This window comes from Ascaphus truei, unplaced genomic scaffold (genome assembly GCF_040206685.1).
Source record: "Ascaphus truei isolate aAscTru1 unplaced genomic scaffold, aAscTru1.hap1 HAP1_SCAFFOLD_578, whole genome shotgun sequence".
NCBI classification, from domain to species: Eukaryota; Metazoa; Chordata; class Amphibia; order Anura; family Ascaphidae; genus Ascaphus; species Ascaphus truei.
This window is the reverse complement of record NW_027456910.1, coordinates 2,126-74,214: the sequence shown is the minus strand read 5'-3', so window position 1 is coordinate 74,214 and position 72,089 is coordinate 2,126. Positions and strand designations below refer to the sequence as shown.

Sequence of the window (72,089 nt, the reverse complement as noted above, 5' to 3'; positions counted from 1 at the left end):
TTCCCGCCTTATCACCCACTATCACTGCTTACTGAATAGCAGTAGGCATTAAGTGCTTGATAAGTGGCTTATGAACGCTTACTGCATAGGCGTGTGTGTGTGTCTGTGTCTATCTGAGGTACTGAGATACAGTAGGTCATTTAATTGTGTGTGTGCATGTACAAACTAAAAAAAAGTAACAGTGTTATTATAGCAATTACCAGTGTTACAAATATAGAAGTGCAAATAGCTAAAATGTAAGGAATCTACCGTTTTTTTTAAAAAAGGGGGGGACTATTCCATTGTGCATTTCACTTAATGTGACTTATTACCTTGCAATTAGATTTCTAGATATCTCTTGTATTTTCTAGGGTTACTCTTTGGGAGTACACTGGCGACACACTTTATTCGAGCTTGGCTAGTCCCACGAATTCGGGTATACCCGGGTGTATTGAGGTTTGTGACTGTTTTCTGCCCGAGTGCATTGAGTTATTTTCCAGGCAGGGATTGAAGCATTTTATTCCCGCTGGCTGCAATACTGCACAGTATATATATATATACTGCATTACAATTCATGAATTTATGCCATCTGGCAGACACGCGAAGCATTGCAGCCTATTAAATCCTAATCATTATCATTTAACAGATCAGCCGCCCATCAGCCAGGCATGAACCCAGGCTGGGAAGGCAAATGCAACGGGGCTTGTCAGAGGTGAGGAGCGGCGCATTCCAGGTATCTGCCAGGTACATACCGGGTATTTGCTCTAATAAAGTGTGTCGTGCAGTATGTGTGAGAGCAAGAGACGGGTTGAGTGAAAGAAATAGAGTGGGAGTCAGGGTGAAAAAATGGAGAGAAGGGAAAGTGAGAGAGAAGGGAATGTGAGATAGAAGGGAAAATGAGAGAGAAGGGAGAGGGAGAGAGAAGGGAGAGGGAGAGAGAGCAGAGGTAAAGAGTGGTGTTTAAAGAGGGGGCAGTTTTAGTCGGGGAAGTAAGGCAAGGGTCATATCGAGAGAGATAAAGGGGGAGTGAGTGATAAAGGGAGAGAGAAAGGGGGAGAGAATGAGCTCTTAAAACAGGACTGCTTTAATGTTTTTAAAGCCTAAGAAATCAGATCAACATACACTGAAAATGAAGGATTTTTTAAAACCGATCGAATTGGCAGAACCAGACTGAAACAGCTTCGTACAAAGCCTTTTTAGATACAGATTGGACATGGGAGAAGGGCTTGCAGCATAGCAAACCATGCCAATTCGCATCTAGAGTGCTCTTTCGAAGTGATTTGTCTCACTTCAGAGTTTCTAGACTAGGCCGCAAAATCCTTTACGGTGTACAGGAAAAAAGAGACATAAAATACCAAGTCTATTTCAAAACAATGAATGCAACTTAAAGACTCAACATATCTGGCTGATGAATGCAAGGGTTAAACCTGGGAATACTATATTTTCAGTGTGACATGACCCTATTAAGATGCATTTCTCAAGGTTTACAAGTTACTGTATGGTTATTTTGCTGTTTAAAGTTTTTCTACCTTTTTTTGTTTAATTTCTTGAAATTACCTATGTACTGGTAGGAAGATAAATGTTTGAACAGGGGTTCTCAACTCCAGTACTCAAGCCTGTCCAACAGGTCAGGTTTTCAGGATATCCCACCTTAAGCACATGTGGTTCCATCAGGGGCTCAGTTTTCAACCAAGCCTCTGATTGAGCCAAGATATATGACACATATTACTAATGCAGGAATAAGTCATCAGAAATAGGCCCCTTGTTCAAAACAATATAACCATTTTCTCCTGGGATGTTGGAAGCATTAATATGCCTGATGACGCCATATGCTGGGCACAATGACCGAGATAGCAGCTGAGAGAAAGAGCAGAGAATGTAATAGTGTTTAAAATTGTTTCCCAATAGCTCAGATATAGCGATCAGTGAAAGAACAGTGTCCCATCAGCAGTGGCTGGACTGGATGTCTTGCTCACAAGTGCTATGTAATGTGGAAAAATGTTGCACACCAAAAATCAAAATAAATCTGAGATACTAATACCAGTGGGAGTCCGAGTGAAAAAATGGAGAGAAGGGAGAGTGAGAGAGAAGGGAGCGAGAAGGGAGTGGGAGAGGGAGAAGAGGTAGAGAGAGGTGATTAAAGATTGATTAGTTTGAGTCAGGGGAAGTGGGGCAAGGGTCATATAGAAGGAGATAAAGGGGGAGTGAGTGATAAAGGGAGAGAGAAAAGTTGAGAGATAAAGGGGGAGAGAATGAGCACTAAAAACAGGACTGCTATAACGTCTTGAAAGCCTAAGAAATCAGATCAACATACATAGACCTGAAAATGGAGGATTTTTTAAACCGATCGAATTGGCAGAACCAGACTGAAACAGCTTCTTATCAGCCGTCTACCACTGAGATGTATATTCTTTCAGTGGTAGAGAATGTATCATACCCTCCATTAGCAGTGTCTGATTACAATGGCTGCAGTGAAAGAAGTTAGGGTTAGGGTATCCTGAAAACCTGGCCTGTTTGCGGCTCTCGAGGACTGGAACTGTGCAGGCCTGGCTTACAGCATAGCAAAGTAGGCCAATTCACATAAAGAGAGCTATTTAGAAGTGGTTTGCCTCACTTCAGAGTTACTAGAATAGGCCACAAAATCCTTTGCGGTGTACAGGAAAAAAGAGGCATAACATACCAAGGCTGCCATCTCTTAATATTACAAGGTTACTAGATGCTCTGCAGAATTTTATAAATGCAGTAATTAATTGAAGCCAACTAAAGTGTCACTAATTTTAAATATCTTGGCATTTGGTTTCACTCCCATTTAAAATTTGAGTTGCATATTGATAATCTGACATCCAAAATCATTGCCAAACTGGGTGTACTTTATAGGAACAAATCCTCCCTAGGCCAAGGTGCATGATGGGTTAACTTTTGTATCTTACAGACATGCTTAAATGTAGTTAGTACTGCATTGCTGTGAACAGGACACATAGTGGAAAGTTACCTTAATTAAGAGAAACTCTCCAGAGTTGTATGGGAGTCTCCTGGGCCCTCCCCTAGGTCATGCTTATAGTGCCAGCAACGCGACTGGCGAAGTGACGGGTGACGTCACCTGCGAAAGTTATAATTTAACTTTCGGGGATGTCGCTGGCGACATGGGCATTGATTGGTTCAGAGGCTGTCACATGTGGCGACAGCCTCTGAAAAATCTGATTTCCCCAGCTCCAAATTTTGAGTCGCCAGCGTTACTCCCGTCGCGTCGCACTTACTATAAGCGCTGCCTAACTGGGATGTATACTGAATGCCTGGATGTGTTCTCTGACACATTTGTACAGCAGAGAAATGTGCCAGACTCTCAACTGTGGCAAAACTGATAGTATACTCAGGACTGCGTGCAGTAAAAATTGATCACATAATAGCAACTATTGGGAGTCCCCTGGTTGTTGATGACATCATGAGCGCTATCCTGAGTGTCATAGAATGCTGAAATATATCCAAAGCTATGTATCCAATAAATTGAGCAGAAAGAGATAGGGGAAACTGTCCAAGCATTGCTGGAGTCAGAGGTAATATGGACCGCAGCCAGTTTGTTCAACTATCTGGGCTGTGGAAATACCAGATGGGTAGTGTAGGGTGGCTGTGCACTGTAGAACCCTAAACACAGTAGTGCCACTGTTGGTCGCTGTCATCGCTGACGTAGTTACTTTGGTGGAACATATGCTGTGAAGTATGTATATACAATTATACCAAGGTACAAAAATAGGAGAATGAGAAAAGGAACATAGAGTAGTACGTCTTTGGCTAAGAGAAGAAGAAACCACTTGATTGTCTCTCTCTCTCTCTCTCTCTTTTTAGATATATATATATATATATATATATATATATATATTTATATTTATTTATAAATAAATATATATATATAAAAAAAGAGAGAGAGAGAGAGAGAGAGAGAGAGATATACTGACTGCACTGCACACAGATAGTGAGTATAACATGACCACACAATTATTACCCTATTTATTATTATCCTCTATCTACTCTATAATTCTTGATGCAATTCCTCAGATATACTACATACATTGTATCATTAATATGTCAGTGAGTTGACTGTATTACCCTGTTAATTTAATGTAATCATGTATGGTTATAACTCTGTTCCCAGGTCATTCTTGAAAATGAGAGGTAACTCTCACTGTATTACTTCCTGGTAAACATTTTATAAATACATAATCTAGTTTTTGTTAAACGAGTATAAATGGCTATTGGATTTCAGAGCGCCCTCCTGGATGCTACAAATGTGGGCGCAATGGTGTCTCACCAGTACACATATAGCAAATAGAAACAAAGAAACACAGAGTTTACAGCAGGTACAACCAAGGAATCCTTTCAGATAAAGGGATTCATCAACTGTAATACTCAATAGGTGGTATATCTCCTGACATGCACATGCGGCCTACACTATCTAGGCCATACGAAACGAACAATGTGCAAAAAGTTTTTAGAACATCGGCGCACTAATGTCAAGGGATTCGTAGTCCTTTCAGTAGCTATCAGGAAGGTGATAAACCAAATCAAGGAATTTTCTGATAAGGGGATATCAAGGGCTCAAGAGCACTATAGTCAGAGATGTACAGCGGTTCCTATGTAAATCTGAAGAGTCATTTAAAATGCATGCCCATTAAGTAATAGATATTGCAAGCTTACAAAAACTGTTGAATACAGGGACACCGATATAATCTAATACAATTAAAATTAGAATTTGAGATTGTATTATGCTTAATGAACCATTTATTGAACAAAACAGCCAGCAAATAAACGAGTGCACAGAGATATCTTCATAAGATCCCCTAATATTCTCTAAGTAGGTGGAGCATTATGAACTTTTCCCACTTTTGTTATATGAAGGGGTGATTAGATTTTCTAGGCCCAACGCCTGGAACAGGTTGAAATGTAACTTACACGAATAGCTTTGGGCAAACCTCAATGAATGAAAAGTGTTATGATATTGCCTAGATTGAATAGGATGCCTACCGAGCAGACATTATGTATTAACATTGTTTCCCATTTTGATTTTATCATTTTATTATTGTTAGAACTTTAATAAAAATTATTTTAACTTTAGTTCCTATATGGATTTCACTAGCACTATAAGTGCTATAATGAAAACACTTGGGTGAAAAAAAGAAAAATACTTTTAACCATTAAGTTTTTTTCTCATTATGGCTTTTTAAAAATATATTCATACCCATAATTACTTGCACTTTTATGTTTATTATTATTCATGTATGTTTAATAAATGGGCATCAAAGTGTCAAGGACCAAATAATACCTCTCTTAAAATGTTATTGTTGAGTTTTCCCTAGCTGAGGATGTTTGAGCTCATTCATATGTATTTTTATTCATGTCAATTTTATGCCATTATTTATTTTATTATATTTATTTAAAAAATCTTTTACCCAAGGAGCTGACAGTCAACCCATTTCACATGCTGGGAGGAGGTAAACTTAGGTCATATAGTGTTACACTGGCGACACACTTTATTCGAGCTGGGCTAGTCCCACGAATTCGGGTATACCCGGGTGTATTGAGGTTTGTGACTGTTTTCTGCCCGAGTGCATTGGGTTATTTTCCAGTCAGGGATTGAAGCATTTTATTCCCGCTGGCTGCAATACTGCACAGTATATATATATATACTGCATTACAATTCATGAATTTATGCCATCTGGTAGACACGCGAAGCATTGCAGCCTATTAAATCCTAATCATTATCATTTAACAGATCAGCCGCCCGTCAGCCAGGCATGAACCCAGGCTGGGAAGGCAAACACAACGGGGCTTGTCAGAGGTGAGGAGCGGCGCATTCCAGGTATCTGCCAGGTACATACTGGGTATTTGCTCGAATAAAGTGTGTCGGTGCAGTATACCACTGAATTTATTTGCACCAATCACCATCTATAGACATTGCACTCCCAGTGTATAAATTGGGGGCTGTTCCCCATCTGGGTTATCTCAGATGAAGTCACCTAGTGGCGAAATGCATTACGAGTTAGTGTTGGAGCATTTGCCACCAGCTAGCATGAGCTAGAACCCGTTGCCTTAGCTGCAGCACTCCTAGGCTGTGCAGAGGCACCCTGTATGATCACAGAGCTTTGTCAGCTGTTTGGAGACCAGCTACTGCGGGCCCAGGGAATCCCTTTCCTGATACAGGAAGTAGTCATATGTTTTTAAACGTATTGCGAGGGAGTGGGGGCTTCTATATACACTGGCGACACACTTTATTCGAGCTCGGCTAGTCCCACGAATTCGGGTATACCCGGGTGTATTGAGGTTTGTGACTGTTTTCTGCCCGAGTGCATTGAGTTATTTTCCAGGCAGGGATTGAAGCATTTTATTCCCACTGGCTGCAATACTGCACAGTATATATATATATACTGCATTACAATTCATGAATTTATGCCATCTGGTAGACACGCGAAGCATTGCAGCCTATTAAATCCTAATCATTATCATTTAACAGATCAGCCGCCCATCAGCCAGGCATGAACCCAGGCTGGGAAGGCAAATGCAACGGGGCTTGTTAGAGGTGAGGAGCGGCGCATTCCAGGTATCTGCCAGGTACATACTGGGTATTTGCTCGAATAAAGTGTGTCGGTGCAGTATGTCTTGGGGCTTTTTTTATATGAATTGGAGGGGTTTTATGTGCATTGGGGAGGTGGGTGGTTGTGTGAATTTGGGGGTTGCAGATTTTTTTGTATGTATTTGGGGGTGGGAATTTTTTTGCATTGGGGTGGTTTTTTTTTGGCATATATTTTGTGGGTGGAATTATGTGAGGGAGAGGGAATTGAGTCAGAGTGTTGTAATTGATGGAAGGGTGAGAGGAGAGAGGGGGAGAGAGAGTGAGGAAAAGAGGGAGTAGGGGTAAGAAATACATGTGAGGGGGGGTAGGTTTAGAGGGAGAGTTGGGTAATTGATGGCGGGGGGAGAGTGAGAGGTGAGACAGAGGGAAGAAAAATACATGGGAAAAGGGAGGGAAATAGAGAGGGCCTACAAAGTGTAAAATGGGGGGGTTTGTGAGGTGTGAAATAGGCCTTGCAACACTACCATTTGAGTAAAAGTTGTGCCCTAAAAAAAATGTCATGGTAGGTGTGCTATGGGGTAGGGAGGGGGGCCTGATCCTTGCATTTGTCCTGGGCCCCAAGATTTCTGCTGGCGGCCCTACTGACAAGGGATTCCTCAAATTGGGCCCAGCAGAAGCTACTTCCCAAGCAAGCAATTGCCTTTTTATATTATTTGTTCTGCTTTTTACTATTACCAGTATATATATGTAACATCGCCAAAAGAAGGGTCGTGCGGTCACTGCTGTATTTCATCTCCTGTCTGCACCGCTGATAAGAGGCATAGAGGAATTTGTGAGGGCGGACCCTCGCTCTCGCAGAGGGGAGGGGTTTGATGTCTGTCTGTGTGTGTGTGTGTGTGAGAGGGAGAGAGAGAGTGTGTGTGTAAGAGGGAGAGTGTGTGTGTGTGTGTGTGTGTGTGTGTGTGTGTGTGTGTGTGTGTGTGTGTGTGTGTGTGTGTGTGTGTGTGTGTGTGTGTGTGTGTCACCCACCCTGTTTCCCTCTGTCTCACTTTCTGTCGCCCTCTGTCTCACTTTCTGTCACCCTCTGTCTCACTTTCTGTCACCCTCTGTTTCCCCCTGTCACCCTCTGTCTCACCCTGTCACCCTTTGTCTCACCCTGTCACCCTGTGTCACACCATGTCACCCATTTTCTCCCTGTCAACCTCTGTATCTCTCGGTATCACCCTGTCATTCTCTGTCTCACCCTGTCACCCTCTGCCTCACCCTGTCACCCTCTGCCTCACCCTGTCACCCTCTGCCTCACCCTATCTCACACACTCTCTGTGTCTCACACACTCTCTGTGTCTCACACACTCTCTGTGTCACACACACACGCACACTCTCTCTGTGTCACACACACACTCTTAACAAGGACTAATTGTAGTATAATGTAATACAATAAATAAACATGTCAAAAACGAATGTTGTTCTTACTAGGAATTTATTCAATTTTTTTTAAAGCGGGCCTGGGGCGGGGCTAGGTGATGAGTAGATTTTTTTGTTCAGCGAGTAGATTTTTGGGTGATTTGTCAACCACAATATATATATATATATATATATATATATATATATATATATATATATATATATGTAAGGGGGCCACTCCCGGCTTCCCTGATGTTCCTTTGCCCCTTGCCTTACCCCTGTGGCAGTGGGGGAAGGGGATGGCGACTTTTCCCAGTTGGCGCCGCTATCTGTGCCGGCGCCGTCGGGGGCCCTGATGCTCGAGCATGCGCAGATAGCCACAGCGGCCATGTTGTGTTTGGTGCGAGGTTCGCGCAATACGCAGAGGTTGGCAAGGGTAGTGGTGGCCATTACAAGTGTACAGGAGATCTGGTAGGTTGCGCAGGTGCAGTTATGTGTAGCGGTGGCCACTACAGCTTTGCACAGGTGCAGTAGAGACCGCGCACACAGTCCCCATAGGAAAGAGGTTCTGAGTGGACTACATCCCCCAGCAGCCTCTGGTGAATGCCCTATGTTCCCTGTCACCTGCAACCAACCAGCCACTGAGACTTGCAGATTCTCTGCAGCAGGGAATTTGATACATTGTTTTGTGCAGTCAGGAAGCAGACTGGGAAGCACATGAGTGAGTGAGACTTAGGGGACAAAGGGGGAAAGAAGGTGGGCAGAGAGCTGCGAGATTCTGCCCTAGGCCAGAAATCCCCAGGCTAGAGTTGAGGCCCTGACTTCCCACTAGTGAGGGTGGGTGGTCACAGGGACAGGCCCTAGTACAGGAACCTGTCACTTTAGAGAGAGAGAGAAGTGAAGGAAGCAGAGACTGTCGCAGCACCATTACAGAGGTTTAGGATCAGACCTCTTCAAGCACAGCAGCAACCAACCGGGTGGGATCGCCCTGGAAGGTAACCCTGACGTATCTTCACCGTCGGATCCTTTGCGAAGTCTGTTTGCAGGTCCTAGCGCTGGAGCGCTCGGCAGGTAACATCCATAAGTGCACCAACTATAAATCAGTACATAGTGGCTGTGCAGTCACACACACACATACCTTACTTTGGGGGTGGGGTTGTGGTGTGGGGAGTTGGACATGGTGTGGGTACACGGTGAGGGGTTGCATCCTGCGAGACACGTGAGTTACTGTGTCTCCTAGAAGAGAGACACTTAATGTATGACATGCATAGTTATGTTACTGTTAGAAAAGTCACTGTTCTTTTATATGCTGTGTGCGTGATATTATATTATTGTCCTGTGAGGAACAACTCCCGCTCTGCTTGGAGCCATCACAGGTGGAGGCGCTGCACCATATAGTATTGTTCAGGAGGATACACCCCAGGCTCTCATTGGCGGAGGCTCAGGCCTCCTGTGAGCCTCACAGGTAAAGCACCACACTGGGTAATACATATAGCTCCCCTCACATGCACCCTATCTGCGATTGGGTGGGGGAATATGGGTTACATATATATATATATATATATATATATATATATATATATATATATATATATATATATATATATATAGTACCGACACACTTTATTCGAGTGTGGCCGGTACCGCAAGCCGGGAGATTTCCCGGCTTGCTAGTGGCCGCCCCTCGGCGTGCCGCGCGTCATAGACGCGCGGTCACGCGTCTTCGGGAGCGTGCGCCCCCTGCACGCGCGTCCAGGGGCTCCCCGAGGGAGCCCTGGTGTCCCGCGATCGCGGGACAGCGGCAGGGGGTTCCGGGGGACCCGGCGGACCCGGCAGCGGTAGGGAGAGCGCCCCGATCGGAGGGCGCTCTTCCGCTGCTTCGGCGCGCGCCCGTCACTCTCGGGCGCGCGCCAGGCTACTGCTGCGGCCAAGAACGGGCAAATGCTCGAATAAACTTGGCCGCAGCAGTATATATATATATATATATATATATATATATATATATATATATATATATATATATATATATATATATATATATATATACTTATTATTAGGCTATAACTGCAGCACTGATTATTGTGCTACCTAGTTCTTGTTGGTTCTTAATAGATTGCTATGAGGGATATTGTTATATGCACTTATGATATAATACACCTCATTTAGCAATCAGGACGCCACACTCCATATATTTTAGCACCCTCCCCATCAGTTACATATGTTGCTGGTACCATGGTTTTTTACCTCACTACTTCTTATTGGGACTCACACTGGTACTGTCATTTAGCGCATGAATATTTATTTTGTTCTAACAAAATTAACACAGTATAGGAAAATATGCATTTGTCAGAGGGAAAGGCCAATAATCTGGAGTCAGGTCACCCTAATGTATATTAAAAATAAACACAGGCCTGTCTGATACTCCCTGATATTATAAAGTAAAGAGGCCACTCTATAATAAATATTTACACAGGCCTTTTTAAGTCTGTCCCTAATAATCTGTAATCAGGAGGTCATTATAAGTGTTAAACAGTAGTGGTACTGTGATATTAAAGTGACAATCCCATACAAGTTTAATTCAGCCCAAATCCACACAATAATGTTAATAAATGCATTATAAATATCACATGACCATATGTATACTGGCTTAGTTCATGGCTGTGTTATTACATCATTACATGTGTAATTAAATCCGTGACATTCTCAGGCTCCCCCCTTCTGTGACAATCATACAGCCGGGCCGTTACATTGCAACACACTAATCCCGCCCCTAGTGACATCACGTAATCAGTAACCAGTCAGAGAAGCTAGCAGGCAAAGAACTACATTTCCCACAATGCACCTCGTGGAGTGTGGCTAGCAGCTACACCTTCTCTCACTAGTTTGTCTCCTGCGAGCTTCCGTACACAGCGTCTTGTTAGAGTGGGGCGTGGACATGTGTAAACTTCAATGGTGGGAAAATGAGACAGTTTTAGCTGCTAGCTGAGCAGTGGTACAGCGCTCTGTAGAAGGCGCTCTCAGTCGGGTGAGTGATTTTTCAATGTGTGTGTTTATTTTATTTCATTTCTCATTTTACTTTCACTTTAAGTACTGCTGTGAGCCGATTCCTCCATTGAAGGAGGAGCTATGAGGCCAACCTATCACAGCTACTGTACCATCCTCAGTTGCTTTCAGTATACTGATTAATCCACGGCACAGAATATGCAACTTCAAATACATCTATCAACTGTCTATATGTTAAGCCCCCGGACAAGCATTTGCTTGTTAGTTATACACTAGTTTCATACAAGCACTTCACACAGGGGGCTTCAACTTAGGTAGTACTTGACCGGCCGGTCTGAGTGTTCTCATTTCCATATATTTCTTGCCTCTACACTTTATTTACATACTTTGTACTTATTACTGCAGTGTAGCATTTTTCCCCACACCTTAAGGTTCAGTTTATAACAGCTTTGTAGGTCACCACTGCTCCTCATTTTAACCATTTATGTGTATGTGATTAATAAACCTTTATTGATACAATTTGTGTATGTTAGAGTGCTATTCAGGGGATTCTTTTTTTCTGTGTTAGTTTTCATATATATGTGTGTGTGTGTGTGTGTGTGTGTGTGTGTGTGTGTGTGTGTGTGTGTGTGTGTGTATATATGTATATATTTATGTATATATATTTGTGTGTGTGTGACCTTGGGCAAGTCACTTCATATCCTCTGTGCCTCAGGCACCAATGTCATAGATTGTAAGCTCTATGGGGCAGGGACTTGTGTCTGCAAAATGTCTCTGTATAGCGCTACGTAAAACTAGCAGCGCTTTAAAAGAACATGCTGTTATTATTATTATATATAAATGTGTATGTATTTATTTATATAGCACTATTAATGTATATAGCGTTTCACAGTAGTAATACATGTGAAAATCCTATAAATAACAAATACAAATATCAGGTCATGGGAATAAGTGATTTGGACATAAAAGTAACATTTCGGAAGTGTGGACAACTAATACATCTTGTAGATTGCCTTTACAGTGTGATGTCATTGATTCAGTAGATTGTGTGCAGACCAGGACTGCAGTACAGTGTCACTCACATGGATGACTTGCGTGGTAGAAGCTCAAGAACAAGGATGTCAAACTCCAGTCCTCGAGGGCAGCAAACAGGCCAGGTTTTCAGGATATCCCTACTGAAAACCTGGCCTGTTTGGGACCCTCGAGGACTGGAGTTTGACATGCATGCTCTAGAAGGAGCACAGCTGTGGGTGGGAGGTGGATTTGCTTTGCATCAAATGGTTTGGAGCAAGGTTTATTGTATGTATTATCATAATAACAATGCAATGCTTAACTTTTATTTCAGGAGGGATGACTGCAGAACAGAAGTGAATATTGAAGCCATGTGTTCCTTTTCTTGCAAAAGAGAAAATTTGAAGGACAGTTGAAGAGAAGGAAAATTACTACACAGAGACAGATAAGCAATGTGTATATTTCTCATTTACCATTTAGTATTTGTCGTTTTATTGACTCCATACAATCCGGCTGCTACGGGTTTCACATTGAATATTTTCATCTCTACTCTACCCCTTCCTGTGATCTGAACCATGCAAGTTTTCGTTGATTCAATACATCATGAGTAGAGGGTGGCTACAGTATGAAGTAAAGACCCAAGGACCACATCTACTACCATTCATAACAAGAACATGTGCAGTAGCGCACAGCTGCAGTTCTATGTGATTGTTATGAAAGGTTGAGGTGGTTCAATTCTATGAATCTGGAGTGGGATGGATCCTGTTTGCATCATATGGTTTCATCTAGGCCAGTAGATTATATAACTCTCAGTACAGGTTACACATGGCATCAGTATTAGTGATTTAAAGAGGAGGAAAGCTTCAATGTGGAGAACAAAGCCAAGTAATGTTGAAGTTACTCCTTTTACCATTTACTTGGTCAGTCTGTACTGTCTACTCTCCACACAGCTGCTAAGGATCTTCCATTTTAAATACTTTCACCTCCTATTCTGCACTGCTTTGCTGCCCATTATTCAGAGATGCGTTCCAGTCATGTTTACCACTCTGAATCTCTCTGCAGTCATTGGTTCAGCACATCATGGGTAGAGCATGGCTACAGATACAGCAAGCTATTATTATTTTACCGGCTGATCACCCATAATATTGCATTAAAACCTAGAATATCACTTAATTTCCAAAAGATTCAGTGATGCTGATAATGCAGAATCTCACAACATTTCCCATCATAATGCCATAATGCACAAGTGGGAGAAATAATCCTTGCTATATCTGTACATTGTGTGACGTATTACCTCAATGACCAATGAGAGCAAGTACATCTTCTGTATAGAGCGGCTGTGTTATGATGCAGTTATTGATCATCATTGACATAATCACAAGAATCTTATGCAAAGGGAAATTGTCCGCAGCGAAGTGAGATTTCAGCCCCCAAACGTCTGTAATATTAATGCAATGTCTTACTTTTGTTGCAGTGAACACTGAAGAGACGGATCTACTACAACACTGTACAGGATGAGCATATGCTACAAGCAGCAAAATGATCTTGCAGTTGACAGTATGTTGTTCTGGTAATGTGCACAATTATTATTTATGGGCTACACACCACAGTGCTGGACATATTCTGTTAACTTCAACTCTACTCCTAACATGGAGATGTCTTCCTGGTGTTACTGATTCAGTACATCATATGCACAGTGTGGTTATGATATGATGGATTGATTTAATGAACCCACCAACCAATGATGACATCTGCATCATCTTCTGTAAAGTGCAGCTACAGCATGATATTATCAGCATTTGGTGCGGTATAATCAGAGGTATCTATGTGCTTTTGTGCCTGTTTTAAGTCCTCCAGCTTAACGCCCCTACACCTCCCACTACACAGGCATACTTACTTATGCATACACTGACATCTGGCATACCTACACACACCCCAGGGCCACTTCCTTCCCCTGATGTCAGGGAGAGGATGGGCATGCAGAGTGCAGTAAGTCTCCACGTTACTCTGGCCAACAGTCTTGGCCTACCTCCAGCATCTGTCACCCACAACATCTGTTCCCTCCTTGTAAAGTGCTGAACTATCTCACCTGGGTCAGTGCTATAGCTGATCACAGTGCCCGATCAGGATGTCACTGTGACAGGCAGCAGTGCAGATTGACCGGTCAATCAATGCAGTGCCGCAACATATGCACTAAATGAGATTTCCGTGCCCCCAGTCAGGTTACTCCCTGGGCAGTGACCCTGCTCACACCCTCCCCTAGTTCCACCTCTGATCACAATTATCTCTCTTGGAGAGTGTAGCAAATTGGAGTTGGGGGAATCTCACCTCTGCCATGCATGGTCACAATCTGGGCACAGGACCCAAATAGTGGGCAATGTGGCACTTCTTACAGTAGAGAATAAGTAACTTTATTCTTTACTTGTGTATTAAGGACCTTATTTGCATTAAATTCAGTCCACATGGGACCAAGACTTTCTGGCTTACTGAACAAAGTGGAATTGTTTCGTAGAGGGTGGAGAATTGTATTTTATCTGAAATTACCCCCTCTGCACAAAATACAAACAATTATACCCATACAAGTACCTTGTGGAAGTTGTTGCCCTCTATCTTCCTGTGGTCTCTCCCTGTTTCTCACCGTGCCTCCTCCCATTTCCTTGCACCTCTGCGTCTCCGCATATATCCCTATACTCAGAGCCGGCTCCGGTCAGTGACATGGGATGCCCAAATATGAGCATACCCATATATGGGCATCCATGCCACTGACCGGAGCCCGCTCTGTTGCGGATATGGAGAGAGACTGGGAGATTTACATCCCCTTATAATTCATATGGTGCATAGTACCGGCACGTATTGTTTTACCGGTACTGTGTACCTTCCTACTTTCACACTGGTACAGTATATGCTGCAGTGGGACTGAGAGGGATATATTGGTAACACATAGTCATTGTTGGGGGAATTCAATCCATTTTGAAAATAGTAATGAAATGTTTTTTACTTTTCTTTTTTTTCAGTAATGAAGAATGAAACATTTCTGTTAAAATTGAATTGGAGGTGAACTGGATTCATCATCAACTCTGCACCAGTGTGAATTGATGTTCTTTAATGTTCTGATAAGGTACATGCAACATCTCTTCCTCAACCCCTGCACCACTCTCTGCCTCTTGCCTCTCTCTCTCCACCTCCCTGCTAAGCGTATTAACCCATCTAATGTAATCCACATTCCATGTCTCACTTTACTCTTCACTTCTCACGTGCCCTCTGGAATGACTGCTCTCTGACTAACAAGGTCTATTTGTACATGACCTCTTCTGCTCTCATCCACCACCTCTCATTCCCCTCACCCCTGTCCTACTCGATACCTCAGCTTAATTGAACTCTCTCCTCTGACATCTACCCTTATCTCTAACCTCTCCTCACTTTCTGCTTAAACTAACTATCTTGTTAACTTTTACAATGCTATCATCTCCTCCTCCCTCCTCCTCCTTCCTCCTCCCTCCTCCATTATATATATACCCCTTCTAGGCTCTGACACACTCATCCCTCTAAGGCCATGATTATCATGGGCACATGCTTGGTCGTCCACAGTGCGTGCGAGCGATGCAGAGCCGCCTCGGACCTCAGTGCAGGGATTGCTGCATACCCCCAGCATCTGTCACCCACAAACAATACACACACTAATACTCCCCACAATACACACTATAATACCTCCTCAATACTAATCTCCCCAATAATATTATAGCTCCAAACACAATATACACAACACCCTTACACAAGATACACAATCTAGTACTCTCCTCTGCACCTCTACACACAATATAATACTCCCACACACACAATATACACACTACCCTCCTACCCCCATAAAATACAACCAATAATACACACACACTTTGTGGATGTTGGGACCAGCTCCCGGCATGCACCAGTGAAAGAGAGAGGCCCGCAGAAGCTCGGAAGAACTCCCTCCATCCGTGCCTTCCTCCGTTTCACATCTTCTCCCTGTCTCTCTCCCTCCCTTTCCTTGCATCTCCCTGCGTCTTTACGTATACCCAGTCAGTGACGGCTCTGGTCACGTGATGCCTTAATATGGGCTTATCCATATATGTTCATCCACGTCACTAATGTGATGCCCGCACTGTTGCGGAGCTGGTACTTACGACGGGCACTTATTGTTTTATCAGTACTGCGTACCTGACTCTACCGGCCTACTTTCAACACTAGTACAATATGTGCTTCACTACGAGTGAGTGGGGAATATTGGCATCACACAGTCACTGTTGAATATGCCATTCAATCCATTTTGAAAATAGTAATGCAATGTGGTTTTGTTTTGTTTGCTTTTTGCAGTAATGAAGAATGGAAAAGTTATATTAAAATTAAATTGGAGGGGGACTAGATTCAGCATTTCATCATGAACTCTGCACTTGTGAGAATTTAACTTCTTGAATACCCTGACAGGTACACGCAACATTAAGACTATAATCTGCTGTGCAAGCTTTCGTGCTATACCTCCCCCTCAGGTTTTGATTTATACATTTGCTCCCTCAATTCATGTCCTCTAATATTTGAAAGCTCTCTCCTAGCATTTTCTCTTTACCACAGAACGTCATCCCAATGTAACCTCTCTCTTGTTCTTTCTGCTTGCTGTTTCCTCACTCCTCTGTTAAACTTTTCTAATTTCTCTAACTTCCACACTCCTGCTTTTATCCACATGTTCTCCTCTTTCCTTCCCCTACCTTTGCATGTGTCTACACACTGCACCATTTGTACAGACCTCTATTGCAGCTATTTCTGCACTGCTCAATGAAAAGCACTCTTTAATATCCTATTCTCTGTGCCCCCTCTCTCTGCGCCCCCTCTTTTGGCGCCTCCTCTCTCTGCGCCCCCTCTCTCTGCGCCTATCTGTCTCATTCTCTCTACGTCCCTCTCTCTCTACATAGAGCTATCTCTGTCTCTCTCTACACCTATCTCTGTGTCTCCTTCTATGTTTGCTGATGTGTGGGATATCTCTTATAATTTTGAACCTGCTCATATACACATCGGGCCTCCCTGCCTCTGCCTCCCTGCTAAGAGTGTTAACCTATCTAATGTAATCCACATTCCTTTCCTTACTTTTCTCTTCCCTTCTCCTATGCCATCTGGAATGTCCGTTCTCTGACTAACAAGGCTCTAGTTGTACATGACCTCTTCTGCTCTCATCATTCACAATCAGTCATTCCCCTCACCCCATCTTACCTGTCCCACTGATTTGCCTCTGCTTAATTAAACTCTCCTCTGACATCTACTCTAACCTCTCTGCTCTCTCTCTCTTTCCGCTTAAACTAACAATCTTATTAACTCTTACAATGCTATCCTCCTATCTATATGCCCCCTCTAGGCTCTGACACACTCGTCCCTCTAGCCCACACCCTTGGCTAAATTCCCAAACATGTTCATCACACTTCCACTCGCTGTTCTTAATGCCTATGAAGGAAATCACACAATTGATATTTGATTTTTCTACAGTAAAAATGTCTCCAGTCCTGTATAAAGCTGCTCTCTGGGGCCAAACCACACTACTTTTTTTTCACATTCATCAACACTCAAATTTAATTTACGCTGTCTTTTTTTCCCTGTATTTGACTCCCTCCACTAACCTTCTCCTCACACTTGCCATCCTTCCTTCACTTCTCCTCAAGCATTTGACTACTTCAGAGGCAAGGTGGATGCCACCCACAAGGAGATTCCTTCTGTCCCTTCCCCCTTCTCTCCTTCTACCTAATTCTCCTTCTGCATTTGACTCCTTTTCTTCTCTTACAGAGCTGGAAGCTAATCATCTTCTCTTCTCCCTCTACCACATGCCCTCTAGATCGTATCCCCTCACACCTTACTGCATCTCTTAGTCCCCACTCTCACCCACATCTTCAATTCCTCCCTATTCTCTGGCTCTTTACCCTCTTACTTTAAGCCTGTAGTGGTCACCCTTTTCTCAGAAACAACCTACACCCTATGTGCCTTACTAACTACCGCCCTGTATCCCTCCTGCTGTTTGTCTCCTAATTGCTAGAATGTCAACATTCTTAAATCACATTCCCTCCTGGATCCTTTACAACCTGCCTTTCGTACAGCTCGTTCTACAGACTGTGCTTAAAGCAAATTCCCAAGGTCACTTTTCCCTACTAATCCTACTTGATCTATCTGCTGCGTTTGATGCTCTCAATCACTCTCCTCCTTCATATTCTAAACTCTCTCTTGGTATCCGTAACACAGTTCTATCCTGGTTTTCATCATAACTTTCCTGTCACACATTCTCCATCTCTGTTGCTAACATGTCTTCGTCTTCTATTGATCTGTCTGTGGGTATACATCAGGGCTCTGTTCTGAGATCTCTCTTTCTCTCTACATACTATCATTTGGTGACCTCATCAACTCTTTGTGACAATCCTATAAATAACAAATACAAATATCAGGTCATGGGAATAAGTGATTTGGACATAAAAGTAACATTTCGGAAGTGTGGACAACTAATACATCTTGTAGATTGCCTTTACAGTGTGATGTCATTGATTCAGTAGATTGTGTGCAGACCAGGACTGCAGTACAGTGTCACTCACATGGATGACTTGCGTGGTAGAAGCTCAAGAACAAGGATGTCAAACTCCAGTCCTCGAGGGCAGCAAACAGGCCAGGTTTTCAGGATATCCCTACTGAAAACCTGGCCTGTTTGGGACCCTCGAGGACTGGAGTTTGACATGCATGCTCTAGAAGGAGCACAGCTGTGGGTGGGAGGTGGATTTGCTTTGCATCAAATGGTTTGGAGCAAGGTTTATTGTATGTATTATCATAATAACAATGCAATGCTTAACTTTTATTTCAGGAGGGATGACTGCAGAACAGAAGTGAATATTGAAGCCATGTGTTCCTTTTCTTGCAAAAGAGAAAATTTGAAGGACAGTTGAAGAGAAGGAAAATTACTACACAGAGACAGATAAGCAATGTGTATATTTCTCATTTACCATTTAGTATTTGTCGTTTTATTGACTCCACACAATCCGGCTGCTACGGGTTTCACATTGAATATTTTCATCTCTACTCTACCCCTTCCTGTGATCTGAACCATGCAAGTTTTCGTTGATTCAATACATCATGAGTAGAGGGTGGCTACAGTATGAAGTAAAGACCCAAGGACCACATCTACTACCATTCATAACAAGAACATGTGCAGTAGCGCACAGCTGCAGTTCTATGTGATTGTTATGAAAGGTTGAGGTGGTTCAATTCTATGAATCTGGAGTGGGATGGATCCTGTTTGCATCATATGGTTTCATCTAGGCCAGTAGATTATATAACTCTCAGTACAGGTTACACATGGCATCAGTATTAGTGATTTAAAGAGGAGGAAAGCTTCAATGTGGAGAACAAAGCCAAGTAATGTTGAAGTTACTCCTTTTTCCATTTACTTGGTCAGTCTGTACTGTCTACTCTCCACACAGCTGCTAAGGATCTTCCATTTTAAATACTTTCACCTCCTATTCTGCACTGCTTTGCTGCCCATTATTCAGAGATGCGTTCCAGTCATGTTTAGCACTCTGAATCTCTCTGCAGTCATTGGTTCAGCACATCATGGGTAGAGCATGGCTACAGATACAGCAAGCTATTATTATTTTACCGGCTGATCACCCATAATATTGCATTAAAACATAGAATATCACTTAATTTCCAAAAGATTCAGTGATGCTGATAATGCAGAATCTCACAACATTTCCCATCATAATGCCATAATGCACAAGTGGGAGAAATAATCCTTGCTATATCTGTACATTGTGTGACGTATTACCTCAATGACCAATGAGAGCAAGTACATCTTCTGTATAGAGCGGCTGTGTTATGATGCAGTTATTGATCATCATTGACATAATCACAAGAATCTTATGCAAAGGGAAATTGTCCGCAGCGAAGTGAGATTTCAGCCCCCAAACGTCTGTAATATTAATGCAATGTCTTACTTTTGTTGCAGTGAACACTGAAGAGACGGATCTACTACAACACTGTACAGAATGAGCATACGCTACAAGCAGAAAAATGATCTTGCAGTTGACAGTATGTTGTTCTGGTAATGTGCACAATTATTATTTATGGGCTACACACCACAGTGCTGGACATATTCTGTTAACTTCAACTCTACTCCTAACATGGAGATGTCTTCCTGGTGTTACTGATTCAGTACATCATATGCACAGTGTGGTTATGATATGATGGATTGATTTAATGAACCCACCAACCAATGATGACATCTGCATCATCTTCTGTAAAGTGCAGCTACAGCATGATATTATCAGCATTTGGTGCGGTATAATCAGAGGTATCTATGTGCTTTTGTGCCTGTTTTAAGTCCTCCAGCTTAACGCCCCTACACCTCCCACTACACAGGCATACTTACTTATGCATACACTGACATCTGGCATACCTACACACACCCCAGGGCCACTTCCTTCCCCTGATGTCAGGGAGAGGATGGGCATGCAGAGTGCAGTAAGTCTCCACGTTACTCTGGCCAACAGTCTTGGCCTACCTCCAGCATCTGTCACCCACAACATCTGTTCCCTCCTTGTAAAGTGCTGAACTATCTCACCTGGGTCAGTGCTATAGCTGATCACAGTGCCCGATCAGGATGTCACTGTGACAGGCAGCAGTGCAGATTGACCGGTCAATCAATGCAGTGCCGCAACATATGCACTAAATGAGATTTCCGTGCCCCCAGTCAGGTTACTCCCTGGGCAGTGACCCTGCTCACACCCTCCCCTAGTTCCACCTCTGATCACAATTATCTCTCTTGGAGAGTGTAGCAAATTGGAGTTGGGGGAATCTCACCTCTGCCATGCATGGTCACAATCTGGGCACAGGACCCAAATAGTGGGCAATGTGGCACTTCTTACAGTAGAGAATAAGTAACTTTATTCTTTACTTGTGTATTAAGGACCTTATTTGCATTAAATTCAGTCCACATGGGACCAAGACTTTCTGGCTTACTGAACAAAGTGGAATTGTTTCGTAGAGGGTGGAGAATTGTATTTTATCTGAAATTACCCCCTCTGCACAAAATACAAACAATTATACCCATACAAGTACCTTGTGGAAGTTGTTGCCCTCTATCTTCCTGTGGTCTCTCCCTGTTTCTCACCGTGCCTCCTCCCATTTCCTTGCACCTCTGCGTCTCCGCATATATCCCTATACTCAGAGCCGGCTCCGGTCAGTGACATGGGATGCCCAAATATGAGCATACCCATATATGGGCATCCATGCCACTGACCGGAGCCCGCTCTGTTGCGGATATGGAGAGAGACTGGGAGATTTACATCCCCTTATAATTCATATGGTGCATAGTACCGGCACGTATTGTTTTACCGGTACTGTGTACCTTCCTACTTTCACACTGGTACAGTATATGCTGCAGTGGGACTGAGAGGGATATATTGGTAACACATAGTCATTGTTGGGGGAATTCAATCCATTTTGAAAATAGTAATGAAATGTTTTTTACTTTTCTTTTTTTTCAGTAATGAAGAATGAAACATTTCTGTTAAAATTGAATTGGAGGTGAACTGGATTCATCATCAACTCTGCACCAGTGTGAATTGATGTTCTTTAATGTTCTGATAAGGTACATGCAACATCTCTTCCTCAACCCCTGCACCACTCTCTGCCTCTTGCCTCTCTCTCTCCACCTCCCTGCTAAGCGTATTAACCCATCTAATGTAATCCACATTCCATGTCTCACTTTACTCTTCACTTCTCACGTGCCCTCTGGAATGACTGCTCTCTGACTAACAAGGTCTATTTGTACATGACCTCTTCTGCTCTCATCCACCACCTCTCATTCCCCTCACCCCTTTCCTACTCGATACCTCAGCTTAATTGAACTCTCTCCTCTGACATCTACCCTTATCTCTAACCTCTCCTCACTTTCTGCTTAAACTAACTATCTTGTTAACTTTTACAATGCTATCATCTCCTCCTCCTCCCTCCTCCTCCTCCCTCCTCCATCATATATATGCCCCTTCTAGGCTCTGACACACTCATCCCTCTAAGGCCATGATTATCATGGGCACATGCTTGGTCATCCACAGTGTGTGCGAGCGATGCAGAGCCGCCTCGGACCTCAGTGCAGGGATTGCTGCATACCCCCAGCATCTGTCACCCACAAACAATACACACACTAATACTCCCCACAATACACACTATAATACCTCCTCAATACTAATCTCCCCAATAATATTATAGCTCCAAACACAATATACACAACACCCTTACACAAGATACACAATCTAGTACTCTCCTCTGCACCTCTACACACAATATAATACTCCCACACACACAATATACACACTACCCTCCTACCCCCATAAAATACAACCAATAATACACACACACTTTGTGGATGTTGGGACCAGCTCCCGGCATGCACCAGTGAAAGAGAGAGGCCCGCAGAAGCTCGGAAGAACTCCCTCCATCCGTGCCTTCCTCCGTTTCACATCTTCTCCCTGTCTCTCTCCCTCCCTTTCCTTGCATCTCCCTGCGTCTTTACGTATACCCAGTCAGTGACGGCTCTGGTCACGTGATGCCTTAATATGGGCTTATCCATATATGTTCATCCACGTCACTAATGTGATGCCCGCACTGTTGCGGAGCTGGTACTTACGACGGGCACTTATTGTTTTATCAATACTGCGTACCTGACTCTACCGGCCTACTTTCAACACTAGTACAATATGTGCTTCACTACGAGTGAGTGGGGAATATTGGCATCACACAGTCACTGTTGAATATGCCATTCAATCCATTTTGAAAATAGTAATGCAATGTGGTTTTGTTTTGTTTGCTTTTTGCAGTAATGAAGAATGGAAAAGTTATATTAAAATTAAATTGGAGGGGGACTAGATTCAGCATTTCATCATGAACTCTGCACTTGTGAGAATTTAACTTCTTGAATACCCTGACAGGTACACGCAACATTAAGACTATAATCTGCTGTGCAAGCTTTCGTGCTATACCTCCCCCTCAGGTTTTGATTTATACATTTGCTCCCTCAATTCATGTCCTCTAATATTTGAAAGCTCTCTCCTAGCATTTTCTCTTTACCACAGAACGTCATCCCAATGTAACCTCTCTCTTGTTCTTTCTGCTTGCTGTTTCCTCACTCCTCTGTTAAACTTTTCTAATTTCTCTAACTTCCACACTCCTGCTTTTATCCACATGTTCTCCTCTTTCCTTCCCCTACCTTTGCATGTGTCTACACACTGCACCATTTGTACAGACCTCTATTGCAGCTATTTCTGCACTGCTCAATGAAAAGCACTCTTTAATATCCTATTCTCTGTGCCCCCTCTCTCTGCGCCCCCTCTTTTGGCGCCTCCTCTCTCTGCGCCCCCTCTCTCTGCGCCTATCTGTCTCATTCTCTCTACGTCCCTCTCTCTCTACATAGAGCTATCTCTGTCTCTCTCTACACCTATCTCTGTGTCTCCTTCTATGTTTGCTGATGTGTGGGATATCTCTTATAATCTTGAACCTGCTCATATACACATCGGGCCTCCCTGCCTCTGCCTCCCTGCTAAGAGTGTTAACCTATCTAATGTAATCCACATTCCTTTCCTTACTTTTCTCTTCCCTTCTCCTATGCCATCTGGAATGCCCGTTCTCTGACTAACAAGGCTCTAGTTGTACATGACCTCTTCTGCTCTCATCATTCACAATCAGTCATTCCCCTCACCCCATCTTACCTGTCCCACTGATTTTCCTCTGCTTAATTAAACTCTCCTCTGACATCTACTCTAACCTCTCTCTCTCTTTCCGCTTAAACTAACAATCTTATTAACTCTTACAATGCTATCCTCCTATCTATATGCCCCCTCTAGGCTCTGACACACTTGTCCCTCTAGCCCACACCCTTGGCTAAATTCCCAAACATGTTCATCACACTTCCACTCGCTGTTCTTAATGCCTATGAAGGAAATCACACAATTGATATTTGATTTTTCTACAGTAAAAATGTCTCCAGTCCTGTATAAAGCTGCTCTTTGGGGCCAAACCACACTACTTTTTTTTCACATTCATCAACACTCAAATTTAATTTACGCTGTCTTTTTTTCCCTGTATTTGACTCCCTCCACTAACCTTCTCCTCACACTTGCCATCCTTCCTTCACTTCTCCTCAAGCATTTGACTACTTCAGAGGCAAGGTGGATGCCACCCACAAGGAGATTCCTTCTGTCCCTTCCCCCTTCTCTCCTTCTACCTAATTCTCCTTCTGCATTTGACTCCTTTTCTTCTCTTACAGAGCTGGAAGCTAATCATCTTCTCTTCTCCCTCTACCACATGCCCTCTAGATCGTATCCCCTCACACCTTACTGCATCTCTTAGTCCCCACTCTCACCCACATCTTCAATTCCTCCTTATTCTCTGGCTCTTTACCCTCTTACTTTAAGCCTGTAGTGGTCACCCTTTTCTCAGAAACAACCTACACCCTATGTGCCTTACTAACTACCGCCCTGTATCCCTCCTGCTGTTTGTCTCCTAATTGCTAGAATGTCAACATTCTTAAATCACATTCCCTCCTGGATCCTTTACAACCTGCCTTTCGTACAGCTCGTTCTACAGACTGTGCTTAAAGCAAATTCCCAAGGTCACTTTTCCCTACTAATCCTACTTGATCTATCTGCTGCGTTTGATGCTCTCAATCACTCTCCTCCTTCATATTCTAAACTCTCTCTTGGTATCCGTAACACAGTTCTATCCTGGTTTTCATCATAACTTTCCTGTCACACATTCTCCATCTCTGTTGCTAACATGTCTTCGTCTTCTATTGATCTGTCTGTGGGTATACATCAGGGCTCTGTTCTGAGATCTCTCTTTCTCTCTACATACTATCATTTGGTGACCTCATCAACTCTTTGTGACAATCCTATAAATAACAAATACAAATATCAGGTCATGGGAATAAGTAATTTGGACATAAAAGTAACATTTCGGAAGTGTGGACAACTAATACATCTTGTAGATTGCCTTTACAGTGTGATGTCATTGATTCAGTAGATTGTGTGCAGACCAGGACTGCAGTACAGTGTCACTCACATGGATGACTTGCGTGGTAGAAGCTCAAGAACAAGGATGTCAAACTCCAGTCCTCGAGGGCAGCAAACAGGCCAGGTTTTCAGGATATCCCTACTGAAAACCTGGCCTGTTTGGGACCCTCGAGGACTGGAGTTTGACATGCATGCTCTAGAAGGAGCACAGCTGTGGGTGGGAGGTGGATTTGCTTTGCATCAAATGGTTTGGAGCAAGGTTTATTGTATGTATTATCATAATAACAATGCAATGCTTAACTTTTATTTCAGGAGGGATGACTGCAGAACAGAAGTGAATATTGAAGCCATGTGTTCCTTTTCTTGCAAAAGAGAAAATTTGAAGGACAGTTGAAGAGAAGGAAAATTACTACACAGAGACAGATAAGCAATGTGTATATTTCTCATTTACCATTTAGTATTTGTCGTTTTATTGACTCCATACAATCCGGCTGCTACGGGTTTCACATTGAATATTTTCATCTCTACTCTACCCCTTCCTGTGATCTGAACCATGCAAGTTTTCGTTGATTCAATACATCATGAGTAGAGGGTGGCTACAGTATGAAGTAAAGACCCAAGGACCACATCTACTACCATTCATAACAAGAACATGTGCAGTAGCGCACAGCTGCAGTTCTATGTGATTGTTATGAAAGGTTGAGGTGGTTCAATTCTATGAATCTGGAGTGGGATGGATCCTGTTTGCATCATATGGTTTCATCTAGGCCAGTAGATTATATAACTCTCAGTACAGGTTACACATGGCATCAGTATTAGTGATTTAAAGAGGAGGAAAGCTTCAATGTGGAGAACAAAGCCAAGTAATGTTGAAGTTACTCCTTTTACCATTTACTTGGTCAGTCTGTACTGTCTACTCTCCACACAGCTGCTAAGGATCTTCCATTTTAAATACTTTCACCTCCTATTCTGCACTGCTTTGCTGCCCATTATTCAGAGATGCGTTCCAGTCATGTTTACCACTCTGAATCTCTCTGCAGTCATTGGTTCAGCACATCATGGGTAGAGCATGGCTACAGATACAGCAAGCTATTATTATTTTACCGGCTGATCACCCATAATATTGCATTAAAACCTAGAATATCACTTAATTTCCAAAAGATTCAGTGATGCTGATAATGCAGAATCTCACAACATTTCCCATCATAATGCCATAATGCACAAGTGGGAGAAATAATCCTTGCTATATCTGTACATTGTGTGACGTATTACCTCAATGACCAATGAGAGCAAGTACATCTTCTGTATAGAGCGGCTGTGTTATGATGCAGTTATTGATCATCATTGACATAATCACAAGAATCTTATGCAAAGGGAAATTGTCCGCAGCGAAGTGAGATTTCAGCCCCCAAACGTCTGTAATATTAATGCAATGTCTTACTTTTGTTGCAGTGAACACTGAAGAGACGGATCTACTACAACACTGTACAGGATGAGCATATGCTACAAGCAGCAAAATGATCTTGCAGTTGACAGTATGTTGTTCTGGTAATGTGCACAATTATTATTTATGGGCTACACACCACAGTGCTGGACATATTCTGTTAACTTCAACTCTACTCCTAACATGGAGATGTCTTCCTGGTGTTACTGATTCAGTACATCATATGCACAGTGTGGTTATGATATGATGGATTGATTTAATGAACCCACCAACCAATGATGACATCTGCATCATCTTCTGTAAAGTGCAGCTACAGCATGATATTATCAGCATTTGGTGCGGTATAATCAGAGGTATCTATGTGCTTTTGTGCCTGTTTTAAGTCCTCCAGCTTAACGCCCCTACACCTCCCACTACACAGGCATACTTACTTATGCATACACTGACATCTGGCATACCTACACACACCCCAGGGCCACTTCCTTCCCCTGATGTCAGGGAGAGGATGGGCATGCAGAGTGCAGTAAGTCTCCACGTTACTCTGGCCAACAGTCTTGGCCTACCTCCAGCATCTGTCACCCACAACATCTGTTCCCTCCTTGTAAAGTGCTGAACTATCTCACCTGGGTCAGTGCTATAGCTGATCACAGTGCCCGATCAGGATGTCACTGTGACAGGCAGCAGTGCAGATTGACCGGTCAATCAATGCAGTGCCGCAACATATGCACTAAATGAGATTTCCGTGCCCCCAGTCAGGTTACTCCCTGGGCAGTGACCCTGCTCACACCCTCCCCTAGTTCCACCTCTGATCACAATTATCTCTCTTGGAGAGTGTAGCAAATTGGAGTTGGGGGAATCTCACCTCTGCCATGCATGGTCACAATCTGGGCACAGGACCCAAATAGTGGGCAATGTGGCACTTCTTACAGTAGAGAATAAGTAACTTTATTCTTTACTTGTGTATTAAGGACCTTATTTGCATTAAATTCAGTCCACATGGGACCAAGACTTTCTGGCTTACTGAACAAAGTGGAATTGTTTCGTAGAGGGTGGAGAATTGTATTTTATCTGAAATTACCCCCTCTGCACAAAATACAAACAATTATACCCATACAAGTACCTTGTGGAAGTTGTTGCCCTCTATCTTCCTGTGGTCTCTCCCTGTTTCTCACCGTGCCTCCTCCCATTTCCTTGCACCTCTGCGTCTCCGCATATATCCCTATACTCAGAGCCGGCTCCGGTCAGTGACATGGGATGCCCAAATATGAGCATACCCATATATGGGCATCCATGCCACTGACCGGAGCCCGCTCTGTTGCGGATATGGAGAGAGACTGGGAGATTTACATCCCCTTATAATTCATATGGTGCATAGTACCGGCACGTATTGTTTTACCGGTACTGTGTACCTTCCTACTTTCACACTGGTACAGTATATGCTGCAGTGGGACTGAGAGGGATATATTGGTAACACATAGTCATTGTTGGGGGAATTCAATCCATTTTGAAAATAGTAATGAAATGTTTTTTACTTTTCTTTTTTTTCAGTAATGAAGAATGAAACATTTCTGTTAAAATTGAATTGGAGGTGAACTGGATTCATCATCAACTCTGCACCAGTGTGAATTGATGTTCTTTAATGTTCTGATAAGGTACATGCAACATCTCTTCCTCAACCCCTGCACCACTCTCTGCCTCTTGCCTCTCTCTCTCCACCTCCCTGCTAAGCGTATTAACCCATCTAATGTAATCCACATTCCATGTCTCACTTTACTCTTCACTTCTCACGTGCCCTCTGGAATGACTGCTCTCTGACTAACAAGGTCTATTTGTACATGACCTCTTCTGCTCTCATCCACCACCTCTCATTCCCCTCACCCCTTTCCTACTCGATACCTCAGCTTAATTGAACTCTCTCCTCTGACATCTACCCTTATCTCTAACCTCTCCTCACTTTCTGCTTAAACTAACTATCTTGTTAACTTTTACAATGCTATCATCTCCTCCTCCTCCCTCCTCCTCCTCCCTCCTCCATCATATATATGCCCCTTATAGGCTCTGACACACTCATCCCTCTAAGGCCATGATTATCATGGGCACATGCTTGGTCATCCACAGTGTGTGCGAGCGATGCAGAGCCGCCTCGGACCTCAGTGCAGGGATTGCTGCATACCCCCAGCATCTGTCACCCACAAACAATACACACACTAATACTCCCCACAATACACACTATAATACCTCCTCAATACTAATCTCCCCAATAATATTATAGCTCCAAACACAATATACACAACACCCTTACACAAGATACACAATCTAGTACTCTCCTCTGCACCTCTACACACAATATAATACTCCCACACACACAATATACACACTACCCTCCTACCCCCATAAAATACAACCAATAATACACACACACTTTGTGGATGTTGGGACCAGCTCCCGGCATGCACCAGTGAAAGAGAGAGGCCCGCAGAAGCTCGGAAGAACTCCCTCCATCCGTGCCTTCCTCCGTTTCACATCTTCTCCCTGTCTCTCTCCCTCCCTTTCCTTCCATCTCCCTGCGTCTTTACGTATACCCAGTCAGTGACGGCTCTGGTCACGTGATGCCTTAATATGGGCTTATCCATATATGTTCATCCACGTCACTAATGTGATGCCCGCACTGTTGCGGAGCTGGTACTTACGACCGGCACTTATTGTTTTATCAGTACTGCGTACCTGACTCTACCGGCCTACTTTCAACACTAGTACAATATGTGCTTCACTACGAGTGAGTGGGGAATATTGGCATCACACAGTCACTGTTGAATATGCCATTCAATCCATTTTGAAAATAGTAATGCAATGTGGTTTTGTTTTGTTTGCTTTTTGCAGTAATGAAGAATGGAAAAGTTATATTAAAATTAAATTGGAGGGGGACTAGATTCAGCATTTCATCATGAACTCTGCACTTGTGAGAATTTAACTTCTTGAATACCCTGACAGGTACACGCAACATTAAGACTATAATCTGCTGTGCAAGCTTTCGTGCTATACCTCCCCCTCAGGTTTTGATTTATACATTTGCTCCCTCAATTCATGTCCTCTAATATTTGAAAGCTCTCTCCTAGCATTTTCTCTTTACCACAGAACGTCATCCCAATGTAACCTCTCTCTTGTTCTTTCTGCTTGCTGTTTCCTCACTCCTCTGTTAAACTTTTCTAATTTCTCTAACTTCCACACTCCTGCTTTTATCCACATGTTCTCCTCTTTCCTTCCCCTACCTTTGCATGTGTCTACACACTGCACCATTTGTACAGACCTCTATTGCAGCTATTTCTGCACTGCTCAATGAAAAGCACTCTTTAATATCCTATTCTCTGTGCCCCCTCTCTCTGCGCCCCCTCTTTTGGCGCCTCCTCTCTCTGCGCCCCCTCTCTCTGCGCCTATCTGTCTCATTCTCTCTACGTCCCTCTCTCTCTACATAGAGCTATCTCTGTCTCTCTCTACACCTATCTCTGTGTCTCCTTCTATGTTTGCTGATGTGTGGGATATCTCTTATAATCTTGAACCTGCTCATATACACATCGGGCCTCCCTGCCTCTGCCTCCCTGCTAAGAGTGTTAACCTATCTAATGTAATCCACATTCCTTTCCTTACTTTTCTCTTCCCTTCTCCTATGCCATCTGGAATGCCCGTTCTCTGACTAACAAGGCTCTAGTTGTACATGACCTCTTCTGCTCTCATCATTCACAATCAGTCATTCCCCTCACCCCATCTTACCTGTCCCACTGATTTTCCTCTGCTTAATTAAACTCTCCTCTGACATCTACTCTAACCTCTCTCTCTCTTTCCGCTTAAACTAACAATCTTATTAACTCTTACAATGCTATCCTCCTATCTATATGCCCCCTCTAGGCTCTGACACACTTGTCCCTCTAGCCCACACCCTTGGCTAAATTCCCAAACATGTTCATCACACTTCCACTCGCTGTTCTTAATGCCTATGAAGGAAATCACACAATTGATATTTGATTTTTCTACAGTAAAAATGTCTCCAGTCCTGTATAAAGCTGCTCTTTGGGGCCAAACCACACTACTTTTTTTTCACATTCATCAACACTCAAATTTAATTTACGCTGTCTTTTTTTCCCTGTATTTGACTCCCTCCACTAACCTTCTCCTCACACTTGCCATCCTTCCTTCACTTCTCCTCAAGCATTTGACTACTTCAGAGGCAAGGTGGATGCCACCCACAAGGAGATTCCTTCTGTCCCTTCCCCCTTCTCTCCTTCTACCTAATTCTCCTTCTGCATTTGACTCCTTTTCTTCTCTTACAGAGCTGGAAGCTAATCATCTTCTCTTCTCCCTCTACCACATGCCCTCTAGATCGTATCCCCTCACACCTTACTGCATCTCTTAGTCCCCACTCTCACCCACATCTTCAATTCCTCCTTATTCTCTGGCTCTTTACCCTCTTACTTTAAGCCTGTAGTGGTCACCCTTTTCTCAGAAACAACCTACACCCTATGTGCCTTACTAACTACCGCCCTGTATCCCTCCTGCTGTTTGTCTCCTAATTGCTAGAATGTCAACATTCTTAAATCACATTCCCTCCTGGATCCTTTACAACCTGCCTTTCGTACAGCTCGTTCTACAGACTGTGCTTAAAGCAAATTCCCAAGGTCACTTTTCCCTACTAATCCTACTTGATCTATCTGCTGCGTTTGATGCTCTCAATCACTCTCCTCCTTCATATTCTAAACTCTCTCTTGGTATCCGTAACACAGTTCTATCCTGGTTTTCATCATAACTTTCCTGTCACACATTCTCCATCTCTGTTGCTAACATGTCTTCGTCTTCTATTGATCTGTCTGTGGGTATACATCAGGGCTCTGTTCTGAGATCTCTCTTTCTCTCTACATACTATCATTTGGTGACCTCATCAACTCTTTGTGACAATCCTATAAATAACAAATACAAATATCAGGTCATGGGAATAAGTGATTTGGACATAAAAGTAACATTTCGGAAGTGTGGACAACTAATACATCTTGTAGATTGCCTTTACAGTGTGATGTCATTGATTCAGTAGATTGTGTGCAGACCAGGACTGCAGTACAGTGTCACTCACATGGATGACTTGCGTGGTAGAAGCTCAAGAACAAGGATGTCAAACTCCAGTCCTCGAGGGCAGCAAACAGGCCAGGTTTTCAGGATATCCCTACTGAAAACCTGGCCTGTTTGGGACCCTCGAGGACTGGAGTTTGACATGCATGCTCTAGAAGGAGCACAGCTGTGGGTGGGAGGTGGATTTGCTTTGCATCAAATGGTTTGGAGCAAGGTTTATTGTATGTATTATCATAATAACAATGCAATGCTTAACTTTTATTTCAGGAGGGATGACTGCAGAACAGAAGTGAATATTGAAGCCATGTGTTCCTTTTCTTGCAAAAGAGAAAATTTGAAGGACAGTTGAAGAGAAGGAAAATTACTACACAGAGACAGATAAGCAATGTGTATATTTCTCATTTACCATTTAGTATTTGTCGTTTTATTGACTCCACACAATCCGGCTGCTACGGGTTTCACATTGAATATTTTCATCTCTACTCTACCCCTTCCTGTGATCTGAACCATGCAAGTTTTCGTTGATTCAATACATCATGAGTAGAGGGTGGCTACAGTATGAAGTAAAGACCCAAGGACCACATCTACTACCATTCATAACAAGAACATGTGCAGTAGCGCACAGCTGCAGTTCTATGTGATTGTTATGAAAGGTTGAGGTGGTTCAATTCTATGAATCTGGAGTGGGATGGATCCTGTTTGCATCATATGGTTTCATCTAGGCCAGTAGATTATATAACTCTCAGTACAGGTTACACATGGCATCAGTATTAGTGATTTAAAGAGGAGGAAAGCTTCAATGTGGAGAACAAAGCCAAGTAATGTTGAAGTTACTCCTTTTACCATTTACTTGGTCAGTCTGTACTGTCTACTCTCCACACAGCTGCTAAGGATCTTCCATTTTAAATACTTTCACCTCCTATTCTGCACTGCTTTGCTGCCCATTATTCAGAGATGCGTTCCAGTCATGTTTACCACTCTGAATCTCTCTGCAGTCATTGGTTCAGCACATCATGGGTAGAGCATGGCTACAGATACAGCAAGCTATTATTATTTTACCGGCTGATCACCCATAATATTGCATTAAAACCTAGAATATCACTTAATTTCCAAAAGATTCAGTGATGCTGATAATGCAGAATCTCACAACATTTCCCATCATAATGCCATAATGCACAAGTGGGAGAAATAATCCTTGCTATATCTGTACATTGTGTGACGTATTACCTCAATGACCAATGAGAGCAAGTACATCTTCTGTATAGAGCGGCTGTGTTATGATGCAGTTATTGATCATCATTGACATAATCACAAGAATCTTATGCAAAGGGAAATTGTCCGCAGCGAAGTGAGATTTCAGCCCCCAAACGTCTGTAATATTAATGCAATGTCTTACTTTTGTTGCAGTGAACACTGAAGAGACGGATCTACTACAACACTGTACAGGATGAGCATATGCTACAAGCAGCAAAATGATCTTGCAGTTGACAGTATGTTGTTCTGGTAATGTGCACAATTATTATTTATGGGCTACACACCACAGTGCTGGACATATTCTGTTAACTTCAACTCTACTCCTAACATGGAGATGTCTTCCTGGTGTTACTGATTCAGTACATCATATGCACAGTGTGGTTATGATATGATGGATTGATTTAATGAACCCACCAACCAATGATGACATCTGCATCATCTTCTGTAAAGTGCAGCTACAGCATGATATTATCAGCATTTGGTGCGGTATAATCAGAGGTATCTATGTGCTTTTGTGCCTGTTTTAAGTCCTCCAGCTTAACGCCCCTACACCTCCCACTACACAGGCATACTTACTTATGCATACACTGACATCTGGCATACCTACACACACCCCAGGGCCACTTCCTTCCCCTGATGTCAGGGAGAGGATGGGCATGCAGAGTGCAGTAAGTCTCCACGTTACTCTGGCCAACAGTCTTGGCCTACCTCCAGCATCTGTCACCCACAACATCTGTTCCCTCCTTGTAAAGTGCTGAACTATCTCACCTGGGTCAGTGCTATAGCTGATCACAGTGCCCGATCAGGATGTCACTGTGACAGGCAGCAGTGCAGATTGACCGGTCAATCAATGCAGTGCCGCAACATATGCACTAAATGAGATTTCCGTGCCCCCAGTCAGGTTACTCCCTGGGCAGTGACCCTGCTCACACCCTCCCCTAGTTCCACCTCTGATCACAATTATCTCTCTTGGAGAGTGTAGCAAATTGGAGTTGGGGGAATCTCACCTCTGCCATGCATGGTCACAATCTGGGCACAGGACCCAAATAGTGGGCAATGTGGCACTTCTTACAGTAGAGAATAAGTAACTTTATTCTTTACTTGTGTATTAAGGACCTTATTTGCATTAAATTCAGTCCACATGGGACCAAGACTTTCTGGCTTACTGAACAAAGTGGAATTGTTTCGTAGAGGGTGGAGAATTGTATTTTATCTGAAATTACCCCCTCTGCACAAAATACAAACAATTATACCCATACAAGTACCTTGTGGAAGTTGTTGCCCTCTATCTTCCTGTGGTCTCTCCCTGTTTCTCACCGTGCCTCCTCCCATTTCCTTGCACCTCTGCGTCTCCGCATATATCCCTATACTCAGAGCCGGCTCCGGTCAGTGACATGGGATGCCCAAATATGAGCATACCCATATATGGGCATCCATGCCACTGACCGGAGCCCGCTCTGTTGCGGATATGGAGAGAGACTGGGAGATTTACATCCCCTTATAATTCATATGGTGCATAGTACCGGCACGTATTGTTTTACCGGTACTGTGTACCTTCCTACTTTCACACTGGTACAGTATATGCTGCAGTGGGACTGAGAGGGATATATTGGTAACACATAGTCATTGTTGGGGGAATTCAATCCATTTTGAAAATAGTAATGAAATGTTTTTTACTTTTCTTTTTTTTCAGTAATGAAGAATGAAACATTTCTGTTAAAATTGAATTGGAGGTGAACTGGATTCATCATCAACTCTGCACCAGTGTGAATTGATGTTCTTTAATGTTCTGATAAGGTACATGCAACATCTCTTCCTCAACCCCTGCACCACTCTCTGCCTCTTGCCTCTCTCTCTCCACCTCCCTGCTAAGCGTATTAACCCATCTAATGTAATCCACATTCCATGTCTCACTTTACTCTTCACTTCTCACGTGCCCTCTGGAATGACTGCTCTCTGACTAACAAGGTCTATTTGTACATGACCTCTTCTGCTCTCATCCACCACCTCTCATTCCCCTCACCCCTTTCCTACTCGATACCTCAGCTTAATTGAACTCTCTCCTCTGACATCTACCCTTATCTCTAACCTCTCCTCACTTTCTGCTTAAACTAACTATCTTGTTAACTTTTACAATGCTATCATCTCCTCCTCCTCCCTCCTCCTCCTCCCTCCTCCATCATATATATGCCCCTTCTAGGCTCTGACACACTCATCCCTCTAAGGCCATGATTATCATGGGCACATGCTTGGTCATCCACAGTGTGTGCGAGCGATGCAGAGCCGCCTCGGACCTCAGTGCAGGGATTGCTGCATACCCCCAGCATCTGTCACCCACAAACAATACACACACTAATACTCCCCACAATACACACTATAATACCTCCTCAATACTAATCTCCCCAATAATATTATAGCTCCAAACACAATATACACAACACCCTTACACAAGATACACAATCTAGTACTCTCCTCTGCACCTCTACACACAATATAATACTCCCACACACACAATATACACACTACCCTCCTACCCCCATAAAATACAACCAATAATACACACACACTTTGTGGATGTTGGGACCAGCTACCGGCATGCACCAGTGAAAGAGAGAGGCCCGCAGAAGCTCGGAAGAACTCCCTCCATCCGTGCCTTCCTCCGTTTCACATCTTCTCCCTGTCTCTCTCCCTCCCTTTCCTTGCATCTCCCTGCGTCTTTACGTATACCCAGTCAGTGACGGCTCTGGTCACGTGATGCCTTAATATGGGCTTATCCATATATGTTCATCCACGTCACTAATGTGATGCCCGCACTGTTGCGGAGCTGGTACTTACGACGGGCACTTATTGTTTTATCAGTACTGCGTACCTGACTCTACCGGCCTACTTTCAACACTAGTACAATATGTGCTTCACTACGAGTGAGTGGGGAATATTGGCATCACACAGTCACTGTTGAATATGCCATTCAATCCATTTTGAAAATAGTAATGCAATGTGGTTTTGTTTTGTTTGCTTTTTGCAGTAATGAAGAATGGAAAAGTTATATTAAAATTAAATTGGAGGGGGACTAGATTCAGCATTTCATCATGAACTCTGCACTTGTGAGAATTTAACTTCTTGAATACCCTGACAGGTACACGCAACATTAAGACTATAATCTGCTGTGCAAGCTTTCGTGCTATACCTCCCCCTCAGGTTTTGATTTATACATTTGCTCCCTCAATTCATGTCCTCTAATATTTGAAAGCTCTCTCCTAGCATTTTCTCTTTACCACAGAACGTCATCCCAATGTAACCTCTCTCTTGTTCTTTCTGCTTGCTGTTTCCTCACTCCTCTGTTAAACTTTTCTAATTTCTCTAACTTCCACACTCCTGCTTTTATCCACATGTTCTCCTCTTTCCTTCCCCTACCTTTGCATGTGTCTACACACTGCACCATTTGTACAGACCTCTATTGCAGCTATTCCCCCTCTTTTGGCGCCTCCTCTCTCTGCGCCCCCTCTCTCTGCGCCTATCTGTCTCATTCTCTCTACGTCCCTCTCTCTCTACATAGAGCTATCTCTGTCTCTCTCTACACCTATCTCTGTGTCTCCTTCTATGTTTGCTGATGTGTGGGATATCTCTTATAATCTTGAACCTGCTCATATACACATCGGGCCTCCCTGCCTCTGCCTCCCTGCTAAGAGTGTTAACCTATCTAATGTAATCCACATTCCTTTCCTTACTTTTCTCTTCCCTTCTCCTATGCCATCTGGAATGTCCGTTCTCTGACTAACAAGGCTCTAGTTGTACATGACCTCTTCTGCTCTCATCATTCACAATCAGTCATTCCCCTCACCCCATCTTACCTGTCCCACTGATTTTCCACTGCTTAATTAAACTCTCCTCTGACATCTACTCTAACCTCTCTCTCTCTTTCCGCTTAAACTAACAATCTTATTAACTCTTACAATGCTATCCTCCTATCTATATGCCCCCTCTAGGCTCTGACACACTTGTCCCTCTAGCCCACACCCTTGGCTAAATTCCCAAACATGTTCATCACACTTCCACTCGCTGTTCTTAATGCCTATGAAGGAAATCACACAATTGATATTTGATTTTTCTACAGTAAAAATGTCTCCAGTCCTGTATAAAGCTGCTCTCTGGGGCCAAACCACACTACTTTTTTTTCCACATTCATCAACACACAAATTTAATTTACGCTGTCTTTTTTCCCCTGTATTTGACTCCCTCCACTAACCTTCTTCTCACACTTGCCATCCTTCCTTCACTTCTCCTCAAGCATTTGACTACTTCAGAGGCAAGGTGGATGCCACCCACAAGGAGATTCCTTCTGTCCCTTCCCCCTTCTCTCCTTCTACCTAATTCTCCTTCTGCGTTTGACTCCTTTTCTTCTCTTACAGAGCTGGAAGCTAATCATCTTCTCTTCTCCCTCTACCACATGCCCTCTAGATCGTATCCCCTCACACCTTACTGCATCTCTTAGTCCCCACTCTCACCCACATCTTCAATTCCTCCCTATTCTCTGGCTCTTTACCCTCTTACTTTAAGCCTGTAGTGGTCACCCTTTTCTCAGAAACAACCTACACCCTATGTGCCTTACTAACTACCGCCCTGTATCCCTCCTGCTGTTTGTCTCCTAATTGCTAGAATGTCAACATTCTTAAATCACATTCCCTCCTGGATCCTTTACAACCTGCCTTTCGTACAGCTCGTTCTACAGACTGTGCTTAAAGCAAATTCCCAAGGTCACTTTTCCCTACTAATCCTACTTGATCTATCTGCTGCGTTTGATGCTCTCAATCACTCTCCTCCTTCATATTCTAAACTCTCTCTTGGTATCCGTAACACAGTTCTATCCTGGTTTTCATCATAACTTTCCTGTCACACATTCTCCATCTCTGTTGCTAACATGTCTTCGTCTTCTATTGATCTGTCTGTGGGTATACATCAGGGCTCTGTTCTGAGATCTCTCTTTCTCTCTACATACTATCATTTGGTGACCTCATCAACTCTTTGTGACAATCCTATAAATAACAAATACAAATATCAGGTCATGGGAATAAGTGATTTGGACATAAAAGTAACATTTCGGAAGTGTGGACAACTAATACATCTTGTAGATTGCCTTTACAGTGTGATGTCATTGATTCAGTAGATTGTGTGCAGACCAGGACTGCAGTACAGTGTCACTCACATGGATGACTTGCGTGGTAGAAGCTCAAGAACAAGGATGTCAAACTCCAGTCCTCGAGGGCAGCAAACAGGCCAGGTTTTCAGGATATCCCTACTGAAAACCTGGCCTGTTTGGGACCCTCGAGGACTGGAGTTTGACATGCATGCTCTAGAAGGAGCACAGCTGTGGGTGGGAGGTGGATTTGCTTTGCATCAAATGGTTTGGAGCAAGGTTTATTGTATGTATTATCATAATAACAATGCAATGCTTAACTTTTATTTCAGGAGGGATGACTGCAGAACAGAAGTGAATATTGAAGCCATGTGTTCCTTTTCTTGCAAAAGAGAAAATTTGAAGGACAGTTGAAGAGAAGGAAAATTACTACACAGAGACAGATAAGCAATGTGTATATTTCTCATTTACCATTTAGTATTTGTCGTTTTATTGACTCCACACAATCCGGCTGCTACGGGTTTCACATTGAATATTTTCATCTCTACTCTACCCCTTCCTGTGATCTGAACCATGCAAGTTTTCGTTGATTCAATACATCATGAGTAGAGGGTGGCTACAGTATGAAGTAAAGACCCAAGGACCACATCTACTACCATTCATAACAAGAACATGTGCAGTAGCGCACAGCTGCAGTTCTATGTGATTGTTATGAAAGGTTGAGGTGGTTCAATTCTATGAATCTGGAGTGGGATGGATCCTGTTTGCATCATATGGTTTCATCTAGGCCAGTAGATTATATAACTCTCAGTACAGGTTACACATGGCATCAGTATTAGTGATTTAAAGAGGAGGAAAGCTTCAATGTGGAGAACAAAGCCAAGTAATGTTGAAGTTACTCCTTTTACCATTTACTTGGTCAGTCTGTACTGTCTACTCTCCACACAGCTGCTAAGGATCTTCCATTTTAAATACTTTCACCTCCTATTCTGCACTGCTTTGCTGCCCATTATTCAGAGATGCGTTCCAGTCATGTTTACCACTCTGAATCTCTCTGCAGTCATTGGTTCAGCACATCATGGGTAGAGCATGGCTACAGATACAGCAAGCTATTATTATTTTACCGGCTGATCACCCATAATATTGCATTAAAACATAGAATATCACTTAATTTCCAAAAGATTCAGTGATGCTGATAATGCAGAATCTCACAACATTTCCCATCATAATGCCATAATGCACAAGTGGGAGAAATAATCCTTGCTATATCTGTACATTGTGTGACGTATTACCTCAATGACCAATGAGAGCAAGTACATCTTCTGTATAGAGCGGCTGTGTTATGATGCAGTTATTGATCATCATTGACATAATCACAAGAATCTTATGCAAAGGGAAATTGTCCGCAGCGAAGTGAGATTTCAGCCCCCAAACGTCTGTAATATTAATGCAATGTCTTACTTTTGTTGCAGTGAACACTGAAGAGACGGATCTACTACAACACTGTACAGGATGAGCATATGCTACAAGCAGCAAAATGATCTTGCAGTTGACAGTATGTTGTTCTGGTAATGTGCACAATTATTATTTATGGGCTACACACCACAGTGCTGGACATATTCTGTTAACTTCAACTCTACTCCTAACATGGAGATGTCTTCCTGGTGTTACTGATTCAGTACATCATATGCACAGTGTGGTTATGATATGATGGATTGATTTAATGAACCCACCAACCAATGATGACATCTGCATCATCTTCTGTAAAGTGCAGCTACAGCATGATATTATCAGCATTTGGTGCGGTATAATCAGAGGTATCTATGTGCTTTTGTGCCTGTTTTAAGTCCTCCAGCTTAACGCCCCTACACCTCCCACTACACAGGCATACTTACTTATGCATACACTGACATCTGGCATACCTACACACACCCCAGGGCCACTTCCTTCCCCTGATGTCAGGGAGAGGATGGGCATGCAGAGTGCAGTAAGTCTCCACGTTACTCTGGCCAACAGTCTTGGCCTACCTCCAGCATCTGTCACCCACAACATCTGTTCCCTCCTTGTAAAGTGCTGAACTATCTCACCTGGGTCAGTGCTATAGCTGATCACAGTGCCCGATCAGGATGTCACTGTGACAGGCAGCAGTGCAGATTGACCGGTCAATCAATGCAGTGCCGCAACATATGCACTAAATGAGATTTCCGTGCCCCCAGTCAGGTTACTCCCTGGGCAGTGACCCTGCTCACACCCTCCCCTAGTTCCACCTCTGATCACAATTATCTCTCTTGGAGAGTGTAGCAAATTGGAGTTGGGGGAATCTCACCTCTGCCATGCATGGTCACAATCTGGGCACAGGACCCAAATAGTGGGCAATGTGGCACTTCTTACAGTAGAGAATAAGTAACTTTATTCTTTACTTGTGTATTAAGGACCTTATTTGCATTAAATTCAGTCCACATGGGACCAAGACTTTCTGGCTTACTGAACAAAGTGGAATTGTTTCGTAGAGGGTGGAGAATTGTATTTTATCTGAAATTACCCCCTCTGCACAAAATACAAACAATTATACCCATACAAGTACCTTGTGGAAGTTGTTGCCCTCTATCTTCCTGTGGTCTCTCCCTGTTTCTCACCGTGCCTCCTCCCATTTCCTTGCACCTCTGCGTCTCCGCATATATCCCTATACTCAGAGCCGGCTCCGGTCAGTGACATGGGATGCCCAAATATGAGCATACCCATATATGGGCATCCATGCCACTGACCGGAGCCCGCTCTGTTGCGGATATGGAGAGAGACTGGGAGATTTACATCCCCTTATAATTCATATGGTGCATAGTACCGGCACGTATTGTTTTACCGGTACTGTGTACCTTCCTACTTTCACACTGGTACAGTATATGCTGCAGTGGGACTGAGAGGGATATATTGGTAACACATAGTCATTGTTGGGGGAATTCAATCCATTTTGAAAATAGTAATGAAATGTTTTTTACTTTTCTTTTTTTTCAGTAATGAAGAATGAAACATTTCTGTTAAAATTGAATTGGAGGTGAACTGGATTCATCATCAACTCTGCACCAGTGTGAATTGATGTTCTTTAATGTTCTGATAAGGTACATGCAACATCTCTTCCTCAACCCCTGCACCACTCTCTGCCTCTTGCCTCTCTCTCTCCACCTCCCTGCTAAGCGTATTAACCCATCTAATGTAATCCACATTCCATGTCTCACTTTACTCTTCACTTCTCACGTGCCCTCTGGAATGACTGCTCTCTGACTAACAAGGTCTATTTGTACATGACCTCTTCTGCTCTCATCCACCACCTCTCATTCCCCTCACCCCTTTCCTACTCGATACCTCAGCTTAATTGAACTCTCTCCTCTGACATCTACCCTTATCTCTAACCTCTCCTCACTTTCTGCTTAAACTAACTATCTTGTTAACTTTTACAATGCTATCATCTCCTCCTCCTCCCTCCTCCTCCTCCCTCCTCCATCATATATATGCCCCTTCTAGGCTCTGACACACTCATCCCTCTAAGGCCATGATTATCATGGGCACATGCTTGGTCATCCACAGTGTGTGCGAGCGATGCAGAGCCGCCTCGGACCTCAGTGCAGGGATTGCTGCATACCCCCAGCATCTGTCACCCACAAACAATACACACACTAATACTCCCCACAATACACACTATAATACCTCCTCAATACTAATCTCCCCAATAATATTATAGCTCCAAACACAATATACACAACACCCTTACACAAGATACACAATCTAGTACTCTCCTCTGCACCTCTACACACAATATAATACTCCCACACACACAATATACACACTACCCTCCTACCCCCATAAAATACAACCAATAATACACACACACTTTGTGGATGTTGGGACCAGCTACCGGCATGCACCAGTGAAAGAGAGAGGCCCGCAGAAGCTCGGAAGAACTCCCTCCATCCGTGCCTTCCTCCGTTTCACATCTTCTCCCTGTCTCTCTCCCTCCCTTTCCTTGCATCTCCCTGCGTCTTTACGTATACCCAGTCAGTGACGGCTCTGGTCACGTGATGCCTTAATATGGGCTTATCCATATATGTTCATCCACGTCACTAATGTGATGCCCGCACTGTTGCGGAGCTGGTACTTACGACGGGCACTTATTGTTTTATCAGTACTGCGTACCTGACTCTACCGGCCTACTTTCAACACTAGTACAATATGTGCTTCACTACGAGTGAGTGGGGAATATTGGCATCACACAGTCACTGTTGAATATGCCATTCAATCCATTTTGAAAATAGTAATGCAATGTGGTTTTGTTTTGTTTGCTTTTTGCAGTAATGAAGAATGGAAAAGTTATATTAAAATTAAATTGGAGGGGGACTAGATTCAGCATTTCATCATGAACTCTGCACTTGTGAGAATTTAACTTCTTGAATACCCTGACAGGTACACGCAACATTAAGACTATAATCTGCTGTGCAAGCTTTCGTGCTATACCTCCCCCTCAGGTTTTGATTTATACATTTGCTCCCTCAATTCATGTCCTCTAATATTTGAAAGCTCTCTCCTAGCATTTTCTCTTTACCACAGAACGTCATCCCAATGTAACCTCTCTCTTGTTCTTTCTGCTTGCTGTTTCCTCACTCCTCTGTTAAACTTTTCTAATTTCTCTAACTTCCACACTCCTGCTTTTATCCACATGTTCTCCTCTTTCCTTCCCCTACCTTTGCATGTGTCTACACACTGCACCATTTGTACAGACCTCTATTGCAGCTATTCCCCCTCTTTTGGCGCCTCCTCTCTCTGCGCCCCCTCTCTCTGCGCCTATCTGTCTCATTCTCTCTACGTCCCTCTCTCTCTACATAGAGCTATCTCTGTCTCTCTCTACACCTATCTCTGTGTCTCCTTCTATGTTTGCTGATGTGTGGGATATCTCTTATAATCTTGAACCTGCTCATATACACATCGGGCCTCCCTGCCTCTGCCTCCCTGCTAAGAGTGTTAACCTATCTAATGTAATCCACATTCCTTTCCTTACTTTTCTCTTCCCTTCTCCTATGCCATCTGGAATGTCCGTTCTCTGACTAACAAGGCTCTAGTTGTACATGACCTCTTCTGCTCTCATCATTCACAATCAGTCATTCCCCTCACCCCATCTTACCTGTCCCACTGATTTTCCACTGCTTAATTAAACTCTCCTCTGACATCTACTCTAACCTCTCTCTCTCTTTCCGCTTAAACTAACAATCTTATTAACTCTTACAATGCTATCCTCCTATCTATATGCCCCCTCTAGGCTCTGACACACTTGTCCCTCTAGCCCACACCCTTGGCTAAATTCCCAAACATGTTCATCACACTTCCACTCGCTGTTCTTAATGCCTATGAAGGAAATCACACAATTGATATTTGATTTTTCTACAGTAAAAATGTCTCCAGTCCTGTATAAAGCTGCTCTCTGGGGCCAAACCACACTACTTTTTTTTCCACATTCATCAACACACAAATTTAATTTACGCTGTCTTTTTTCCCCTGTATTTGACTCCCTCCACTAACCTTCTTCTCACACTTGCCATCCTTCCTTCACTTCTCCTCAAGCATTTGACTACTTCAGAGGCAAGGTGGATGCCACCCACAAGGAGATTCCTTCTGTCCCTTCCCCCTTCTCTCCTTCTACCTAATTCTCCTTCTGCGTTTGACTCCTTTTCTTCTCTTACAGAGCTGGAAGCTAATCATCTTCTCTTCTCCCTCTACCACATGCCCTCTAGATCGTATCCCCTCACACCTTACTGCATCTCTTAGTCCCCACTCTCACCCACATCTTCAATTCCTCCCTATTCTCTGGCTCTTTACCCTCTTACTTTAAGCCTGTAGTGGTCACCCTTTTCTCAGAAACAACCTACACCCTATGTGCCTTACTAACTACCGCCCTGTATCCCTCCTGCTGTTTGTCTCCTAATTGCTAGAATGTCAACATTCTTAAATCACATTCCCTCCTGGATCCTTTACAACCTGCCTTTCGTACAGCTCGTTCTACAGACTGTGCTTAAAGCAAATTCCCAAGGTCACTTTTCCCTACTAATCCTACTTGATCTATCTGCTGCGTTTGATGCTCTCAATCACTCTCCTCCTTCATATTCTAAACTCTCTCTTGGTATCCGTAACACAGTTCTATCCTGGTTTTCATCATAACTTTCCTGTCACACATTCTCCATCTCTGTTGCTAACATGTCTTCGTCTTCTATTGATCTGTCTGTGGGTATACATCAGGGCTCTGTTCTGAGATCTCTCTTTCTCTCTACATACTATCATTTGGTGACCTCATCAACTCTTTGTGACAATCCTATAAATAACAAATACAAATATCAGGTCATGGGAATAAGTGATTTGGACATAAAAGTAACATTTCGGAAGTGTGGACAACTAATACATCTTGTAGATTGCCTTTACAGTGTGATGTCATTGATTCAGTAGATTGTGTGCAGACCAGGACTGCAGTACAGTGTCACTCACATGGATGACTTGCGTGGTAGAAGCTCAAGAACAAGGATGTCAAACTCCAGTCCTCGAGGGCAGCAAACAGGCCAGGTTTTCAGGATATCCCTACTGAAAACCTGGCCTGTTTGGGACCCTCGAGGACTGGAGTTTGACATGCATGCTCTAGAAGGAGCACAGCTGTGGGTGGGAGGTGGATTTGCTTTGCATCAAATGGTTTGGAGCAAGGTTTATTGTATGTATTATCATAATAACAATGCAATGCTTAACTTTTATTTCAGGAGGGATGACTGCAGAACAGAAGTGAATATTGAAGCCATGTGTTCCTTTTCTTGCAAAAGAGAAAATTTGAAGGACAGTTGAAGAGAAGGAAAATTACTACACAGAGACAGATAAGCAATGTGTATATTTCTCATTTACCATTTAGTATTTGTCGTTTTATTGACTCCACACAATCCGGCTGCTACGGGTTTCACATTGAATATTTTCATCTCTACTCTACCCCTTCCTGTGATCTGAACCATGCAAGTTTTCGTTGATTCAATACATCATGAGTAGAGGGTGGCTACAGTATGAAGTAAAGACCCAAGGACCACATCTACTACCATTCATAACAAGAACATGTGCAGTAGCGCACAGCTGCAGTTCTATGTGATTGTTATGAAAGGTTGAGGTGGTTCAATTCTATGAATCTGGAGTGGGATGGATCCTGTTTGCATCATATGGTTTCATCTAGGCCAGTAGATTATATAACTCTCAGTACAGGTTACACATGGCATCAGTATTAGTGATTTAAAGAGGAGGAAAGCTTCAATGTGGAGAACAAAGCCAAGTAATGTTGAAGTTACTCCTTTTACCATTTACTTGGTCAGTCTGTACTGTCTACTCTCCACACAGCTGCTAAGGATCTTCCATTTTAAATACTTTCACCTCCTATTCTGCACTGCTTTGCTGCCCATTATTCAGAGATGCGTTCCAGTCATGTTTACCACTCTGAATCTCTCTGCAGTCATTGGTTCAGCACATCATGGGTAGAGCATGGCTACAGATACAGCAAGCTATTATTATTTTACCGGCTGATCACCCATAATATTGCATTAAAACATAGAATATCACTTAATTTCCAAAAGATTCAGTGATGCTGATAATGCAGAATCTCACAACATTTCCCATCATAATGCCATAATGCACAAGTGGGAGAAATAATCCTTGCTATATCTGTACATTGTGTGACGTATTACCTCAATGACCAATGAGAGCAAGTACATCTTCTGTATAGAGCGGCTGTGTTATGATGCAGTTATTGATCATCATTGACATAATCACAAGAATCTTATGCAAAGGGAAATTGTCCGCAGCGAAGTGAGATTTCAGCCCCCAAACGTCTGTAATATTAATGCAATGTCTTACTTTTGTTGCAGTGAACACTGAAGAGACGGATCTACTACAACACTGTACAGGATGAGCATATGCTACAAGCAGCAAAATGATCTTGCAGTTGACAGTATGTTGTTCTGGTAATGTGCACAATTATTATTTATGGGCTACACACCACAGTGCTGGACATATTCTGTTAACTTCAACTCTACTCCTAACATGGAGATGTCTTCCTGGTGTTACTGATTCAGTACATCATATGCACAGTGTGGTTATGATATGATGGATTGATTTAATGAACCCACCAACCAATGATGACATCTGCATCATCTTCTGTAAAGTGCAGCTACAGCATGATATTATCAGCATTTGGTGCGGTATAATCAGAGGTATCTATGTGCTTTTGTGCCTGTTTTAAGTCCTCCAGCTTAACGCCCCTACACCTCCCACTACACAGGCATACTTACTTATGCATACACTGACATCTGGCATACCTACACACACCCCAGGGCCACTTCCTTCCCCTGATGTCAGGGAGAGGATGGGCATGCAGAGTGCAGTAAGTCTCCACGTTACTCTGGCCAACAGTCTTGGCCTACCTCCAGCATCTGTCACCCACAACATCTGTTCCCTCCTTGTAAAGTGCTGAACTATCTCACCTGGGTCAGTGCTATAGCTGATCACAGTGCCCGATCAGGATGTCACTGTGACAGGCAGCAGTGCAGATTGACCGGTCAATCAATGCAGTGCCGCAACATATGCACTAAATGAGATTTCCGTGCCCCCAGTCAGGTTACTCCCTGGGCAGTGACCCTGCTCACACCCTCCCCTAGTTCCACCTCTGATCACAATTATCTCTCTTGGAGAGTGTAGCAAATTGGAGTTGGGGGAATCTCACCTCTGCCATGCATGGTCACAATCTGGGCACAGGACCCAAATAGTGGGCAATGTGGCACTTCTTACAGTAGAGAATAAGTAACTTTATTCTTTACTTGTGTATTAAGGACCTTATTTGCATTAAATTCAGTCCACATGGGACCAAGACTTTCTGGCTTACTGAACAAAGTGGAATTGTTTCGTAGAGGGTGGAGAATTGTATTTTATCTGAAATTACCCCCTCTGCACAAAATACAAACAATTATACCCATACAAGTACCTTGTGGAAGTTGTTGCCCTCTATCTTCCTGTGGTCTCTCCCTGTTTCTCACCGTGCCTCCTCCCATTTCCTTGCACCTCTGCGTCTCCGCATATATCCCTATACTCAGAGCCGGCTCCGGTCAGTGACATGGGATGCCCAAATATGAGCATACCCATATATGGGCATCCATGCCACTGACCGGAGCCCGCTCTGTTGCGGATATGGAGAGAGACTGGGAGATTTACATCCCCTTATAATTCATATGGTGCATAGTACCGGCACGTATTGTTTTACCGGTACTGTGTACCTTCCTACTTTCACACTGGTACAGTATATGCTGCAGTGGGACTGAGAGGGATATATTGGTAACACATAGTCATTGTTGGGGGAATTCAATCCATTTTGAAAATAGTAATGAAATGTTTTTTACTTTTCTTTTTTTTCAGTAATGAAGAATGAAACATTTCTGTTAAAATTGAATTGGAGGTGAACTGGATTCATCATCAACTCTGCACCAGTGTGAATTGATGTTCTTTAATGTTCTGATAAGGTACATGCAACATCTCTTCCTCAACCCCTGCACCACTCTCTGCCTCTTGCCTCTCTCTCTCCACCTCCCTGCTAAGCGTATTAACCCATCTAATGTAATCCACATTCCATGTCTCACTTTACTCTTCACTTCTCACGTGCCCTCTGGAATGACTGCTCTCTGACTAACAAGGTCTATTTGTACATGACCTCTTCTGCTCTCATCCACCACCTCTCATTCCCCTCACCCCTTTCCTACTCGATACCTCAGCTTAATTGAACTCTCTCCTCTGACATCTACCCTTATCTCTAACCTCTCCTCACTTTCTGCTTAAACTAACTATCTTGTTAACTTTTACAATGCTATCATCTCCTCCTCCTCCCTCCTCCTCCTCCCTCCTCCATCATATATATGCCCCTTCTAGGCTCTGACACACTCATCCCTCTAAGGCCATGATTATCATGGGCACATGCTTGGTCATCCACAGTGTGTGCGAGCGATGCAGAGCCGCCTCGGACCTCAGTGCAGGGATTGCTGCATACCCCCAGCATCTGTCACCCACAAACAATACACACACTAATACTCCCCACAATACACACTATAATACCTCCTCAATACTAATCTCCCCAATAATATTATAGCTCCAAACACAATATACACAACACCCTTACACAAGATACACAATCTAGTACTCTCCTCTGCACCTCTACACACAATATAATACTCCCACACACACAATATACACACTACCCTCCTACCCCCATAAAATACAACCAATAATACACACACACTTTGTGGATGTTGGGACCAGCTCCCGGCATGCACCAGTGAAAGAGAGAGGCCCGCAGAAGCTCGGAAGAACTCCCTCCATCCGTGCCTTCCTCCGTTTCACATCTTCTCCCTGTCTCTCTCCCTCCCTTTCCTTGCATCTCCCTGCGTCTTTACGTATACCCAGTCAGTGACGGCTCTGGTCACGTGATGCCTTAATATGGGCTTATCCATATATGTTCATCCACGTCACTAATGTGATGCCCGCACTGTTGCGGAGCTGGTACTTACGACGGGCACTTATTGTTTTATCAATACTGCGTACCTGACTCTACCGGCCTACTTTCAACACTAGTACAATATGTGCTTCACTACGAGTGAGTGGGGAATATTGGCATCACACAGTCACTGTTGAATATGCCATTCAATCCATTTTGAAAATAGTAATGCAATGTGGTTTTGTTTTGTTTGCTTTTTGCAGTAATGAAGAATGGAAAAGTTATATTAAAATTAAATTGGAGGGGGACTAGATTCAGCATTTCATCATGAACTCTGCACTTGTGAGAATTTAACTTCTTGAATACCCTGACAGGTACACGCAACATTAAGACTATAATCTGCTGTGCAAGCTTTCGTGCTATACCTCCCCCTCAGGTTTTGATTTATACATTTGCTCCCTCAATTCATGTCCTCTAATATTTGAAAGCTCTCTCCTAGCATTTTCTCTTTACCACAGAACGTCATCCCAATGTAACCTCTCTCTTGTTCTTTCTGCTTGCTGTTTCCTCACTCCTCTGTTAAACTTTTCTAATTTCTCTAACTTCCACACTCCTGCTTTTATCCACATGTTCTCCTCTTTCCTTCCCCTACCTTTGCATGTGTCTACACACTGCACCATTTGTACAGACCTCTATTGCAGCTATTCCCCCTCTTTTGGCGCCTCCTCTCTCTGCGCCCCCTCTCTCTGCGCCTATCTGTCTCATTCTCTCTACGTCCCTCTCTCTCTACATAGAGCTATCTCTGTCTCTCTCTACACCTATCTCTGTGTCTCCTTCTATGTTTGCTGATGTGTGGGATATCTCTTATAATCTTGAACCTGCTCATATACACATCGGGCCTCCCTGCCTCTGCCTCCCTGCTAAGAGTGTTAACCTATCTAATGTAATCCACATTCCTTTCCTTACTTTTCTCTTCCCTTCTCCTATGCCATCTGGAATGTCCGTTCTCTGACTAACAAGGCTCTAGTTGTACATGACCTCTTCTGCTCTCATCATTCACAATCAGTCATTCCCCTCACCCCATCTTACCTGTCCCACTGATTTTCCACTGCTTAATTAAACTCTCCTCTGACATCTACTCTAACCTCTCTCTCTCTTTCCGCTTAAACTAACAATCTTATTAACTCTTACAATGCTATCCTCCTATCTATATGCCCCCTCTAGGCTCTGACACACTTGTCCCTCTAGCCCACACCCTTGGCTAAATTCCCAAACATGTTCATCACACTTCCACTCGCTGTTCTTAATGCCTATGAAGGAAATCACACAATTGATATTTGATTTTTCTACAGTAAAAATGTCTCCAGTCCTGTATAAAGCTGCTCTCTGGGGCCAAACCACACTACTTTTTTTTCCACATTCATCAACACACAAATTTAATTTACGCTGTCTTTTTTCCCCTGTATTTGACTCCCTCCACTAACCTTCTTCTCACACTTGCCATCCTTCCTTCACTTCTCCTCAAGCATTTGACTACTTCAGAGGCAAGGTGGATGCCACCCACAAGGAGATTCCTTCTGTCCCTTCCCCCTTCTCTCCTTCTACCTAATTCTCCTTCTGCGTTTGACTCCTTTTCTTCTCTTACAGAGCTGGAAGCTAATCATCTTCTCTTCTCCCTCTACCACATGCCCTCTAGATCGTATCCCCTCACACCTTACTGCATCTCTTAGTCCCCACTCTCACCCACATCTTCAATTCCTCCCTATTCTCTGGCTCTTTACCCTCTTACTTTAAGCCTGTAGTGGTCACCCTTTTCTCAGAAACAACCTACACCCTATGTGCCTTACTAACTACCGCCCTGTATCCCTCCTGCTGTTTGTCTCCTAATTGCTAGAATGTCAACATTCTTAAATCACATTCCCTCCTGGATCCTTTACAACCTGCCTTTCGTACAGCTCGTTCTACAGACTGTGCTTAAAGCAAATTCCCAAGGTCACTTTTCCCTACTAATCCTACTTGATCTATCTGCTGCGTTTGATGCTCTCAATCACTCTCCTCCTTCATATTCTAAACTCTCTCTTGGTATCCGTAACACAGTTCTATCCTGGTTTTCATCATAACTTTCCTGTCACACATTCTCCATCTCTGTTGCTAACATGTCTTCGTCTTCTATTGATCTGTCTGTGGGTATACATCAGGGCTCTGTTCTGAGATCTCTCTTTCTCTCTACATACTATCATTTGGTGACCTCATCAACTCTTTGTGACAATCCTATAAATAACAAATACAAATATCAGGTCATGGGAATAAGTGATTTGGACATAAAAGTAACATTTCGGAAGTGTGGACAACTAATACATCTTGTAGATTGCCTTTACAGTGTGATGTCATTGATTCAGTAGATTGTGTGCAGACCAGGACTGCAGTACAGTGTCACTCACATGGATGACTTGCGTGGTAGAAGCTCAAGAACAAGGATGTCAAACTCCAGTCCTCGAGGGCAGCAAACAGGCCAGGTTTTCAGGATATCCCTACTGAAAACCTGGCCTGTTTGGGACCCTCGAGGACTGGAGTTTGACATGCATGCTCTAGAAGGAGCACAGCTGTGGGTGGGAGGTGGATTTGCTTTGCATCAAATGGTTTGGAGCAAGGTTTATTGTATGTATTATCATAATAACAATGCAATGCTTAACTTTTATTTCAGGAGGGATGACTGCAGAACAGAAGTGAATATTGAAGCCATGTGTTCCTTTTCTTGCAAAAGAGAAAATTTGAAGGACAGTTGAAGAGAAGGAAAATTACTACACAGAGACAGATAAGCAATGTGTATATTTCTCATTTACCATTTAGTATTTGTCGTTTTATTGACTCCACACAATCCGGCTGCTACGGGTTTCACATTGAATATTTTCATCTCTACTCTACCCCTTCCTGTGATCTGAACCATGCAAGTTTTCGTTGATTCAATACATCATGAGTAGAGGGTGGCTACAGTATGAAGTAAAGACCCAAGGACCACATCTACTACCATTCATAACAAGAACATGTGCAGTAGCGCACAGCTGCAGTTCTATGTGATTGTTATGAAAGGTTGAGGTGGTTCAATTCTATGAATCTGGAGTGGGATGGATCCTGTTTGCATCATATGGTTTCATCTAGGCCAGTAGATTATATAACTCTCAGTACAGGTTACACATGGCATCAGTATTAGTGATTTAAAGAGGAGGAAAGCTTCAATGTGGAGAACAAAGCCAAGTAATGTTGAAGTTACTCCTTTTACCATTTACTTGGTCAGTCTGTACTGTCTACTCTCCACACAGCTGCTAAGGATCTTCCATTTTAAATACTTTCACCTCCTATTCTGCACTGCTTTGCTGCCCATTATTCAGAGATGCGTTCCAGTCATGTTTACCACTCTGAATCTCTCTGCAGTCATTGGTTCAGCACATCATGGGTAGAGCATGGCTACAGATACAGCAAGCTATTATTATTTTACCGGCTGATCACCCATAATATTGCATTAAAACATAGAATATCACTTAATTTCCAAAAGATTCAGTGATGCTGATAATGCAGAATCTCACAACATTTCCCATCATAATGCCATAATGCACAAGTGGGAGAAATAATCCTTGCTATATCTGTACATTGTGTGACGTATTACCTCAATGACCAATGAGAGCAAGTACATCTTCTGTATAGAGCGGCTGTGTTATGATGCAGTTATTGATCATCATTGACATAATCACAAGAATCTTATGCAAAGGGAAATTGTCCGCAGCGAAGTGAGATTTCAGCCCCCAAACGTCTGTAATATTAATGCAATGTCTTACTTTTGTTGCAGTGAACACTGAAGAGACGGATCTACTACAACACTGTACAGGATGAGCATATGCTACAAGCAGCAAAATGATCTTGCAGTTGACAGTATGTTGTTCTGGTAATGTGCACAATTATTATTTATGGGCTACACACCACAGTGCTGGACATATTCTGTTAACTTCAACTCTACTCCTAACATGGAGATGTCTTCCTGGTGTTACTGATTCAGTACATCATATGCACAGTGTGGTTATGATATGATGGATTGATTTAATGAACCCACCAACCAATGATGACATCTGCATCATCTTCTGTAAAGTGCAGCTACAGCATGATATTATCAGCATTTGGTGCGGTATAATCAGAGGTATCTATGTGCTTTTGTGCCTGTTTTAAGTCCTCCAGCTTAACGCCCCTACACCTCCCACTACACAGGCATACTTACTTATGCATACACTGACATCTGGCATACCTACACACACCCCAGGGCCACTTCCTTCCCCTGATGTCAGGGAGAGGATGGGCATGCAGAGTGCAGTAAGTCTCCACGTTACTCTGGCCAACAGTCTTGGCCTACCTCCAGCATCTGTCACCCACAACATCTGTTCCCTCCTTGTAAAGTGCTGAACTATCTCACCTGGGTCAGTGCTATAGCTGATCACAGTGCCCGATCAGGATGTCACTGTGACAGGCAGCAGTGCAGATTGACCGGTCAATCAATGCAGTGCCGCAACATATGCACTAAATGAGATTTCCGTGCCCCCAGTCAGGTTACTCCCTGGGCAGTGACCCTGCTCACACCCTCCCCTAGTTCCACCTCTGATCACAATTATCTCTCTTGGAGAGTGTAGCAAATTGGAGTTGGGGGAATCTCACCTCTGCCATGCATGGTCACAATCTGGGCACAGGACCCAAATAGTGGGCAATGTGGCACTTCTTACAGTAGAGAATAAGTAACTTTATTCTTTACTTGTGTATTAAGGACCTTATTTGCATTAAATTCAGTCCACATGGGACCAAGACTTTCTGGCTTACTGAACAAAGTGGAATTGTTTCGTAGAGGGTGGAGAATTGTATTTTATCTGAAATTACCCCCTCTGCACAAAATACAAACAATTATACCCATACAAGTACCTTGTGGAAGTTGTTGCCCTCTATCTTCCTGTGGTCTCTCCCTGTTTCTCACCGTGCCTCCTCCCATTTCCTTGCACCTCTGCGTCTCCGCATATATCCCTATACTCAGAGCCGGCTCCGGTCAGTGACATGGGATGCCCAAATATGAGCATACCCATATATGGGCATCCATGCCACTGACCGGAGCCCGCTCTGTTGCGGATATGGAGAGAGACTGGGAGATTTACATCCCCTTATAATTCATATGGTGCATAGTACCGGCACGTATTGTTTTACCGGTACTGTGTACCTTCTTACTTTCACACTGGTACAGTATGTGCTGCAGTGGGACTGAGAGGGATATATTGGTAACACATAGTCATTGGTGGGGGAATTCAATCCATTTTGAAAATAGTAATGCATTGTTTTTTACTTTTTTTTTGCAGTAATGAAGAATGAAAAAGTTCTGTTAAAATTGAATTGGACGTGAACTGGATTCAGCATTTCATCATCAACTCTGCACCAGTGTGAATTGACGTTCTTTAATGTTCTGACAAGGTACATGCAACATCTCTTCCTCTACCCCTACACCACCCTCTGCCTCTTGCCTCTCTCTCCACCTCCCTGCTAAGCGTATTAACCCATCTAATGTAATCCACATTCCTTGTCTCACTTTACTCTTCCCTTCTCACGTGCCCTCTGGAATGTCTGCTCTACGACTAACATGGTCTATTTGTACATGACCTCTTCTGCTCTCATCATCCACCACTTCTCATTCCCCTCACCCCTGTCCTACTCGATACCTCAGCTTAATTGAACTCTCTCCTCTGACATCTACCCTTATCTCTAACCTCTCCTCACTTTCTGCTTAAACTAACTATCTTGTTAACTCTTACAATGCTATCATCTCCTCCTCCCTCCTCCTCCATCATCTATATGCCCCTTCTAGGCTCTGACACACTCATCCCTCTAAGGCCGTGATTATCATGGGCACACGCTTGGTCGTCCACAGTGCGTGCGAGCGATGCAGGGCCTCCCCGTCGCCTCGGACCTCAGTGCGGGGATTGCTGGAGCGACAGGCATGCGCTAACTTTGCCTTCTGTTGTGTGCTTACTATAGACGCAGCCTAAACCATGCATTGGTTTAATTCACAAGCACGCTCTCATCACACTTCATCACATCACACTGCTGCTCTTAACACCTATGGAGGAAATCTCACAGTCTGATTTTCTACACTAAACCTTTGTCCTGTTCTGTAAAACTCTGCTCCTTTTTTTAAGGTCAAACACTACTTTTTCCTCACTCATCAACACTCCAATTTCATTCACACTGTCTTCTATGTATTTGAGTCCCACCACTGACTTTCTCCTCCCACTTAACATCCATCCTTTATTTCTCCTCAAGCCTTTGCTCACTTGAGGCAAGGTGGATGCCATCCACAAGTAGATTCGTTCTCTCCCTTCCCCCTCTCTCTTTTTCTATCTAGATCTCATTGCACTCTTGACTCCTTTTCTCCTGTCACAAAGCTGGAACCTGATCTTCTCTTCTCCCTCTACCACATGCCCTCTCAATCCTATATTCTCACTCTCACCCACATCTTCAATTCCTCCATATCCTTTGGCTCTTTCAACTCTTCCTTTTAAGCATGCAGTGGTCACCCCTATTCTCAAAAATAACCTTGACCTTGTGTGAATTTCTAACTATCGCCCTGTATCCGTCCTACCATTTGCCTCCTAATTGCTAGAACGTCTTGTGATCTCCCGTTTGATCAACATTCTTAAATCACATGCTCCTCTGGGCCCTTCACAATCTGCCTTTCCCAATGTAACCAATTATGTACATAAAGAAAATTCCCAAGGTCCATTTTACTTACTAATCCTGCTTGATCTCTCTTCTGCTTTTGATACTGTCAATCACTCTTCTCATTCATATTCTAAACTCTTTCTTCGTATCCGCAGCAAACTTATATCCTGGTTTTCATCATACTTCTCCATCACACATTCTCCATCTCTGTTGCTAACGTGTCTTTGTCTCCTGTTGTTTTGTCTGTTGGTATACCTCAGGACTCTGTTCTGGGACCTCTCTCACTACATACTATCACTAGTTGACCTTATCAACTATTTTGGCCCTTGATATCATCTCTATGCAGATGATACACACACCTATCCACCCTACCGTCACTCCTGCCATTTAGTTCCTAGTTTCGGGTCGCCTCCTGGCTATATCCTCCATGGATGACACTCTTCTGCCTTAAACCTAATGTCTAAAACTGAGCTCCTCATATTTCCCCCTAAATCTGGCCTAATATCACCTTTCTCCATCGCAGTAAACAGTACTACCATCATCCTGTCATGAAAGCACATTGCCTAGGAGTAACATTTGACTCTTCCCTTTCCATCTTCATTCACGACACTGGCTAAAGTTTGTCGATTCTTTCTCTGTAATATTTCCAAGATTTGCCCTTTTCTCTGTCAATCTACTGCTAAAACGCCAATGCATGCCCTTATCGTATGGGTTAACATACTGCTAACAGGGCTCCCTGCTTCACAACTTTCTCATTTGCAATCTATCCAAAACTCTGCTGCTTGAATAATTTCCCTTTCTCCCACAACAGTATCTGCTCATCTCCTCCTCCTCCTTAAATCCCTCTCCTTGCTTCCCATCAAGTTTCAGATCACCTACAAAGTTCTCCTCCTTACCTTTTTGTTAAGGTTCTCTATTAGTGGTGTACCGAGTACCCGGCGTTACCCGACACATTTCCAGCTACCCGGACATTACTCGAAACCGGCCACTGAGAAGTGGACTTGGCCGGGTAATACCCGGCGTCGGGTAATGTCAGGGCAGCTGGAAATAATCTTTTATACTTACCTTTCCTAAGACATCTAGGATCAGCAGCAGCAGTCCTCTGATGTTGGCAGCATCAGAGGTGTCTTCACCTGGCGGGGGGAGCTGCAGGAATCACTTCCACAGCACCGAAGCAGGTAAGCTGTGTCTGTGAGCCTGCAGCTCCCCCGCCGGCTGAAGACACCACAGATGCTGCCACCGTCACAGGACTGCTGCTGATCCTAGATGTCACCGCCACCCGGAAGGTAAGTGCCAAACCGTGTACCCGACCGGGTAGAACCTTTCATTTTGGCCGGGTACCCGTTACCCATTTTTTTATAGTTGAGGACCCAGTCCAACACTATTCTCTATTCATCTGCTCCTTCCTACATATCATCTTTGGTCTCGTTATGCCCTTCCTCGTCTCCTAAGCTCTACTAATAACTGTCTCCATTATACTTCTTACACCTCTACTGCGCACTCGCTCTCTTGCCTGAAACCCTTTCCCATCAATTTACCTGTGAAACTCACACACACTCAGTATATGCCAACATACCCTCTTCCACCCACATTTAAGATCAACCTTAAAATTCACAACTTAAATGAAGCATTTCAATAGCTTTTACTCGTTGCTACTGTCACTCATTCAGTCACTAACTATTGTTCCCAAGAAGTGCTTTATACTACAAGTACCCACCATTAAGGACAAGCATTGTCATCTACTGCACTTGTTCCCCCACCTGTTGTCTCTCTGTAAGTCTCCTTACATTTCTCTTAGATTGTAAACTACCCAGGACAGGGATTTACTTTCCTATTGTCTGTTTTTGTTTGTTGAACTTATTGTATAATAATTTCCTGTACTTTTTGGTCTCTCTTGTAAAGCGCTGAGTACACAATGGGTGGTATATAAATAGAGATATATGCAGAGTCTAGAGACAAGGCACACGTGTATAGGTAGCTACAGTTTATCCGGGACCGTATGCATCCTTGAAGTGCCTGTCCCAGTTATTTTCTATTGATTGCAATGTAGGAGTGTCTGTCCTGTCTTATTTTTTTTATTATTATTATCATTATTATTATTATATATACAAAGATATATACAAAGATTGTTTCCTGTCGTTAGCATGACATTGTGTGACACAGTGTGATGTCATTGATTCAGTAGATTGTGTGCAGACCGGGACTGCAGTACAGTTTCACTGACATGAATAACTTGTGTGGTAGAAGCTCTAGAAGGAGCACAGCTGTGGGAGGGAGGTGGATTTGCTTTGTATCACATGGTTTGGAGCAAGGTTCATTGTATGTATCGTCAATAATAATTATAATAATAATAATGCAATGCTTAACTTTTTTATTTCAAGAGGAAAGACTGCAGAACAGAAGTGAATATTGAAGCCATGTGTTCATTTTCTTGCAAAATAGAAAATTGAAGGACAGTTGAAGAGGAGGAAAATGACTACACAGAGACAGATAAGCAATGTGTATATTTCTCATTTAGTATTTGTCGTTTTATTGACTCCAAAAAATCCGGCTGCTAAGGGTTTCGCATTGGACATATTCACCTCTACTCCACCCCTTCCTGTGATCTGTACCATGCAGATTTTTGTTGATTCAATACATCATGAATAGAGTGTGGCTACAGTATGAAGTACTGACCCAAGGACCACATCTACTACCATTCATAACAAGAACATGTGCAGTAGCGCACTGCTGCAGTTCTATGTTATTGCTATGAAAGGTTGAGGTGGTGCAATCATATGAATCTTGAGTGGGAGGGATCCTGTTTGCATCATTTAATTTGATCTAGGCCAGTAGAGTATATAACTCTCAGTACAGGTTACATATGGCATCAGTATTAGTGATTTAAAGAACAGAAAAACAGGAGTGGAGAACAAAACCAAGTAATGTTGAAGTTACTACTTTTTACTATTTACTTGGTCAGTCTGTACTGTCTACTCCCCACACAGCTGCTAAGGGTTTCCATTTGAGATACATTCACCTTCTACTCTGCACTACTGTGCTACCCTCTATTCAGAGATGAGTTCAAGTCATGTTTACCACTCTAAATCGCTCTGCAGTCATTGATTCAGCACATCATGGGTAGAGCATGGCTATAGATACAGCAAGCTTTATTTTACCCTAATATTGCATTAAAAAATAGAATATCACTCAGTTTCCTACAGATTTACTGATGCTGATAATGCAGAATCTCACCCTCCCATCATAATACACCAGAGGAAGAAATAATCCTTGCTATATATGTACATTGTGTGACATATTGCCTCCATGACCATTGATGGCAAATACATATTCTGTATAGAGCAGCTGTGTTATGATGTAGTTGTTATTGATCATCATTGAGATATAATCACAAGAATCTTATGCAAAGGGAAACTGTCATTAGCATAGTGGGATTTCAGCCCCCAAACTTCTGTAATATTAATGCAATGTCTTACTTTTATTGCAGTGAACACCGAAGAGACGGATCTACTACAACACTGCACAGGACAAGAGTATACACTACAAGCAGCAAAATGATCATGCAGTTGACAATATGTTGTTCTGGTAATGTGCACAATTATTATGTATGGGCTCCACACCACAGTGCTGGACATATTTTGTTAACTTCAACACTACCCCTACCATGGAGATGTCTTCCTGTGATTGGTGTTACTGATTCAGTACATCATATGCACAGTGTGGCTATTATATGATGGATTGATTTAATGAACCCACCAAACACTGATGACATCTGTATCATCTTCTGTAAAGTGCATCTACAGCAGGATATTATCAGCATTTGGGGTGATATAATCAGAGGCATCTATGTGCTTTTGTGCTGGGTAAAGTCCTCCAGCTGAACCGCCCCCCGCCCCCCACCCCCCTACACCTCCTGCCACACAGGCAAACTTACTTACACACACAGCACACTTACTTATGCACACTGACACTTGGCATACCTACACACACACACCCCACAGCCACTGGCATGCATGCAGAGTCCTGGGCATGCAGGATGGGCATGCAGAGTACAGAATATCTCCACCTTGCTCTGGCCCGTACTCTTGGCCTACCCCCAGCATCTGTCACCCACAACCTCTGTTCCCTCCCTGTAAATTGCTGCACTAACACACCTTGGTCAGCGCTGCAACCGATCACAGCACCGGATCATGTCACTGTGATAGGAAGCAGTGCTAATTGACCGGTCAATCAATGCCACGTGGCAACATACGCACCAAAAGAGATTTCCATGCCCCCTGACAGGCTACTCCCTGGGCAGTGACCCTGCTCATCTTCCACCTCTGATCACAATATTCTCTCTTGGAGAGTGTAGCAAATTGGAGTTGGGGGAATTTCACCTCTGCAGTGCATGTAGAGTCCTGTATGCAGAGTACAGAAAGTCTCCACCTTAGTCTGGCCCGTACTCTTGGCCTACCCACAGCATCTGTCACCCACAAATAATACATACACTAATACTCCCCACAATACACACTTTAATACCTCCTCAATAATAATCTCCCCAATAATATTATAGTCTTAAACACAATATACACAATACCCCCTAACACAAGATACCCAATCTAACACTCTCCTCTGCACCTCAACATAATATACACACTATAATACCCTACACACAATATAATACTCCCACACACACACACAATATACACACTATCCTCCTACCACCATAAAACACAACCAATAATACACACACACTTTGTGGATGTTGGGACCAGCTCCTTGCATGCACCAGTGAAAGAGAGAGGCCTGCCATCCGTGCCTCCCTCCGTTTCCCATCTTCTCCCTGTCTCCCTCCCTTTCTTTGCATCTCCCTGCATCTTTGCGTATACCCAGTCAGTGACGGCTCCGGTCACGTGATGCCTTAATATGGGCTTATCCATATATCTGTTGCAGAGATGGAGAGAGACCTGGAGATTTTACATTTCCTTATAATTCATATTGGTACTTAGTACGGGCACTTATTGTTTTATCAGTACTGGGTACCTGACCGTACTGGCCTACGAGTGAGAAGGCAATATTGGCATCACACAGTTACTGTTGAATATGTCATTCAATCCATTTTGAAAATAGTAATGCAATGTGGTTTTGTTTTGTTTGCTTTTTGCAGTAATGAAGAATGAAAAAGTTATATTAAAATTAAATTGGAGGGGAACTGGATTCAGCATTTCTTCATGAACTCTGCACTTGTGAGCATTGACCTTCTTGAGTGCCCTGACAGGTACACGCAACTTTAAGACTATAATCTTCATCAACTGCTGTGCAAGCTTTCGTGCTATACCTCCCCCTCCGGTTTTGATTTATACATTTGCTCTCTCAATTCATGTCCTCTAATATCTGGAGGCTCTCTCCTAGCATTTCTCTCTACCACAGCACGTCATCCCAATGTAACCTCTCTCTTGTTCTTTCTGTTTACTGTTTCCTCACTCCTCTGTAAAACTTTTCTAATTTCTCTAACTTCCACACTCCTGCTTTTATCCACATGTTCTATACACTTTCCTTCCCCTACCTTTGCATGTGTCTACACAAAGCACCATTTGTACAGACCTCTATTGCAGCTATTTCTGCACTGCTCAATGAAATGCACTCCTGCACATCCTATTCTCTTCCACCTTCCCTCATTCTCTACGCCCCCCTCTCAAAGCCCCCTCTCTCTATGTCTCCTCTCTCTACGCCTATCTGTCTCATTCTCTTGACGCCCTTCTCTCTCTACATATCCCTATCTCTGTCTCTCTCTACACCTATCTCTGTGTATCCTTCTATGCTCGCTGATGTTGGGGGATATCTCTTATAATCTTGGACCGGCTCATATACACATCAGGCCTCCCTACTAAGAGTGTTAACCTATCTAATGTAATCCACATTCCTTTCCTTACTTTTCTCTTCCCTTCTCCTGTGCCCTCTGGAATGTCCACTCTTACTAACAAGGCTCTAGTTGTACATAACCTCTTCTGCTCTCATCAGTCACAATCAGTCATTCCCCTCACCGCATCTTACCTGTCCCACTGATTTGCCTCTGCTTAATTAAACTCTCCTCTGACATCTACTCTAACCTCTCTTCTCTCTTCTCTCTCTTTCTTTCTGCTTAAACTAACAATCTTATTAACTCTTACAATGCTATCCTCCTATCTATATGCCCCCTATAGGCTCTGACACACTCATCCCTCTAACCCACACCTTTGGCTAAATTCCCAAACACACTCATCACACTTCCACTCGCTGTTCTTAATACCTACGGAGGAAATCTCACACTTTGTTTGATTTTTCTACAGTAAAAATGTCTCCTGTCCTGTATAAAGCTGCTCTCTAGGGCTAAATACACTACTTTTTTCCACACTCATCAACACTCAAATTTAATTTACGCTGTTTTTTTTCTCTGTATTTGACTCCCTCCACTGACCTTCTCCTCCCACTTGCCATCCTTCCTTCACTTCTCCTCAAGCATTTGACTACTTCAGAGGCAAGGTGGATGCCACCCAAAAGGAGATTCCTTCTGTCCCTTCCCCCTTCTCTCCTTCTACCCAAATCTCCTTCTGCACTTGACTCCTTTTCTTCTCTTACAGAGCTGGAAGCTAATCATCTTCTATTCTCCCTCTACCACATGCCCTCTAGATCGTATCCCCTCACACCTTACTGCATCTCTTAGTCCCCACTCTCACCCACATCTTCAATTTCTCCCTATTCTCTGGATTTTTGCCCTCTTACTTTAAGCCTGTAGCGGTCACCCTTTTGTCAGAAACAAACTACACCATATGTGCCTTACTAACTACCGCTCTGTATCCCTCATGCTGTTTGCCTTCTAATTGCTAGTGTCAACATTCTTAAATCACATGCCCTCCTGGATCCTTTACAACCTGCCTTTCGTACAGCACGTTCTACAGACTGTGCTTAAAGCTAATTCCCAAGGTTTTTCCCTACTAATCCTACTTGATCTATCGGCTGCGTTTGATGCTCTCAATCACTCTCCTCCTTCATATTCTAAACTCTCTCTTGGTATCAGTAACAAAGTTCTATCCTGGTTTTCATCATAACTTTCCTGTCACACATTCTCCATCTCTGTTGCTAACATGTCTTCGTCTTCTATTGATCTGTCTGTGGGTATACATCAGGGCTCTGTTCTGAGATCTCTCTTTCTCTCTACATACTATCATTTGGTGACTTCATCAATGCTTTTGGCCTTAGATATAATCTCTATGCGGATGATACACACACAAATCTATCCACCCCTGTTCTCACTCCTGCAATCCAGTCCCTACTCTTGGGTTGTCTCCTGGCTATATGCTCATGGATGGCACTCCACTGCCTTAAACTTAATGTCTAACACTGGGCTCATATTATCCCCTTTCTCCATCACAGTAAACAGTACTACCATCTATCTTGTCATCAAACATGTTGCATAGGAGTAACATTTGGCTCTTCAATTCCATCTCCATTCACATGCACGGCTATGGGTAAAATGTGTTGCCTCTTTCTCTGTAATATTGCCAAGATCTTCCCTTTCCCCTCTCAACCTACTGCTAAAACTCCAATGTATACTGTTATCCTATAGGTTATTTTAACATACTACTAACAGGCCTCCATGCTTCACAACTTTCTCCTATGCAAAACTCTGCTGCTTGAATTATCTCACTTTCTCCCACAACAGTCTCTGCTCATCTCCTTAAATCCCTGTCCTGGCATCCCATCAAGTTTTTGTATCACCTACAAAGTTCTCCTCCTTACCTTTTTGTTAAGGCTCTCCATTAATCTGCTCCTTCTTGCATATCATCTTTGATCTCTCGTTATGCCCTTGCTTGTCTCTTGCACTATAACCATAACTGTCTCCTGTAAACTTCTTTCACCTCTACTGTTCTCTCACTTGCCTGAAACCATTTTCCATCACTGCACCGTACATGTGAAACTTCCTCACACTCAGTATATGCCAACATAACCTCTTCCACCCACATGTAAGACCAATCTTAAAATTCACGACTTAAATCAAGCATTTAAAAAACTTTGACTCGTGGCTACTGTCCCACACCCACAGTCACTGCTAACAACTATTGTTCCCAAGATGTGCTTTCTACTAATTGTACCCACCATTAAGGACAAGCATTGTCATCTACTGCACTTCTTCCCCCAACTGCTGCCTCTCTTTAAGTCTTCTAACATTTCTATTAGATTGTAAAGTTCCCAGGGCAAGGATTTACTTTCCTATAATCTGTTTTTATTTGTCGCACTTATTTTTTAATTATTTTTCCCCTCTCCCCTAATGATATACATATAGGTTTTCCTGTCATTTGCATGACAGAGTTATTATGGTTAACTATTGCATCATGTAGACTGCCTTTTCAGTGTGATGTAATTGATTCAGTACTTTGTGTGCAGACTGTGACTGCAGTACAGTGTCACGAACATTAATGACTTGTGTGGTAGAAGCTCTAGAAGGAACACAGCTATGGGAGGGAGGTGGATTTACTTTGGATCACATGGTTTGGCGCAAGGTTCATTATATGTATGATCATAACCATGCAATGCTTAACTTTTATTTCAGGAGGGAAGAACAGTGAATATTGAAGCCATGTGTTTCTTTTCTGTCAGAAGAGAAATTTTGAAAGACAGTTGAAGAGGAGGAAAATGACTACACAGAGACAGATAAGCAATGTGTATATTTCTCATTTAGTATTTGTCGTTTTGTTGACTCCACACAATCCAGCTGCTAAGGGTTTCGCATTGGACATATTCCCCTCTACTCTACCCTTCCTGTGATCTGTACCATGCAGGTTTTTGTTGATTCAATACATCATGAGTAGAGTGTGGCTGCTGTATGAAGTATTGACCCAAGGACCACATCTACTACCATTCATAACAAGAACATGTGCAGTAGCGCACTGCTGTAGTTCTATGTGTTTTATTAAAGGTTGAAGTGGTGCAATCATATGAATCTGGAGTGGGATGAATCCTGTTTGCATCATATGGTTTCATCTAGGCCAGTAGAGTATATCTCTCAGTACAGGTTACACATGGCATCAGTAGTAGTGATTTAAAGAACAGAAAAAACAAGAGAAACTTCAATGTTGATAACAAAGCCAAGTAATGTTGAAGATACTCCTTTAACTATTTATTTGATCAGTCTGTACTGTCTACTCCCCACACAGCTACTAAGTCTTCCATTTGAGATACATTCACCTCCTACTCTGCACTGCTGTTCTGTCCTCTATTCAGAGATGAGTTCCAGTCATGTTTACCACTCTGAATCACTCTGCAGTCATTGATTCAGCACATCATGGGTAGAGCATGGCTACAGATACAGTAAGCTTTATTTTACCGGCTGATCATCCATAATATTGCATTAAAACATAGAATATTACTCAGTTTCCAAAAGATTCAGTGATGCTAATAATGCAGAATCTTACAACACATCCCATCATAATGCACCAGAGGAAGAAATAATCCTTGCTACACTACCGACACGTTTTATTGAAGCACGGCTAGCACCGCAAGCCGGGGGATGCCCCGGCGTGCTAGCCGCACTCCCTCAGCGTGCCGCGCATCACCGATGCACGGTCACGCGTCATCGGGTGCCTGCGCCCCCTGCACGCGCGTCCAGGGCTCCCCGAGGGAGCACTGGTGTCCCGCGATGTGGGGGACAGCGGCAGGGGGTTCCGGGGGACCCGACGGACCCGGCAGCGGAAGGGAGAAAGCCCCGATCGGAGGGCGCTCCTCCGCTGCTTCGGCGTGCGCCCGGCACCCTCCGGCGCGCGCCAGGTTACTGCTGCGGCCAAGAACGGGCAAATGCTCGAATAAACTCGGCCGCAGCAGTATATCTGTACATTGTGTGACGTTTGGCCTCCATGACCATTGATAGCAAATACATATTTTGTATTGAGCGGCTGTGTTATGATGTAGTTGTTATTGATCATCATTGAGATATAATCACAAGAATCTTATGCAAAGGGAAAATGTCTGCAGCATAGTGGGATTTCAGCTCCCAAACTTCTGTAATATTAATGCAATGTCTTACTTTTATTGCAGTGAACACTGAAGAGACGGATCTACGACAACACTGCACAGGACAAGAGCAAACACTACAAGCAGCAAAATGATCTTGCAGTTGCAAGTATGTTCTGTAATGTGCACAATTATTATTTATGGGCTACACACCACAGTGCTGGACATATTCTGTTAACTTCTACCCCTACCATGGAGATGTCTTCCTGTGATTGATTCAGTACATCATATGCACAGTGTGGCTATGATATGATGGATGGATTTAATGAACCCACCACCCACTGACATCTGCATCATCTTCTGTAAAGTGCAGCAGGATATTATCAGCATTTGGGGTGGTATAATCTGGGGCATCTATGTGCTTTTGTGCCTGGATAAGTTCCTCCAGCTGAACCACCCCCCTATACCTGCCACACAGGCATACTTACAGAGCACACTTACTTATGCACACTGACACTTGGAATACACACACACACACACACACACACAGACACTGTCATGCATGCAGTGTCCTGTATGCAGAGTACAGAAAGTCTCCACCTTACTCTGGCCCGTACTCATGGCCTATCCCCAGCATCTGTCATCCACAACCTCTGTTCCCTCCCTGTAAAGTGCTGCACTAACACACCTGGGTCAGCGCTGCAGCTGATCACAGTGCCGGATCATGATGTCAATGGGATAGGCAGCAGAGCTGATTGACAAGTCAATCAATGCAGCTCCGCAATATATGCACCAAAAGAGATTTCTGTACCCCCTGTCAGGCTACTCCCTGGGCAGCGACCCTTCTCACCCCTCTCATTCCACCTCTGATCACAATAATCTCTCTTGGAGTGTGTAGCAAATTGGAGTTGGGGGAATCTCACCTCTGTAGTGCATGGTCACAATCTGGGCACTGTACCCAAATATTGGGCAATGTGGCACGTCTTACAGTAGAGAATAGAATAAGTAACTATATTCTTTACTTGTGTATTAAGGAACTTATTTGCAATAAAAATTCAGTCCACCTGGGACCAAGACTTTCTGGTTTTCTGAACAAAGTGGAATTGTTTTCCTATAATTTTATATTCTCTGAAATGTAACATCACAATAAAGTACTCCTATTTTTTTCCTTTGTGCTTTTTTATGGACTATTCCTTTATGTATTTCACTTAATGGGACTAATTACCTTACGATTAGATTTCACTTGTATTTTCTTGGGTTACTCTTTGGAATTTCTCTCTGTGTTCATTTATACTATCTTATTTAGAGCAGTCTTTGCCATTGGACCCCATTTCTTGCCAGAGAGATCTGTAACACAGAGTATTGAAGAGAGTACAGAACAGTGGTGAAGTAGATTTTTATGCTTCTAGGCAGCCTCCCTTCTCACCATGTATTCTGCCCCCGACGGTCTCTTGCACTGCTCCCTCCTACACCCACTCTCCTCACTCTCCCCTCCCCGCTATCACTCAATGACCCCCTCTCATTCAATCCTGCTCCCTTACTCCCCCCTCACTCATTCTTCCTTCTGCACACACAATCCTCCCGAATATCACTCCCAAACAACACACACACTAATTCTCCCCACAATACACACTATAATACCTCCTTGTGACGATAGCTTCCACAGGCTTATTAATATTACACAAAAATAATTGGGTTTGAACTGAACGAGGCTTAAGATATAATAAATTGTATTTATTCCTTAGAATATAGGTGAACACAACAGATAATACAGTAACGAACAAGAAGTACACTTACTTAAGGGTTGGGGAATGAGAAGTATGATGTAGCATTTCTTTCAGCAGTGAGGAAATCATTCAGGTGATATCAGGTAACCATATCAGCAAACGAAGACAAAGGATATATGGGTGGACAGCAGTTTATAAACCATTCTCCTTCTATTCTTAACCTTAAGCACAGGGGATTGGTTTACAATTACCTCCAGCCACTCACTAACGTGGGAAAGCATTCTGACCCATGCCCCCCTGCTAGTTGGCACATGCGCAGTAGAACTCTGGGGGTCTCATTTCTGAAGCCCCACATTTACGTCAGGAATGCCAGACAGTCTACCATTTGGAGTTCTGGCAGGAAAACCTTTGTTGAAAGGTGTTAACTGGAACACTTAAGACCTGCCCTGGTTTGGGCTTCGGATAAACAGTGAGGGTGATAAAACTCTTTGAACAGCACTTAAATCCTAGACATAGCGGCGTCCCCAGGGCCATCTGCTACCTTATGGCCCAAAAGAATCTCTTCTGGGTCTTTGTCCATACCTTAAGATACACTATTAAGCATAAAACATAAACGTATTAAAATATCCGGTTCCGTTAGGTTTAGCAGGTCCAAACTTCCCAGTTCGCATTGCCAGAACTGGGACACCATATGGTCCAAAAAGCGACTTGCTACGACCTAAGAAACCGGAGTTACACCAATGCACATTAAATCATTTTAATACAAAAATCTCCATTGAAAAAGAAATCTCAGCTTTTCACTAAATCCCCATTGAAAACAACGGGCAGCTCCGCCATAGACTTTCAATGGTAAATCGCCGCCATTGAAGTCAATGGGGGTTTTCTGCCATTGAAGTTTATGGGAAAAGTCCCGAACTTCAAGGGGGTCCATACTCCGTCGGGTTGGTCCAAGCGGGTCAAGGATGGTTCTGCAGCGATGCCGGAGCAGTGGCTACAGATACCCCAAACCCTGATCCGCTGAACCCTCCGGAACCGGAGATATGGATTCCTAAAATTCAGCATTTCTCACTTAGTCATTTTTCTGAGCCGTTTCTGCCGCCGCCGGCAAAGCCTATGGCGCGACCCGCTCTATCTGGTTCGACCCTTATCGGGGGTCCAGGATTCGGGGACCCGGTGGTGGTCGAGTGGGGGGACGCTTAGGAACTAGGGGCAAAAAGAATTTTATCCCTAGGTGCCCTAAAACAGTTTATTTCCCCGCTAATTGACGTTGAACTTGACCCAGTGATTTTAGCTCTTTTGAAGGACATTGTATCCGCTTTGCGGTTTGCGGTCTGGACGGCAGCCAACTAGGTTACCTCGAGGCATCTCCATTGAAGTCAATGAGCCCATTGACTTTCAATGGGAAACCGCCGCTCTCCCTCTCGGACGCCACCTGCTGGTCACTACAGGAAACAGGACGAAAACAGCACAAATTCCTATTGAAATGCATTGAGCCCTAATGGCGGCCAATGGGGACCTGCAAAATGGTGCCCGAAAAGGCGGGAAACTTACACAAAGAGCTATAATCATTAAAGAATTATTAACCCTTGTGCTCCCGGATGGATTCTAGTGTGTGTGTGATGCAAACACTGAGTAACCAGACATTACAATGGAACAGGGGAAAATACATTTACATGTCATAACAAGGGTTACATCACATTTCTGGACCTCAGCCCAGTTAACCCCTTGTCTCCCTGGTGCGGTCAGGGGTGGCCAAATGGGGTGCAACCCCTTTAATACCGGGCCACCCCCTCTCTCCCTCTACACCTCCCCTTCTTAATGCGTGTCCTGTGGCCCACTGGCCCTGACGGGGAGTGGGGCACTGCTGGCACCATTAATGAATTCAGTCTCAGAGGGATAGTCCTGGCGTGAAAGTCCATCAGCATTGCTGTTTTCACTACCCTTTTTGTGCTGAATGGTGAATTCAAATTCTTGCAAAGCCAAGCTCCATCTCAGCAGTTTGGCATTTTCCCCTGATACCCTCTGTAGCCAGCTCAGGGGATTGTGGTCGGTAATGACCGTGAAAGCCCTCCCATAGACATAGGGCTGGAGCTTTTTGAGTGCCCACACAATGGCCAAGCACTCCTTTTCAATGGTGGCATATGCCACCTCCCTGGGGAGCAGTTTGCGACTGAGATACACCACAGGGTGCTCTTTGCCGTCGTCCCCCACCTGGCTCAACACAGCCCCCACACCAAAGTCTGAGGCATCAGTCTGAATAAGAAAATGCTTGGTATAATCTGGGGCAGCCAGGATGGGGGCCTCAGCAAGCGCAGCTTTCAGTGCCTGGAAAGCAGTTTCACAGCAGGAGACCAGGTAATAAGCACAGGCAGTTGCTTCTTAGTCAGATCAGTCAGGGGTTTGGCCACGGCGCTGTACTGTGGGACAAATTTCCTGTAGTACCCTGCGGTGCCCAAAAAGGCCATGACCTGTTTCTTGGTTTTTGGAACAGGCCACTGAACTATGGCTTCTACCTTGGCTGGCTCTGGCTTGAAATGCCCTCCACCCACCCTGTGCCCTAAGTACAGGACTTCTGCCATACCTACCATACACTTAGTGGGTTTTAAGGTAAGCCCAGCCTCCCTGATTCTATCCAGCACCGCAGCTACATGTCCTATGTGGGATTCCCAGGAATTACTAAAGACAGCAATGTCATCTAAGTAAGCCCTGGCATAGCTCTGCATCCCTTCCAGTAACCTATTGACCAGGCGTTGGAAGGTAGCCGGGGCATTCTTCATCCCAAATGGCATCACCAAAAACTCATAGAGGCCACTTGGAGTGAAGAATGCTGACTTCTCCCTAGCCTCCAGGGTCAGGGGAATCTGCCAGTAGCCTTTGCTCAGATCCATGGTGGTCAGATACTTTGCCCCCGCGAGTTCATCTAGTAACTCATCCATGCGGGGCATGGGGTAAGCATCTGACACCGTCCCAGCGTTGAGCAACCGGTAGTCCACACAAAACCGGGTGGTTTTGTCCTTCTTAGGCACTAGGACTACTGGACTTGCCCAAGGGCTCTGGGACGGAGTAATTACCCCTAGGGTCAGCATCTCCTCAATCTCTCTCTCCATACTTGTCTTGACCTCTGCTGACACTCTATAAGCGTGCTTATGCAGAGGCTGCAGGTCCCCTGTGTGTACTGGGTGTTTGGTGAGATGTGTGGTCCCTGGCATGTCAGTGAAGAGGGCGCTATACTGAGCTAGCATGTCCCTGGCTTCTCCCTTCTGCCTAGCACTCAACTGTGCCCCGATCTCTACCTGCTCAACAGTGTTTCCTTGCTTTGCCTCCCCTAGGAGATCAGGCAGAGCATTGCTCGCCGGATCCTCCAGCAGTGGGCTACAAATGGCCATTACTGCTCCCATACTCGGTGCTCTGTATTCCTTTAACATATTAATGTGATATGTCTTGTGCCTCTCAGGCGCTACCTGTACAACATAGTTGCACTCATTCACCTTTCGGATAACCGGGTACGGTCCCGACCAGGCAGCCATCAGCTTGTTCTCCCGAGTGGGTTTGAGAACAAGCACCTGCTGTCCTGGGATGAATTCTCTGCTGCGGCCTGCTGGTCATACCATTGCTTCTGCTTGGTCTGAGCAGCCCTGAGGTGGTCCTGGGCCACCCCCATAAGCATCTCTAACCGGTCTCTGAGATCTACTACATACTGGATCACTGAAGCATCAGTAGCAGTAGTCTTCCCCTCCCATCCCTCACGGAAGAGGTCCAGAGGTCCACGTACCCTGCGGCCATATAGTAGCTCGAAGGGGGAGAAGCCTGTAGATTCTTGCGGTACCTCTCGGTATGCAAACAGCAAGTGCTGCAGGTGAATCTCCCAGTCTTTCCCCTCCGCCTCTATAAAGGTCCGAAGCATCTGCTTCAGGGTACCATTAAACCTCTCACATAATCCGTTTGTTTGGGGATGGTAAGGGGTAGTGCGCTGGTGCTGTACACCGCAGGCATCCCAGAGACAATGTAACAGTTCACTCATGAACTGCGACCCCTGATCAGTTAGGATCTCACTAGGGAAACCTACCCTAGCAAAAATGTTCAGCAAAGCTGCTGCCACTGTCTTGGCACTTATGGTGCCCAGCGCTACCGCCTCAGGGTACCGGGTGGCAAAATCCACCACCGTGAGGATGTAGCACTTCCCTGACCTGCTAGGAATCATGAGGGGTCCTATCAGGTCCATCGCTACCTTCTGGAAGGGTTCCCCTATTATCGGTAGGGGTCTCAGGGGTGCCTTCACACGGTCGCCCGCCTTACCTACTCGCTGGCAGGCATCACAGGAGCGGCAGAAATCAGCCGCATCCCTGGATGCCCCCGGCCAGAAATAACGCTGCAATAACCAGGCTCGCGTTCTGGTGACCCCCTGATGTCCCGCTAACGGAATAGAGTGAGCTACCCATAACAATTGCTGTCGGTACCCCTGGGGTACTACTAGCTGTCGCTTACCGGTCAATCCCTTCTCTATTCTCGGGTTCCCTTCTTCTCTGTATAGGAGTCCCTTATGCCATAGGCAGCGCTCAGTGCCCTCCCCTGCCTGAGATTCGGACGCCCGAAGTCTCACGCCGGCCAGGGTAGGGTCTGCCTTCACTGCCTCCCTAAACTGGGCTCCTAAATCTGCCCCCCCCCAGTCATGTCATTGTCAGGGGAAGGGGACACGGTAAGGGGGAACAGTAAGTCAGCCTGTGGTTGCAACTGATCCTGGCTTACCTCCCTGGGCTCCTCTGTGCCCTCCGCTAACGTTGGTCCCAAAGGCTGGGGGACTGGGGTGGCCACCGCCGACATTGCCGCGGTCTGGCTCCGGGTAACCGCCGCCACTGCAGCGGGCTGGGGCACACGGTCGTAGGTGCAGGTCATCGGTCCCAGGTCATTGCCCAAAAGAATTTCAGCATCCAAACCTGGTAAAACCCCCACCTCCCGCACACCCTTGCCCACCCCCCAATCCAAAAAAATGCGGGCCACCTGCAGGAAACGTGGCTCTCCGTCAGCCACAGTGATCTGTATCCCAGGGCCTGGGATCAATTCCTCTGGCCGGACCATATCAGGTCGGACCAGGGTCACTGCAGCTCCTGAATCAAGTAAGCCAACTGCTTGCCGGTCACCGACTGTGACCGG

The 72,089-nt window shown here is 43.8% G+C and overlaps 1 long non-coding RNA gene across 2 annotated transcripts; it reads left to right on the top strand.

The window, feature by feature from the left end:
* The first annotated feature begins 16,323 nt into the window (after window positions 1-16,323).
* On the top strand, window positions 16,324-66,281 carry LOC142485385 (uncharacterized). 2 transcript variants are annotated; one of them, XR_012798434.1, is made up of 9 exons: window positions 16,324-16,423; window positions 18,822-18,941; window positions 19,962-20,057; window positions 53,886-53,997; window positions 57,624-57,743; window positions 58,730-58,827; window positions 60,392-60,502; window positions 63,815-63,924; window positions 65,296-66,281. It is a non-coding gene; the product is annotated as an uncharacterized LOC142485385 (long non-coding RNA). The 2 variants fall into 2 exon arrangements; XR_012798435.1 differs by lacking the exons at window positions 16,324-16,423; window positions 18,822-18,941; window positions 19,962-20,057 and adding exons at window positions 51,225-51,328; window positions 52,349-52,444 and having other exon boundaries at window positions 65,296-66,279.
* Window positions 66,282-72,089: the final 5,808 nt, after the last annotated feature.